This window comes from Falco peregrinus, chromosome 6, assembly GCF_023634155.1.
Source record: "Falco peregrinus isolate bFalPer1 chromosome 6, bFalPer1.pri, whole genome shotgun sequence".
NCBI classification, from domain to species: domain Eukaryota; kingdom Metazoa; phylum Chordata; class Aves; order Falconiformes; family Falconidae; genus Falco; species Falco peregrinus.
This window is the reverse complement of record NC_073726.1, coordinates 89,441,595-89,512,410: the sequence shown is the minus strand read 5'-3', so window position 1 is coordinate 89,512,410 and position 70,816 is coordinate 89,441,595. Positions and strand designations below refer to the sequence as shown.

The following is a 70,816-nucleotide window of genomic DNA, read 5'->3' as shown; positions in this document are numbered from 1 at the left end:
TATTCCCCTCAGCTCCCTTCTCTCACTGGGAAGGTGAATGAAGGAGCTCAGTGGTGACAGGCGCCTGCGGCAGACCCACCTCTCATTCCACCAGCCCTCCCGCTGCAGCGCGGTCAGCCATGACAAGTGCTGTCCTTCAAGTGCCCTCCTTCATGCTGTACCCACATCAGGACACCCCTTCGTGGGATTTCTTTCCTATGGCAACCCACACGGTGCTTAGAGGAAGGTTCATTTTGGTTTTTAGCTGTGTGACTACCTGCTCCACTTGCCTTCGGAGCCACCTCCTGCAACCGAAGGACAAATTGGCAAGGGCTGGGATGGGGACATGGGAACACTGGGTGCCCCAGGATAGCAATGAAATGAAGTGGCTGTTGGCAGCTTGGCAATATAATTTCTTAGTCGCTGTTTCTCTCATTTACAGCCTTTTATATGTGAGGCTATATCCTGTTCTGAATATAAGGAAAAAGTTATTCCCCTTTGATGGCATGCAGTCCTATATTTAAGTGACTCTCCCTTCAACATCCTTCTTTCAGATGCACTTTCCTTAAGTGAAAGATGCAGATATAAAAGTTAACAGCAACTTAAAGTAATGCCGATGATCTTTTTGCAGTCAAACATGGGCACGTGACTATGCTCTCGATTTTTTTCAAGCCGTGCTGTCTCACTCGTCACAACTGGCCCATATGCCTGAAACTGCCACTAGCCAAATACCTCCCTCAAAGTTCGCAGTCGATCCATGGATGAGAGGAAGAAACTGCAGAAAACTTGCCAGATAACATAAGATAGTAAAGAACCTGAGGAAATGGCAATCTGCTCTAGGATACTCCAAAAATGGAAAAAGAAGCGAGATTTGCTGAATAAACAGTTCATTGCAAAATTATTCGCTGAGCTCTAGGATCCAAACAAAAGGAGGGAGAAGGATCCAGAATATGTTACAGTAATAGAAGGTATGGTGGTATTGGCACAGAGGGAATGTACTTCCTAGGAGCAATGACAAAGGGGATCTGTCTCCTTATTGGCATTTTTCAGAGGCAGAACAAGAGGTAAGTCTCTAGAAGAAAAATAGAAGCAGTTTTTATCCACAACCCATAGATCCTGGGGCCCCAGAGCTGAGCTGTCACTTCTTATTTTTATATCCTACTCCCAGTGTGTGAGTGTTTTACCAAGATGTTTTCTTTTCTCCCATTTCATATTTTCAGCAATCGCTATTGTTCTGCAGCCTACAAACGGGCTCTGGGAACCCAAGGACAGCCTGAAAAGCTGAAGTATGGGAAGCGTTGTGCCAGGAAAGGGCAGAGCCAGAGGACTGATAGGGGTGACAGAGACTCCAAGGGCTTCTGGAAATGCGGCGCCTGACTATCCCTGATGCAAGAGCTGGGCTCGGATGCAGTGGCCCTTCCAAGCTTAGGCAGCAAGTTAAAAATTTTTTTGTAACCCTCAGGTATTGAGTGACTGTGGTTTCACATGCCTGTAATAAATAGTAGGTAGACTACAGTGAACAGAAAAAAAGCATTCTTTTGTTATTTTTTCTTTTGTTTGGAGGTTGCTAAGCACATACTAAATGTTGAGGGTCTCCACTGCTATTCAGTTCTGCGCTGGCTATAAAGGATGAGTAAAGACAGCAAACACATGAGAAACTGCGGTACTTATGGCAAAGGTTAACCTGGAAAGAATTGATCCAGCTCAAACTCATTTGTGGGTAGCCTAGATAGTTTAAAAGGAAGACAACTGTGAGTTGGCACGCACTGAGGTATCTTAGAAAAGCGTTTGTAAAATTTCCACATGACTGATGTGTGATAATGTCTGTTCAAGATGGTGAGATTTAAAAATACCAAATAGCAAAAAAGGATGATTGGAGCAATCTATTTAAATTATGCTTCATATTTGTAGTTACTTCCAAAGTCCCAGAAAAATTACCAGAAAACAAAACAGAACTAAACTAAAAAGGTTGCTTCCTGTTAGCTGGTAATTAAACATCCTGACTTGAAACTAAATATAGCCCTTCCACTAAATTTGGTAATTTTTTGCTAGCCTGGGCTCTCTGCACATGTAAATAGAACAATCTAATTGCTCACATTTATTCAAATCCATAATTTGCATTTAGTTATGTTAGAAAATAGTGAATGGCTTTGCTTATTTACATGATAATTATTTTTTTACTTTGATTTGTGTCAAGCTATTTTTGGACGAGAATTGGAATTCAATTAAGATGCAGAAAGCCACTATTTTAATTTTGCTTTTTATTAGATAATGAAGCTACACAGTAGCTGTGCAGGATATAGAAGACAGGTTGATCAAAACTGATTAAGCAAGGAAAGGACATATTATCTGTAGGTAGCGAACTGAATTTTTTCTTTTTGGTCAGTATGTCTTACAAGGTTTTAGAGCTAATATATCTCAGCCTTTCCAGCCTCATTTATGGTGAGACCAAAAAACGAAGATCCAGACCTCCTTTGTTTTCCAGCTTGCTATGAGCTATGTAGTGCTGATCAGAATTAGTTACTGAATCACAACAATAATAATAATGAATAAATTTAAGAAAACCACCTAGAACTTTCAGATAAGGCTGCAAATTGTAGGGAAAGGAACTCCTGGACTTCAGCAAACTTCTCCCAGACTGTGCACTGGCGGCTTACCTCACTTTGCTTGGTGTGAGATTAGGACTTTATTACACTGTGTAAAAATTTCACATTCATTTTTCAAACAGCTTCACTTTCTAAAAGGAAGGTGCATTTCATTTAAAGGCTAAAAATGCCATTAAAAAACCCTCACAATGATTCCTCCCCCAGTACTCCTTCCATTGCTCCTACTCCATTTCATGTCTAAACAAAAGTTTCAAGAGGCTCCTCCCAGAACAGAGTCCACCATGCAACCACCAAACACAGGTTTTTGCCTCAGGTTCCACAGAAAATTAGCACCATTTCAGCAGCCATTTCCTTGCCATCTCTGAGCTTCTTATTAATCCACCTTCTTCTTCTGATCCTCCCCGCTGGTAAGTTTTTCTTTCTCCTGTTCAGCTGGAATTCAGGACTCCCTCCACCTGGCCATGCTGCCACATCAGGTCACAAGAGGAGCCCAAGTGTAACATCTCCGTGGCCATTCAAGGAGCTTCCCAGTGGCTTTCTCATAGGTAAGGGGCTGCAGCGCTGTCTCGTAGAGAGTCGGAGGGGGGAAGTGGCTGCAGGCCAATCCCTCTCACATCTCCTAAGCAACCACTAAAATAGATGAACGGCCTTTTCATAATGGCATCATGACAAAGTGATTTGACGAAATGAGAATATAATATCCTGTTGACTGTTAAAGCTCCACAAATGATCTGTGGTCACTGAGCACAGTGGCTCTGTGTTCTGCAATAAACAGCAAGAATGGAATAACCCCATTTATTATTGCAACATGAACCAAGAGGATCCCAGATTTCTCAGCTGCCCTTTGCGCACCGAATCAGAAGCTGCTATAGAGACAGGCTTTGGTTTTTTAGCCTGCCAACAAAAAATTTCCAAGGTTTTATGATTTGCATCTTTAAAATTTCCCTGTACACTAGTAAAAGCTGTAACTTTTCTGGTACTGGTTTCTACTGAAAGCTGAGAGTCTTGCAAGAAATTCCCTGAATCCAGGAGCTGGGACTTACTAGTTACTAGTTGGCGAGTTGCTAGGTATGACAATATTACAACCCAGAAAACCCAATGCATATGAAACTGCCTTAATTCCTATGACAAGGGCCATCTCCAATTGACTCCTTCAGTTTTATTAGTGACCTTTGAGTTATTCAAGATGCCTTCTGTGATATGTTGAGGTGTAACAGTGCAGAGTCCTGTTTACTGTACCCTATAGACCCTGTCTGCTAGGGGTCAGTCTGAAATGCAGCCTTTCCTTGTGGCATTAATTTCTCCCTTTTACCTGATTTACCTGCTGTAACACTCGAATTACTCACTGTACCCTCCACTCATCCATGCAGTTTCTACCTAAGACTGCTGTCCTACAATGCCTGTGAATCGGTGCCGTGTGCCCACGGTGTCAAAATATTATTATGTACTTATTTCTTCCCCAGCTGCATTTTTCCTGCCAGCATGCATTCTCCTAAACTGTTCTTAAAAGTTGGTTCCATTTTCAAGTTGCAAATACTTGGTGTTGTTACAAAAAAGATGCTACGTCACTATAACTCAAACTGTTGGAGTCATCCCAGCATCTCTTAAATTTGCCAGAGAACAGGGTGTACGTGGTGGTTGGTGTAATGAAAGTGTGATACTCTGGCACTGGGGGCACACGCACTCCCCCTGTTCCCCACAGGAGATTCACACCCCTCTTCTCAGGCAGGACCAGCAGATGCCTGTGGGTTTGGGCAGATACCTTTTTAAGTGGTCTTTCTCTTGGCCTAAATTTTGCTATGGTTCTGGTACTCAGCACCTTTCTTCCCCTGCTGGAAATGTTTGCATCTATTATTTTTTTATTATTATTATTATTTTTTTTGCAAGCTCTGACCTCTCTAATGCTTCTAGGCCTAAAGGAAAACCCAAAACAGATCCAGCTGAAGGATGTTCCTGGAATCTCCCTCCGGGATACACATGTCCTTTTCTAACTGGAGAGTGTTTGGCTCAGGAGGCCAAAAGAAGCAACAAAGTTGGAACCAAAGGTAATGGAACAAAATTTGCTTTGGATGCAAATCTGCGATTTCCAGGCTCTCACCATTCAGACTGCTGTGGATCAGGCAGACGCCTCACCTTAAAGAAACCTCTGTTTGTTCTCTCTTCTCCCTGTCTGGCTTTTTGTTGTTGTTGTTGGTTTGGGTTTTTTGGGGTTTTTGTTTGTTTGTTTGTTTGTTTGTTTGTTTGTTTGTTTTCCCCCCTTGTCCTTTGGGTTTTTCTTTGGCTCCATGTTTTAAAAGAAGCAAAAGTAATCTTAATGTGCCTGTTGCTCTTCATGCCAGTAGGGCTGGGGCTGCATTTCTTTCCCCCTACAGTGCTGATGTTGTAGAAAATGGTGGCCAAGCACCACAAGAGCACAGAAAAGAAACACGGGGTGAGTGAGAAGGGCATGTGACCGCACGTGTAACCCTATATGTACATGAGCAGCCACCTCTACAATCAGAGAAGATAGCAAAGGCTTTCCTGGAACAACCTGCTGCTGAACCATACTCTGGAAGGAATACAGGAGTAGGGGTGAGGGAGAAGAAAGCGCAGATCTTACATTGCTCCTTGCCATACGGATCTGTTGCTGCTTGGCATTCCCCGCCATGTCTTCTGACATCTCCTCAAGGACAGTCCTTGGGGCAAGGCCACACCACAGAGCTCTTAGCACAGGGAAAAAGCCCGTGCTAGAGGTTGAAGCAAGCGGGACAATTGCTTTCCATTTCCCAGTACAGTATGTTAAAAAGGGCCGTTGCAAAGCTTGGCCGCCTGACAGTTTTCATGTGCAAGAGCTCTGGCCCATTTCCAAGCAATTCTTTCAGGTCTCATTGTTTGGTAGGAAACAAACAAGGGGAACAGCGCTGGGTGGGCACACCAGAAGAGGGTCTAAATATAGCAGGGCAGCATCAGGGAGCCAGGCTTCTCAGCCAAAGCATACTCTAAAGGTAACAACCCCCTTCTGCTAGTCTACAGAAGAGACACCGGTTCAACTACAGGCACCCCAGTGACACAGGAGAGGGCTCCCTAGATGGCCCAATCATACTGGCCAGCTACAGCAATGCTACACTAGCCATAAAAGTTGAAAGCAGCCTGTTAAGCTGTGTAAGTAATTGCAAAGCACAGAGAGAATATTATTGGTTACAGCCTGAAGTCTTCCGAGTACTTTCTGCTATAATTCACACCCAGTATAACTTCAGCATGAGTCAGGAAATAATCTGAACTAGAGATTTAGACAATGAGGTGTCAGAGTGAAAGCAAGCCAAGCCCTTTTGGCCTGTGATGGAAAGAAGATAACTTTGTGCCACCTTTGCCTGGAGGTGTTGAGGCTCAGTAGGATTCAAGCTAAATCATGTTGCTGACAGCACTGCAGGGCTGGTGACATTTCTGAAAACAGAGGAAAAGAGAAAGTGAGTGTGCCAAAGAAGTTTAAAAACATCCTCCACAACCTGGCGTATCCCTACAGAAAACAATTCCTGCTAGAACAGCCAGGGCACAGGTAAGGATATGTTAATGCTAAGGAAATGTGGCTTTCCCTGAGGGAGCATGCGGAGACCTTTAATATTATATGTCCTGAGAAAGGGGGCACTTGAATCTGAGGCAGAAGGAATCTCCCCATGTAGGTGATTTCTCAGCTCGGTACCCTCAGCATCTGAGAGCACAGTAGAAAAGCAAGTACGTTTTTCCGCTTAGCCTAGGCACCCATCTGACTGTGAAGAGGGATGTGGTGCAAGGCAGGAAGAGAAAGCCTAGAAGGGAGAGGGGATATGGTCAGCCTGGCCGAGAAGACAATAGGAGATCATTTGTGCAGACCCACCCGTGCTTTCCCTACAGGGACTTAGCTCAGCGAGTAGAAATAAGAAACAACACATGTGCTGGAGCCTGCCACTTGCAAGAACACCTGGCCTTGCCTGCCACAGCTGCTAGCACTCTACCCATCACAGCTGACGGCCCTTTTGTAGAGGTGTTTGCAAAGGGGACATGTGGCTTTTGCAAACTCGTATTTCCTCTCTTCCCCCTTCCTGCCACCAAATCATACTTTGCCTTGCTAGAGACAGAGAAAAGGGGTGAAGTAGCGGTCTGTCCTAGCTGAAGACCATCATCCTAGCTGGTGATTCTTCATAGGAGCTCTTCCTTGTGGTACTGGACATTCAGACACAATAAAAGGAGTTTTAGTTGAAAGCTTGTGCTAAAACAAGGCATAACTCTCTCATAGGGAAGATGATTCTCACAAGTGATCGAGAGAAAACTCCAGAATAAAAGAAGTCAGGTTTTAAGTGACTTCTAAAAATAACATGTAACAGGCTAGCTTTTATCCCTAAAATAGTGAGCATCCCCCGAGCTATTTTTTATTATTTTTTGTTATTTTTTTTTTTAACAAATAAAGAGTATTACAAAATAGCCCTTATCTTCTACAGGAAGTGATCAAAATAGATTATTGCTTGAGTGAACCCCTAAACTCATTTCTTTCCTCCCTTCCAGCTTAGTTCTTATAATAGAGATTCATTCTCAGTCCTTAGCCTTGCATGACCATTAAAATAATCCAAGTGCAATGGATTGCTGTTTTTATGCAGTCAGGTTAACCCACAACTTCCTTCTGTCATGGCAATATGATTAGCAGGACGGATAATTAAGAGAGGGACAAATGAAGGTGGAAATACAGGCAGTGAAGTGAGTGTTGGTGCCAGGGTCCTGTGAGTGGTGGTGAGCTGGGCTAATCAGAAATTATACGTGTGGGATCCTTTATAACTTACTACCCATGCTGCTGTGGGCAGGAGTGAGAGGAGGAGACACCAAATAGTTTCTCTTCTTGCATTATAGGCCTCTGGCTCAACAGATTTCTTATTTCTGCTAGAACTTATAGGATAAAGGGTGGGCAAAATCCTGTGAAACCAGTGCGGTGCAAATGTGGAGGAACAGATACTGAAAGTTGCCTGCTCTCCCTTAGGCTGTGGTAGTATAGCAAGCAACAGGTGTCTGAAGTGACAGATGGAACTCCTCAGGATTTTCTTCCTCAATTAAGTTTTCTCAGCTCCTAGAGATCCTGGCTGTGCTTGAGAATCCTGGTTATCACTTGTATTCACAGGCTGGCAAGACATGAGAAGCAATGGGCTTATGGTTAAGGCATTTCCCACGTTCATAGGTGCTGTTGATCTGCCTTTTGCTTTGCTATTGCGTCACAGCATAGTTTAAAGCGTGTTGTTTAATTTCGGAAAGCTTCTTTGGTTACCTGATCAGGGGGGAGAAAGGAGGAGAAACATTTGCTGGTTTGGTGGGAATCCTCACTGTTGTTATTTGCAGTGAGGCAAAGTGTTGAAGAAAACATGTCTCTCTCTCTCTGACACACTATCTTGTACACAGCACAGGGCTGCCAGCTGCCTCTGCCATGTAATCCAAAAGGCTGCTGGCAGGATGCTCGTGAAAATGTCTGTGTGAGTTTGGAATGGCTCCACAGTGCGAGGTTTGTGGCCTTCCTGCCTCACCAAATGGGTCGTCTTGTTGAGAAGATGCTTGGAGAAGGTTCAGAACATGCCTCTGAGATGAAGGAAGGTTTTGCTAGCTGCATGGCTTGTCTGGTAGAGTTTTTCTCTGAATGTTTGTTTCGTAATACTATCATATATTATTATGCTATCAATAGAGTTTTACACTGGGAGGCATAAAGCCTTTCTATAATGGTCTTTATGTTGTTTAAATAAAGAACAATCAGAGTCCCCAGTCAAGAATTAGAGCTCCTCTGTGCTAGATGCTGTACAAACATACATTTTTTTAGGTTGCCTATAAATGGTTTTAGGTTGCAATTAGGTTGCCTAATTTTAGGATTAGGCAACCGTCACTCTTCAGACAAGTTTGCGCTCTGGGTAAGGGAAGGCAAATACTTTCCTCACCTGTTTTTCTGCACGCAAGACACCTCTGAAATGACTGTGAATGGTGGGAGAAGGCAGCCTGGCTGAAAACATAGCTGTGTGTTTTATAGTTGTGGTGTGTGCAGTCAGTAACAGAATATCATGCTGTATTAGGTCATTTATGTACCTCAGACTTCACTGCACCTGGGACGATACTCAAGGTACTCAAGGAGGTGGAATGGGCAGGTGTATATGCCTGCTCCTACAGTGACTACACCTGGTCCTCTGGCTGTAGATCCTTGCTCTGTGCCCTAACCAAGTGGTTTATGCCACTAACAAAGTGGGAGAAAAGTACCTTCCTGGCAGAAGGGGCGTTCTTTTTGTTCTCTTCTTGTTGCCTTCTATGACATTACTGTGATAACATCACATCATCACGCAGCCTCATAACCAGAGCCTCCTGGGCATAGGTCTGTTGTACGTCCTGGTTACACCGCTGTGTTGTGGGTAGGCAGCCAGCAGTAAGTAGACTCGGTAGCATGCGAGAATGAAGTGCACTCCTTCACTTGTAGCCAAAGTGCCGGGATCTGCAAAATAGCTAACAGAACGTTTGCATGGGGCTGGCAGACGCACAGAAGATGTGTCGTGATGTGGGGAGAGAGGGTCCTCTGGAAGGAGGGAGGGGAGGTGAGAGCTGGGGGAACAAGGGTTGTGGCTGGGAATGAGGGAAATTAGGAACGGAGAGCGATGGATGCCCTTGTGACAAGGGAAGCTGAAGGGTAGCCCCATAGTTTGGGGTCCAGCGTGTACTCAGAGAAACAGAAGCCTCCACGCCAGGCTTTAGGCTGCACAGTATGCTCCAGCTTTGGCCATGGAGATGGGAGTAGGCAGGAAACTGGGCTGGAGAGGGGCAGGAGAGGAAAGAGAGTATGTCAAGGGGTGGGGAGGGAGGGTGAACTGGCGTGTCAGGGTCTAACAATGAACTGTCTGTGTCAGGAAAACAATTGCATTTGGCAGGGCTATTTTTAGGGGTTCAGATCCCACCCACCCCCGCCTCCCTGGGTCTTCCCCTCCCCAGCCCCCTCCGCTCTTTTGTGCTGAGTGGCGCCTGGCAGCTTGGTGGAGATTTTAAAGCCACGGATAGGAAAGAGCTCAAACATAATGAAGGAAACGCAGCAGGGAGGGGAGAGATGGGTGCCCAGAAATAGCCTGCGTGATGTCTCTGCTGCAGGCCCCCGCTCTTAGAAAGGGAAGGAGTACTTAGGCCTGATGGCCAAAGCTGTTCCCCAGGCTCTCTGATTCTGGGGTCACTGATACTTTGGCTGTGAGAGTGGAGAGAACTGTAACGTCATTCTCCATCCTACATTCATTCACAGGCAAAGGCTGGCTTGCCATGTCCGTTCTCAAGGTGGAGGGCGAGGCGTTGCAGATAGGCAGCGGAGCGGGATGGGAAGGTCCCCACCTTCCTGCATCAGCCCACATCCCTCTCTGACAGGGAGGCTTTTGTGACTAACTTCAGATCCTGACCTATTTTTACAGGTTCAAAGGGAAGGAATTAAAGTAAGTGTTGTGGACCATGACTTCCTGACTTGGGCTGTGGCACCACGGGGCAGCTGGCCATCACACCGTTTGTGTGGTGGTGGGGACTAGGAAGTAATCTCTACAGAGAGATTCCTTCTGTGAGAGCTCCACTTGGCTTGGTGCTGCTCTTACTCTACAGACTCACTTTTTTCCTTTCCTTTTTTTTTTCTCTTTGGAGGGAAGGAAATTCCCCCTTCTTTTCCAGCTAGTTTAGTTTTGAACTCCTTTTTTGCTTTCCATATTTCTGGCCCAAGCTTTTTTCCTCTCTGGCTTTGCCTGTTCTGGTCTGTGAAAGCTTTTCCAGGAGGGACACTGGCTTTACTCCTTAGCCCTGTTTCTCACTCTGTTGCAGAGACCTGCCCTGCCTCCTGGGCTGCACAAATCCAGACTTATTTTTTCCTCTGTGGAGGAGAACATCGCCCCTTTCCCTCAGAAAAATCCCCTGGCTCAGCACTAATTTCAGGCTCCAATATGAAGCGCTTTGTTTGTAAAGCCTCCCTTGTTTGGTTCCCACTCACCTTGCCTGACCTCCTCCTCCTCCCAGGCTCTCCGGGCAATCCCACAGCGACCTCCCCTCTGTCCTCTCACTGAACCTCATCCTGGCATGGGGTAAGCCACCCTCATGCCTGGCAAAAGCTCTCCTGGAGCTCCTCGTACCTTCTTCTGCTCACCACAGCACATGCCTCTTTCACCACACCATTTCCTTTCTCTGTCTCCCTCTTCCCTTCGTGGGGCACCTGGCATGGGGTGGCCAGGCAACAAACTGCAACACCTGAAAAAGTCTCTATGAATTACTGATAATCCTCCCTGTTTTGTTTCTAGCTCATCTTCCCTGCACTTGTACTTCAAATATTGTTTTTCCTTGGCACGGAGGTGTCGGTCCCCCACCATGGCACCCCGGTGACAATGGCTGATGGTGGTTCTGGACAGGTGTCACCCACCTGTAGCCTGGCTGGGGCCAGGGCACCACAAAACAGCCCCTAAACAACCAAAATCTGATGGCAGCGCTCAATTTTTGTGGCATTCATCAGCCAGTGGGACCCCCTGCCATGGCTTCCAAAGATGGTGCCTTCATCTGCAGGGAGCTGCCACAGAGCCTACTCCAAGAAATGGTGCTTTCAGCTGAAAATGCCTACAGGCCAGTGAGAAATGCCAAGAGGTGAGGGTGGTGGGTTGACCTGGCAGCCCTTCTGAGTCCCCATGCTCTGGGCCCATGGGCCACCAAGACCCCTGGGAGGGGGCCCATGCCATATGGTGGCCATGCCAGGGTGCTGCCTGCTGTGCCTGGGGTCCCTCACTGGTGACATAAGGAAGGTCTATACATGCAGGGGTTGATTTTATTTATTGAATTTGTTTTAATTTAAATGAAGCCATCCTCTTCTGAAGACATCCTGTTTGGATAGACTTGCAAGGGAGGAGTGGGGAAACCATATCTTAAGATGAAGGAGAGCATGGAGGTGAGGACAGGAGTGGGGTATGGTAGGTCACCAGGCAGAGGGGACACAGACCCTGTTAGTGAGGCCATATGACATAGCATGAAGGAAGAGACCAGCACGGTGAGTTTAAAACGTCCTGTTTGGTTCATGGAGGGAAGGAGGTATCTGCAGCGGGGAGTTCAGAACTTTGAAGAAGGTGGTGGGGTTACTCACTGTGGTGAAACTGTTCCCCACTGCTGGTTTGCTGCTGGGGCTCAGCACTGTGGGAGAGGGCTGGTGTGGACAGGAGGACATGCGTCCTCACCGAGGGGGCAAGGAGAGGGCTTTCTCTTCTTACAGTAGGCAGCCAGCTGCCCAGGCGGTGGGAGGTCAGCCTGGCGAGACACCCAAGTCTAAGCGTCCTGTTGTCTGTCTGACCCGTTTGAAGTCTGCCCGTGGGCAGGCAGGCAGGATGCGCTGCAGCACGCGATGGGTTTGGCCGTGCGCCGGTGCAGGGAAGGATCCCGTGCACTGACTTGACATCAAGATGCTGTGAGAAGCCCAGAATAAATTCAAGGAAGTTTTAAGTGTTTCATGAACATTGAGGGTCCCTGAGAAGAACTCTGGTTTGGTGGCAAGAGCTCAGTTTTCTCCTTAGCCTGGGAGCAGGAGGTTGGGAGCAGACAGGCTAGGCATCTCTTTGGCAACTTTTTGCAAATCATTTTCCTCTCAACCCATCAGCCAGAAAGCTGTAAAATGGGGATAATGATGATAATTACAGTGATAAACTGCACAATAGGAGTTATAATTGCTCAAGGTCCTTCACTACGGCTCTTGGTGTTTTTTCCTGTATGTGAAGTGGTAACATCCAACACTTTTGAGGAAAAAAAGAAGTCACCATACCAACAGACAGAACCTGAATTGCTTTTGGCAGCGGTGGGATCACAGTTGGAGGCTTGATTTCTCTGAAAAACAACTCTGTCAAAAAAAAGGGGGAGAAGTGGTGAGCTTACAGAGGTCTGTGGGAAGAGATGGAGCGTTTCTCTGCCATATGAGGGTGAGGACCCCAGGGCTGAGGAGGGAGGTGGGTTAAGGGAGTCTTTTGCCCTGTTTCTTAGCCACTTTTCCTCCAAACCAAAACTACTCTCCTTGTCTATGGTCTAATTTTTTGGCGAAAAGCTGCAATTTCCTGTTTTTCATTTGTTTGTTTATTTTTTCACCCAGACCTGTTCAGTTCTATTTGGCACAGAGAAGAGGGGGCAGTGAAGCCTGAGCAGAGTTAAGTTTGCCTCCCTAGGTGAAGTGTGTGGCCCACCAGCATACCCAGCCCTGTAAAGATTTTCTGGGAATCTTTCTGGGATTGTAAATGAATTTCTGGGATTAAAAACATAGAGTAAGTGCAAGCGACCGCTCTTAGGAGCAAAGATATGCGTGTCCTGAAAAATGGACTGGAAAAGTGTTGTGGAGGGGAGCAAGACTCAGGGCTTGAGGGCAGACCCATCCCATTTCCCTTCTTGCTGCTACGAGAGTGATTTTCTGTTATCTCTACACACCTTCATTGGTCAAGAGGAGCCTTTTTTTGGGAGCTGACTCAAAGATACATGAACTTAGATGCCTGGACGGCATCTGTTTCTGCTTGCCAGGGAGGAGAGAGCTGAAGGTTTCCCTCCTCCTCCCTCTCTCTAGTTCCCCAGCTTTCTACCCCCTTCTTGCACTGCGGTGGCTCCAGCCTGCGCCTCTGCAAAGGAAGGCAAACGCTGAAGTGACGGAGCCGTGTTGGAGGGCAGGAAGGCGCCTTGCGACGAATGACTTGATGAACAGCGGCAGAGATTTTACTGGGGCGGCTCCTGGTCTCTCTCCTCCTCGCCGGCCCCTTGTTGGGCCTTTTCAGAGCTGAGCATTGGCAGCGCGGGAAGGTCTGAGTGCGCTGCGGGCTGCGGCTCGGCTGGCAGTGATTTCCTCTCAGGCAGTCCGTTATCTGCCGACTGTCAGGACAGGCTTTCCCTCTTCCTCCCCCTCGTACCCCAACTCCTCTCCCCGCCCTCCCGCAGCCTCTCTGTACGCGTGCACACACACACACACACATGCAGGCACGTTACTGCCAAAAACTGTCCTCCGCCCCCCTTCTCAACTAACTTCCCTTCAGCATTTTTTTGAGCTGGATAATCCTAGGATTTGTAAAACGGGGGAATGGAGCGAGCGAGCGAGCGGGAGTCAGGACAGGAAGCTGGTTTCTCATTCCTCTAACTGTCCGAAGGCAGGAGGAGGGGAAGGGGGGGAGCCAACGAGGAGCCTTGTGCAGAGTCTTCCCCAGTCCCTTTTCATTAGTCCGTTTGAACTTCCAGTCTCCTCCAAAAGCTGAGAGAAGGACGACCAGGCTGGGACGCTTGCTGCTGGAAGTGGTGACAGTGTGGCTGACGAAACCCAGAAGGTGGCTGTGGAGGGTCCCGGGACCACGCTGAGGGAAAGACGTGTGTGTGTCCCCCCCCCCCACTGCCTGCCCCCAACTTGCCAGCTCCGATGCGGGCACCCGTTCACCACCCACTTCCCTCTGATGAGAACCCTTCCGGGCTCGGGCTATGATCGCTGCTGCTGCTGGCTGGGGAGCCTCCTCTCGCCCTGACCTTCCTCTGCCACAGGAGCAGCCCAGCATCTGGTGGGGATTAATGTTTACTTCTCCGGCTGGACGGTGTACGGGACCCCTGATGTTGCTCCCTGGGAACGGGACACGGGCAGTGGTCTGAGGAGAAGAGCAAGATTTTTGTTGCCCAGCGTGAGGCCGGGGGGAGGGGGGCAAGCAGGAGGGGGGTGAACCTCTTTTGGGACTAACCTCATGAAGAACAAGGGAGCCAAACAGAAACTCAAGAGGAAGGGAGCCGCGAGCGCATTCGGCTGCGACCTGACGGAGTATCTGGAGAGCTCTGGGCAGGATGGTAAATGCCTCTTTATTCTCATTCGGGTTGCGGAGAAGCAGAGCGTGCCCCCCCGGTTTTAAGCCATAGGACTGCCATTGAGACCTTTCACAAGGCTGAGGGAGCTGGGTTACCCCTGGGAAGCGGAGTCACTGCCCGCTTACTCAAGATGAATGAACGATCGGAAGATTGCTTTGGTGATGCATCTGCATGTCCCTTGCATGAGTAGCACTGTGTGTGCACAAAGGGCTGGGCTGTGGCTCTCGGGCTGCCTAAGGTGTGGGCAGAGGCAGTGAGCCGTATGGTGGGATGCCTTCTCCCATCTGCCTGGCCATGGAAGGGAGCAGCAGGCTTTCAGAGAGCTAGGCTGGGAAATCGGAATGGCGCTTAGCGTTGCCTGCTCCCGGACTTCAAAATTGTCCCAAGACTAGAGTGTTGCAGGGCTGTAGGGAGGAACTGGGAACGTTCTGTCTGCCCCTCCTGGACTCCAGTACAGTTCCCGTAATGTCCTTTCCCTGCTGGACACAGACAGGATTGAGACCAGGGGGTGAGGTGGAGTAGGGATGGGTGTGAGGTGTAGGGGGCAACTGAGCTTATGTTTTCACTCCCCTGCCTGTTACCTTTCTCTCGTTTCCTCCTCCTCCTGACCTCCATGCCCCCAGGTATCAGATGAGAACGTGGTAGCTCAGACAAGAGGTAACTCCAATAAATCAGAGGTGAAATGGTCAGTCCTTGATGAGGGAAGGAGCAGAATGGTTTTTCTTACAGAGGGTTGGCTGATGAGAGAAGCAGTTGTGAGTTTGGCATAAAGACCTGCTGTTTAGCAAGAGGAAAAATAAATATATGCCTGTTACCATCCCTGACGTTAGCATTATCTTTCAGGTTTAGCATTATGTTCCAGTTTGAATTAACTGACTTTTAGCAAGGTCAGGCTACCCTGTGCAAAAAAAAAAAAAAAAAAAAAGCTTCTAGCAGCAATGTCAGCTTTGTACGGGGAGGGCTGTACAATCAGGTCTTTCATTTGCCGATGAGCATGGCTGATGAAGTGCAGGGTGGAACTGCACTGGCAGAGGGATGGACTACATCACAGCACTCCTTTCCGTTGCACAGCGAAGACGGCAGTACATGTATCACCAAGATAAATTGTTATATACGTGCATTTACTTAGGTACGGGGGAAAGCCAGTCATTCAATTTCACTGTGAGTCATCCATAACAATTACTGTATCTTTTAACTTATATAGCCCTTAATGGCAGTTGAGTTGAAATAGCAAAAATAACAGACTTAATGAACTGATAGCACTTTGCCAGCGTGAGGTACAGATAGATAAATTCCATCCAGTGCTAACATGAGCTGCTGTGGTGGAGGAACAATTTACAGCTGTTTACAGGAACACTGAAAAACAACGCAGGGAAGGCAGGCACAGGCAGTATATTCAGCTGAAGCAGCAAGGGGGATTTTAAAGGGAGAAACACAGTTACTGCAGTTGAAATTATGCCAGAAGAGCAAAATTTATTACCTAAAATCTCATCGTTTTTTAAAATAGTTTTTGGGCACAAGAAAGAAGGACATTGCCTCAAGACTCATTTGTGGGATGGTTCACAGTTCCAACCTACTTGTCTCTCCGTGCTGAGGAGCAGTGGGGGAGAATATGAAGTTCCTTTCCCTTTATGCAGTATTGTTGAATAGCACATCCCGTTGCCCAGTGCCGTGGGATCCAGAAATGAAAGACTCAATTGTTATAGGTTTATTGAGAAGGGTGTAAGTCAGATTGGTACAATTCCATTCGTCAGGACAGGGGGAGAAGAAGGGAGAGTGTTACAGATATTCACTTGGTTGCTAGTAGGGCTCTCAGGATTAATAGGAATGTGACCAAGTATGCCAAAGTGACATCTTGGGAAGAAATGAAGGTTCAGATGTCACCAGGACTTCATAAATTTGCTACCTGTAACTATAAAACAAAATTAGAAGAACATTTAGGGTATGAGAGGTGGTTGATTTGGGGATAATTGAATTGTCCTGCTAAGAATTATTTCCAGTGACAAGCCAGTGCTCCTGCAAGGGAGGGCTTTGGTAGAGAATTAAAGTAGTAACTTTGTCTCTGCTTTAGATAGATGCGTTTCACTGGCAGGATGCAGGCTGTGGTTGTTCCCTACTTGGAAGCAATGAAGACTTAAGACTGTGCGCCGTGTGTGGGAGTGATGAGGACCGGGAGAGCACTTTGGCTGCTGTCCAGAAAATGTTTTGTTATGGACCTTTGTGAAAGCAGGTTTTGAAATGCACCCAGAAGGGTTAACTGGGAAAGAAGAAGAGGCTGTGGGACAGGCAGGACACAAGTCAGGTTGGTTGGTCTTTCATGCTGGGGTCTGCTTTATGCCATCCTGCAGTGTTGCTTTGTGTGACTGGTCCTGCACATCTCGCACAGGCGAAGAGAAGCGGAGACCAGCTTTGCTGGGGATGGGGATGGCAAAGGGAGCACGGGGAGGGGGTGGGTGTGGATGGCCGAGGCTAGTGTAGACAATTCAGTTTAGCTTTTTTCCCTCCGGATTAGTACATGGCCGTTACAGTTAGGGGGTGCTGCACCACTTGTGTGATGCTTTGTGGAGGAGATGCACAATTTGAGTCCCTACATACTTGCGGTTATTGAAGAGCAGCTTGTGATTTCTGCAAGGACCTTAGTCCCCGTGTAGTTGCCAAATTCCAGTGGAGAGAATTTTATTCTGCTTAAGGTATCAGCATTTCCTCCCTGTCATTTAACTGTTTAGTAGCTTGCTATAGCCTGCTTCAGAGATGGCTGCATTTCAGCGAAGGGTGAAAAGATCCCACTGTCTCCCTAATCAGACAGATGTATCTAAGGCTCTGTTACCAAGAGCTTTATGATAATACAATAAAAGCTGCAGCAGAACTACAAAGTATTTAAAAGCAGTGTAGACAGAAAGACTTTGGCAGGTATAGTGAGGCAGCTTGGGAAACTAAAAATGTGATACAAAGCCTTTAGCCTTAAGCTGATTTTTTGGATCTGACCCAGGTCAGTGGCGATGGACAGATGCTGCTGTCTGGTAGCTGGTTGGAAGCTCAGATGTGTTAAATTTACTGTATTTCAAGTCAGTTCCTGTCACTAACGCATTTGACCCTACTTGGCCTTTTCCTGCTGACAGTCTCTACACAGAGGCTGGTCATGCTCCTTATGCGGGCAGACTGCTATCAGTGCTCCCAAGCATTTAAAGTCATGACTCAGGCCACAAAGAACATGAGATAAAATAAAAATCAGTGCTGGGTTTTTTTCTGCTTTCTGTTTTCTGAAACTTCATTGTGCATCTGAGTTACGTTTTCCAGTCCTTCCCCTGGCAAGAAGGTTAGAAACTTGGGAAAAAATTAAGTTTTTCTTCCTTCCCACTAACATTCTCAAACAATGACTCTAATAGCAGTGGATTTGAGGGAAAGCTCACATAAGACATAAAAGAATGGTGGCTGGCGATACCAATGAGTAAAAGTTGTCTGATTTCACACGGTCCCTCTTCTGTTGCTGCCAGCACTGAATCCACACACGGAGGCAAGAGATCTTTGGGAGTGTCAGGGTTTCACTGGAAAGCAGTGCCAGGCTTTTGGGGATGGATAGACAGACATGCAGGAGGCAGTTAGTGCTAATGCTCTCTACTAAACCGTTTTCCTGTGCCAGATTTTACCAAAGTGGTGTGCAGGTGCAATGGAGCTATTAGCTCTGAAGGATTAACATTAGAGCCATGTTTTGGCCTCTTGCTAACCAGCCTGGTTTCCAGAACAAAAAAGCACATGGTGCCTCTGCTGAGGTCAGTGGGGGCTGCACGTCAGCCCCCCAGTTCCTCTAATAACAACAGTATAATTCTCTAGTGACGGATGGGCCAGCAGAGAAGACAAGATGCAGGGCTGGGCACAGACCTTAGCTGGGGCAGGACAGCCTGAACTGCTTAAGAAAAGTCACAAAGAGTGATCTTGCTTCTGGTTATATCACAGAACTGTTGTAAGAGGGGGCTGGAAAACTGAAAGCTGTTAAAGTGAGGGGGGCTAAGTCAAAATGGAGTTTGATACTCCTGGTACTTCTAACCAAGGGAGATTCAGACTGGAATTTCAGGTACACAGCCAGGTACAACTGCCACTTTTTACAATGAAAATACACACAGCATGTACAAAAATTGGGTCGTGCTGGTAAAAGATAATCCAATTTTTTGCATAGGAGCTGCTACTAGTTCAGATCTACCTTTGCTTACTTGCTTAGAGCCAGGAAGGACTTGGAGAAAGGCTGAATCATTTCCTTTATTTTTAGTATGATGGTCTCTAGATGTGATAGGAGGTGCTACCAGGACTGCAAAAAGCCAAATCTCAGATTAGACGCCTTGTTCTCAGGGTGCAGGTCAGCTCTATGTGTCTGAGCTGCTCCTATCTTCTGGAGAGTTAATTCTGCTGTTGCTGTACCCCTCTGTGGTTTCTTGCACATCTGTTTCCTGCCTTATGTGTCTGGTTGGGATGCAATGAGCTCAGCTTTTCCCCTTAACCCCCTCCCACACTCCCCACAGCTCCCTCAATGGCTCTCATCCTGAGCATGTAGCACCCAAAGCCCTTTCTGTCTCTTTGTCTAATGCTGCTTATTGGCGGTGTTATTCGCTGTAGAAATAGGGCTGCTTCATCTGAGGAGCTCTGAAGCCACCAAATCCCTCGTGCCCTGCACTTGAGGCTCCTTCTTGCCATGGCAGAGCGCAGGGCTGGCCATCAGCACTCTGGAACAGCAGCCAGGCAGGGAAAGGGAGCTGTTGCCTGCAAATGTAAGGGTGAGGAAAACCTTACAAGCCCCTGGATTGTAATATGGGGAAGGAGACAACAAGATGGGTAGGCCATATGATATTCTTCTGAGCCGTGTGGCTGTGCAATGATTGCTTCTGCCTTGTCACAACTGCGTTTGGATGAAAGAGTGAGGAAAAGTCCTCATGTAGTGTTAGTGGTCTCATAAAAACATGGTAGCTCTGGCTTGCACTGGTTCTCCAAGCAGGATCTTAACCGCTTCTGGGAGCTGCAGTGGGTCAAGACTTTGCTGTAGAATAGGCAAGTATTTCTGAGGGAAAATAGTAACAGTAATTTGGCGATCATATGCTTTGTAGAGAGGACAGGTGGCCTTGGATACCCTGGCTGTTTTGGTACAGCCCCTTGGCATGCCATCTTCTGCCTGACTTTGACGCAGTGGGTTTCATTGAGAAGCTGCCTTGTCCACCCCCAGATGGATGAGGAGACCTGTCACTCAGGAAGAAAGCAGTTCGCTTCGAGAACAGGCTCCCTTCGGAGCCAACTGCTAAACCTGCTACCCAGATGTGAAGCAGCTTTTCTGGGTCGTGTGGCTTTCCTTCCTCACACTCGCATGTGCAGCTGCATACGTTTTGGGATAAGAGCATGCAGGGATGTGCGTGAGGGTGTATGTGAGCCCGTAGCACATGTAAGTGTGTACTACACCAAGATGCATTTGTGTCCACTTAGTATATTTATTTTAAGATGCTTTTCCTGTGTTGGTGTTTTGAAGTGAATGCATGCCCAGACTGTTGGGTAGGTGCTTTTGGTTAGCAATGCATGCAGAAAAGCCTAGGAAAATTGCTGAAGGATTGTTAATGGCAATGTGGAGGAAAAGATGAGGCCCTTTTTTTTTTTTTTTGAAGTCCCCTTGGAAAAATGAAAATGGCAAACACTCATTTAATCTGCTGCAGAAGAATGAAGAGCTGCATTCATCCCACTCTCAAAATTAGAAACTGTGGCACTGGGGATTTCTGTCTTAAGAACTGATGGAGCTGAAAAGAAACCTTTTTCTCTTTCTGTAGCCAAACTGATTTCAATCCAGATCTCTTCCCTGACCTACCTCACTCAGGCTAGGCAAACACTTGTCTCCCTGCAAGGAAGGAAGCAGCAGGGTCTGGGAGGAGAACGGGACAAGAACAGCCTCTTGAGCTGGCTTGAAATGCATTGATCCTCTTTTTTTTTTTTTTTTTTTTTTTTTGTCTGGCATGTTGCTGCAGCCTGCTCTGCATTTTCACACTGCTGATATCCTAAGAAGCTCCCTGACCTGCGCTTTGTGGGGTCTACCCCTGGCTGTAGCTGTGCAGCCTGCGTGGATACCTAAGGCTGCATCCTCTCATCTTTGTGATGGGAGCAAAAGGGTCAGCTGAGCTCTGAAGTCTGGGGACAAGAGAAGGGGAACTGTATTATTGTACAGTGGAGGAGAGTGGTGGCAGAGGGGCCCTGAGGGCTGAGTACATGAATTGGCAGGTGGAGGAGCTGGGCTGGGGCTGGGGGGGGAAACCAGCTCCTTGGCCTTTCAGAGTCTGCCAAGGCATGTCCAGCAGACAGGGGAGTGAGAAACATTGCTGCCAAAATGGAGAATGTGGGGGAAATTATTAATAACATAAAGGTTGCTTTTTCTCCACCCACTCTCACAAGTGGAGCATCACATTATGAGTCCCAGATATCAGCCTCTATGGCAACAAAGTGAGAGCAAGAAGACACTGGGAACAACGGGAGCAGGAGCCATCTGTCTGCTTCTGTTGCTCCACTGTTCCTCCTTGTTTTGGATGATGTTCGTGTTACTTCCTCAATCTGTTTCTGGTTCTTGGGAGCTGGATTTTTGTGCCTCTGTGGCACAGTGTTACTGCAGTTAAACACGCATGTTGCGAGCTCAGCTCCTTGTTCTGTGTTAACTTTCCATTGCTGGCGCTGTGTGATTAGCAGAGAGCTCTTCCATGCTGCCTCCTGCTTTACATTTCCCTTACCAAGCGCTGCAGGAGGCACACGTGTCGTTTGCATGCACTAAGCCCCACTTTGATCCTGCATTCTCCCCCACTCCCTGCGAACAGCGTGAATCACATGTCTTGCCTGCAGATTCTAGATTAGAAAACATATTTTGATTTAGCAAATGTTTTCCCTTTGTTGGTAACAGCTGATTTCATCTGAACTTGGGAAACCAAGGAGTAGGGGCTTCTCTGCATGGTGGTATCACAGCTCAAGAAGGCTCAAGGGAATCACTGCCATGGATGAAATGCTGGCGCTGCGCAGGGTGGTTGTGCAACATAGGTTGATGTAGGCACGGTGAACCACCAGTCCGGCGTGTTTGGATCCAAAGTTTTGGTGTAGGCCTGGTTCTAAGTTTGGAGAGCTTATGACCCAAACAAAATACTAGAAAGCTTGCGTCTGTAACTCAGGCTTTGCGTATATGATGCAGTTCTACAGCAGCAACATTTGCTGGCAGTCAGGGCTGTGCCAAAGATTTATGTTCCAGTGTTTCATTTCTCCTCTAACAGTAACAGGGGAAATGAAAACAGCCCGTCAGTAACAGGATACCTGGTCCTTCTCTGAAAGACCTGGGGTGGGGTGGCTTCGACTGGATCTCCGATCTGCATTGGATGCCGTTTTCCTAAGCGTGAAATATAAATGGAGGATGATTAAAGGATGGAGAGCTACTGGCGTCTGCCTCCAGTCCTGAACCACTGACAGGGTGCCAGATGCACTTAGAGCTTTGACATGGAAACCTACAGATACCTTATTACAATACAAAAGCTGCTAATTGGCTCGCACCGCTGGTTGCTTTAAAGGCAACTGGTCTTGCTAGTTGCCTACTAGTGTCTACTTTCCATACGTCCCCAGAGCCTCAAGCCCCAGATGTCCTTTGTTCCTATGCCAAAGCTTTCAGCTTCTCTGCTGATAACTTCAGTGAATGTGTTTTGCATTGTCAACAAAAATAAATAAATAAATCTGCAGCATGTTTACAATGGACACAGACAGAGAACAGTGTAACAGAAATTGAATTTAGTGTCGAATTAAATAATGTGGGGCAACTGCGCTGACTGTATTATTAACTTTCATACTTAATTCAATAATGTAACGCTCTGTTTTCTATATTAAACTGAAACTACAAGCAGACTTTCTGGTCTTCTGCACCAGTGTGATTGCAGATATGAAAGTACTTGCCATGGGCTTAAGACCTAGCTTGTTGTCAAATGTTTATGCCCTTGCAGACAGTGAAATTATAGACACCAATACTAAACTTCACCCTCACTCAAGTGCCAGATCAATGCTACCGTTGTGTGTGAAAGCAACAAGTTCAGTCCCTAATGCTACAAGTCTTTTGCGCACACCACGTAAGTGGACAGGGAGGTCCTAGTCCTCTTCTGTCTCACCCTCCTGCCTTGAACACGACCCTGCAGCTGGATCAGGCTCCCATTTTCAGCCCAGTGGAGACATTTTTGGTCTTAACAGCGCACCGAAAGGGCTAGAGCAAAACCCATGCTTTTTGCACTTGCCTTTGGTTCCTCTGCCTCGGTTGCTATCCTCAAACCAGCCTGTCTCCATCCTCATGCCAGCAGCTGGTGCTGTGTGACAGCCCCAGTTCCAGCCATGCTGGGTTGGCTGGATGGCTTCTTCAGCTTTGGTGATTTAATGTCCATATAGGAAGAGTCACCTTAACAGCAGTAGAAAATGTTACAGAATCACAAAATTACTGAGATGAGCAGGGACTTCTTGAGTTTATCTAGACCAAAACCCTCTGCTCAAGCGAGGTCAGCTTGAACCAGTTGTCCGGGGCCGTTTCCAACTGACTTTGGAATACCTCCATGGATGGAGACCCCACAACCTCTGTGAGTAACCTGACCCAGCCTTTGACTACCATCACAATAAAAAAGTATTGTGTTCAGATGGAATCTCATGGGTTTCAATTTGTGCCTCTTGTCCTGTCAGCTGGCACCACTGGGAAGACCCTGCCTGACTCCCTGTTCTTCCCGTCCCCCCCCCCCCCCCCCCGTCAGATATTTGTTCACAACAATAAGATCCCTCCTGATCCTTCTCTTATCTAGGCTTAACAATCCCAGCCTCTCCTCATATGAGAGATGTCCCAGTCCCTTAATCATCTGTGTGGCCCTGAGCTGGGCTTGCTCCAGTAAGTCTTTCTTGTGCCAGCCTAGGCTGGCAATTTCAGTCAATAACTAACATGCGGTTGGGACAGTGAAAAGGATTCTTTCTGCCCTGGTTAATGGTGCAAATGAATTGTTTTTTCATAAAGGGCCCCTGTTCTTTAATGGTTTCTGCAGTCTTGCTGCTGGCTGGCTTGAATTAATGTATGCTTTATATAATATGCTGATACGCTGCATTTTATGAAAGCTGTGTGGAGCCTTGGTTTAAGAGAAAGCCTACAAATAACGCTGTGAAGCAGCACACCTTTCTCAGGTGGTGGTTGTACACCTCCCCAGAGGCACTGTGCACCAAACTGGGGACTTGTGGCCAGATTTGCTTCTTTTGTGGTGGCTATTACATGCCCTTCTCCAGCACGGGGACCAGGCAAGGGGAGGCGAAACGTGCATCCTTGCATCCTTGTGCAGGATTCTCAGCTGTGGCTGCTGCCCTCAGAAATATGCCCTCAGCAGCTGAGCTGGGTTCACAGCCATTTATCTCCAGCTCCTCTCTCTGCCGTCTTCTACACTCAAGGCTCAGCTAACTAAATGCCTTTGGAAATGCTATTATCTCCCGTGCTCTCTGGGACCAGGAGCAGCTTGAAGATTTATCATCTGGAACAGGAGGCTTTGTTTAGTTCTGTAAAGCACAGAACAGTTAAAGAAAGAACAAAAACTAAACCCCAAACCAAATGCAAAGCTCTCTTTACATCTCATGTCCTTTCTTTGCTCTCTCCCATCTGGAAACGTGTGCATTTGGTTTTGTAACGTCATTAGATACCGTCACGTGGTGAAATGGTTACAGGAGCTATACCTGCAGCTCTGAAATAGGGATTGAACATCCAAAGGGCCAGGAGACGTTCCTGCTGTACCTAAGTTGTGTAACTTGTTTCCTAAAGAGTATTAGACAGGAGACCAGGTCAGATTCTCCAGTACAAACTTCATTTAAAGGATACCAGGCTGGTTTTCACCAGACATGGCAGCATTAGTCCTGCCCTTTTTTCTGAAGGGTGCTGACGTGCTCACAAACTTTCTCTACATGTGAGATGCAGGGCTGAGAATCCAGGCTAGATCTGTGCCTGATCTCACCCTCTATATTCACTGCCTCATCAAAAAATGCTGATTTAGCAAACCCAGAACACTGGGAGAAAAGGGCTGGGGATAGGGTGGTGTTTACCTGGATTTGAATATTTCAGCTGGGATATTTTTGATACTGTTAGCGTTCTGTATTTGCCATCTCAGCAGTGAACGTGGCTGTCAGTCCTGTTGCAGACAGGAGGTTTGACAGCGAAACAGGACCAACCAGCATGGGGAAACCCCTTTGCTCCATGTGCAGCTAGTGCTTGTTTTCCTGTTCATCTCACATTATGGTGCTGCTGGTAGGGATGGCAGTCACACCTCGGGAGGTTCAGAGGTGTGATCGGGCAGGGTGACCCTCCTTCTGGATCTCTTGCATCTGTGCTGCAATTGTGTGAAATAAATAAGCTGTCAGCAGGACTGAATTGCTTGCTTGCCTTATGCAAAATCCGAGAGGGGAACAGCTTCCCCATTTTGCTCTTTCATCTTCCTAGGGTGCTCCACTTGGTATTGCATTTTCCTTACCCTTGCTCTGGTCAGGTAGTTTCAGATACATGAGAGGCTAAATGAGAACAAACTCTCTTGTGAGATTTATTGCATCTTCTGCTTCTAATCAAGCCAGAAAAATAGAGCAACAGACTTCCTTCTATAATCCTGTTCTTTCCACTCCAGTCCCGGTTGGAAACCCAAAGTACAACAAGGTAGAGGAATGCAGCAAAAAGAAGTTAAAACAAATGCCCTGGAATCTCTAAAAGGAGCTTGGTTTTTTGCCTGAGGCGACAGCTCATAGTTACAGAAGTGTTGTGGGGGATTCTCCTTTTTCTCAAAAGTTTTCAGTTCCTCTTAGGGTGGGTTTTTTTTTTCCTTTTTTTTTTTTTTTTGTTTGTTTGTTTTATTTTGTCGTCGTCCCCCCCCCTCCATTTCAATAACTTTATTGCCAGGATGGCAGTACGCACATGTTGCCAAAGGCAATACATCAAGCGCCTGTGCCTAAGGCGGGCTTAGGAGCGGTAAATGGGAAGAGCTGGTTTTGATCTATTGAGCCCATTATTCTACCTTCCTGGCTCGACAGCGAGCACCAGTCACACGCTGCTGCCCAAGGTTTGCTGTGTAAAGCCACAAACGGGGTCTGAGTCAGGAAATTCAGTTCCAAATCCCAATAGCTCCAGTTTGGGGTGCTGGGGGTGGCAGGCAGAGCATGGCGGTGGAGGCAGCCCCCCGGCATTGCTCGCAAACGTGCTTCAGAGGCGCAGATGGAACCAATGTAGTAAATACAAAGAAGGGCTAGGAGTCCTAATTAGTCCTCATTTCTAGCCTGCTAAAACACCCGTCACTCTGCTGCAATAATGAGATTTGAGAAGATTAACTGGATACTGCTTAGGCTCCTCAACATGGCAGCTCAGTAAATGTGCTGCTGTTCAGCCTTAAGCCGCGGTTGCAGCAATTACACCCTAAGCAGGTTTATGTCTGGTTAGCGCTTGCATGGGAGTTGCCCAAAAAAATCTGTGGCAGGAATGGGTAATCTGGATGATTCAGAAGATGGCAAGCGTAGGATCACTTCAGTCAAGTTGCTGCCATGGCATCATTTAGGGAAACATTGCCATTTGGGCACAGGGAAAAGCAAGGGCCCCAACCCTTTAAAAAAGCTCTGGTTTATTTTTTGTTTCTAAGGGATAGGGACTTTTGTACACATGTCCATACTTTTCCTTTCCAGGAGCAATTTCAGCTGGAACCATGATTTGTGTTTTTTTACCCGATGTCCTAAAGTGTCACGTAGCCTTGCTCTGCTCAGCTCAACAGCTGCCACCTCCCAGCCTAGAGGTGGTTGGAGTGAGTCTTGTTTTTGCAGTTTGTGAAATATTTCAGGATGTAAGGCACTCATTAAATTATTGATGTTAGCTCTTGGGCATTACAGACAGACATGAACTGCAGCTCTGGATCCTAAGGGCTTTGGAGGCTTATGCCTGCCCTAATAATGGTTCCCTACTTGGGATTTTTCATGCATCTCTTACTACAGATTTGAACTCACTGTGAGATGGTGGGAGGATTTAGCAGGTGGACGAAGGGTGACAGCAAGGCTTTTCTTTGCAACATTATATACCTATAAAGCCAATTTAAGTGAGGATTGGTAGAAAAATGGGGGAGAGACATGTGTTTTCTTTGGGAGAATGGGGAAAATCAGAATAATGTGTTCCTGCCTCTTGACAGAGACTGTTTGCAGGATATAAAAAGATTTTGTATAGTTGTGATTCAGGGGACAGCGCGGGTGCACCCAACATCAGTTCTTGTGCTTAAGGGAAGATATTTTAGCCTGTAAAGTGCCTTAATTTCCATCCCTTTCCCCACTTCTGCCTCCTTGAAAAGAGGCTGATAGCAATAGCACCACTTGCTTTACCTCTTGGCAATGTCGGTGTAGAGTTTGGGACGTTCAGTGCAGCCTTGTCTCTGCAGTGCTTTCAGCCCTTCGGCTGGGCTGTGGTGGTGAGGAGCAGGACCTCAGTCAATGGGGGACAAGGGACAGAAGGCAGCAAGAGCGGCACTGAGTGCTGCTGAGATCTCTGGGTGGCTTTGGGGGCTGCTCACAAGTTCACAGGGAGCCGAATGCAAGTGAAAACCGGGATATGGCAGGAAAATCCTCTCCCGTGTCTGATGAGGGGTCTTGTATTTGGGTTTGAATGGGAAGTGTTCAAGAAGCTTCTCCCTTTGCCTCCCCTTCCCCATCCTTCTACCTTCAGGACGTTGTGGTTGTGCACAAACCTCCTGCTTACTATGGGGGTGAGGAAGGGGTGAGGGCCACCTCTGACCCTCTCCTTCCCTTGGCAGTTTTCATGTTAATTAGCTCGTCCCTAGGAGACAAGCCCACAGCCCGACAGTGCGGTGATTCAGTGGCCAAACAATGTCCAATTATCCCGGCCCAGGGAGCAAGAGGCCAGCCCCTGGCACGTGGGCTCCATGCCCCTGGCTTGGTAGCTCCTCGAATGCACTTGGCCAGGCCAGTAACGCTGCTTGGGGCGATTTGACACGTGTCAGCAGTTTTGGTTGAGTGCTTTTCCGAGCTACCAGCAGCACAGTTGTCTGAAATGTTGGGAAGAGCTCCATGCATGCCCTGGGCAGTGCCATCCACTCCGTGCCCTGTGCCAAGGCAGTACCGGTGGCTCGAACAGAGCGTGGATGTTCACATGTGAAATGAGATTTTGTACCTTCAGCATGGTTTCCTTTATCCTGCATCTGGTTTGGTGACCTGGCGGACATGGAAGCAGTTTAAAAGCACACCTTTTGCTTTTCCCTTTACATTCTGGTGTTTGGAAGTGACTCAAGGCTGAGCTTCTCAGACTGGAGTTGGAACTACACAGAGCAAAGGTGGTAGGAGCTACACTGGTGGCATGCTGCAGGCTACGGCAAGCTCTGCTCCTTCCATTGCTTGACTCAGAGATCTTAGGCTACTCCTTCTTCTTCCACATTCTACTTCCCTCAGTGGTTAGATGATGCTGGTATTGTCTTCTTTTCCATACAAAGTTCTCAGTATTATTATTGTTTTTATTATTATTATTAAATGTGGAGGGTCTCAGCTGTTTTCGTCACCCAGTACTGAAAAGTGGGCTCCTGCAGCTGTGGGGAATGCCGCACTGGATGACAGTGGGGGCAGGGAAGGGTGGCACTTGCCCAGCTTGCCTGTCTCAGGCAGCCCCCATACCAAGAGCCTCAGAGGGAGGTGTGAGGAACACCAGGGTGGCATCACAGACCCGGAGAGGAAGGTTGCTAGTGCCTCCTCCTGAGTCAGTGAGGCCTCTGCCCCGATACATGATGATTTAGCTTTGAAGAGAACGTGACAGCCATTTACCCCCTAACCTCTGGGTCTAGGAAGTGGAAAAACAATGCAGCATCTATCTGAAATAGCAGAAGAGATTACCCTAAAGTGGAATTTGGCCAGGATGCTGTCCTTAGTTCTGCTAATCTTTACAAAAAACCACACACGCACACACACACACAAAAAAAAAGACAAAGAAAAAGAAAGAGAAAAAAACACCCCTGCTACAAAGACTTTCTGCAAGAGTGCAAACTTCACTTTATAGTCTCTGATTTGGAAGGGAGAATATGCAATAACACAGCTTTCTCTTTGCACACCATGGGATGTGGTGCGTTACTGGATCGGGGAAAGGACTGTCCCTTACAAGTCACTGGCAGCAATTTCAATTTATTCTGATTTTGGCACCAGACTCAGTCTTAGGTTCATGACAGAAGCTAGTGATAATATCCAAATAAACAGCTGGGAGGGAAGAAGTGTGGCAGAGAAAAGGAAAAGGAGACTACAGGGGCTGAATGGGGAAAGGGAATAAGGGCAAAGGTGGAGTGGAGAAAGCATGTGAGGAAATTCCAGTATGTTTGAAATGGAGGAGAGGAAGGTTGGAAAAACTAGCTTGAGAGCAAAACTGACCTTATTGGAACAACTGGAGCCTGCCAATGGATGGTGGGAGAGAGAGGGCTATAAGTGGGAGCAAGGTTCAAAATCCTGGCATCTTTGGTAGTAAGGATAGGATGAAGAGTTGCTTTTCTGGGTGCAGCCAGCCAGAGGATAGATGGGAACAGCCTTCATCAGAAACAGCAGAGAGTAAAGGAAAGGTGCTCACAGTGCCAACAACTCTTGTTATCCAAAACTCTTCCAGATTCTTACCCAAAACTGAGCCAGTGTGAGAGGTGAGGGAATTATTTCTGGCTCCTTTCAGCCCTTAAACAAGCTTGGTTTTGGAAAGTGCAAGGACATGCCATTGAGTTACTGCATTGAGAGTGATGCAGTTTTTCATCAGCTAACTACATTTTTTCATTCCCCCTTTGCTGCCTAACTCATGTTAAAATGAACTTCAGTCTCTGATCAGCTCCAGAGTATATGGGTATGAGCAAGAGCAGCTTTGTCTCGCTTGGATAAGCTTTCAAGACTTAACATTTAACTGTGCTCAGTCAGCTTCATTGCCTGCTGAGGGCATGCAGTGCCTCAGCTTCCTTTGCTTTGGAAGCCTGTGCTATGAATCAAAACTTCTCTGGTTTTGTAGTCTCCAGTATGTTTCTGCTTTTAGATCATGCTGTTTGTCGCCCTTTGAGAGATGAGAAGGGGATGAACTCAGCTGGGTGGTTTTTTTCCTCTGAAACCCATCAGCCATGTGCTAACATCAGGATACAGGTCCTGGCCTGAAGTGTGTGGCTCAGCTGTGCTGGCTGCGGAGACCTGCAAAGGCAAAGAGATGATTGACTTATACAGCAGTACTGTAGCTATCAAAATGTAAGGAAGTTTGATTAAGCATGATCTCAACGCCCTTTTCCTGCAACACCCCTTCTTGTGTTTGCAACGTGTTTGTTAGTGTCTGAAAGCCCTTAGTACAGCAAGATCCAGGAGTCAGAAAGACAAAAGAAACACAACCCAGAAACCCAACTTCTTGGCATTTGCCTTTGAAGAAATGTACTGCATTAAAAGACTTTTTGTTGTTGTTGTTGCTTCCTCTCTCCTTGCTTCCTCCAATCTTCGTTATTCCCCGCAATGACTGTATTTACTTATTTGCCTCTTCCCAAACCACTGGACAGGCAGGGTCTTCATCAGGGAGCAGTTTACAGGGCTGCTGGAGTGGGCAAAACAATGGGGCTTTAATCAGGGCGCCTCCAGCAGCCGCGGCTGGCCAGAGGCTTCTCTGAATTCCCAACACGGAACAGTTGCCTCTTTCATGAAGTGCCTGTGGGATGAGCACAGGATTGCTACACCCAAAGTATTTTCATGCAGCAGCAGCTCTCTGAAAGGAAACGCTGCCGAGGACACCGCCTGCAACGCCCCAAGCTACTGGGGTGTCCAGTATGAGAGCCTCTTTCTTCCAGGCCTGTGCTGTGTTTGCCTTCCACATGCAATTTGTGAATAGCTCAAGTCTGGAAAGTGTTTAGGAAAGCATCTAACTTTTCTCTTAAAGGAGAAAAAAAAAAAAAAAAGGAGAGGGAAAAAACCCCCATCAGGGGTAATGAAATAGTTTCCAATGACTTGATGCAGTGTGGCCAAACCATTTGTAATAATTTCCTTTAAATTCCTTTTATATAGAAAGAATTAAATATGAAATCATGAATCAGGAAGCAGTCATCCTGCCAGCCAGTGACATGTACAGAGAGATCAGAGCAAAGTGAGAAAGACATAGAACAGCAGGAGACTTGCAAAAACCTTTTTTAGCCCTCTCTTTTTCTTCCTCTTTTTGTTTAGTGTACACATCCATGTAGTGCTAACATTTCTTACCCAAAAGAAGCTGCGGGAATCTCCTGCTGTTCCTCGTCTCTCCGATGGCAGCCCTGAACCTTCCTGTCTTGATGTGTCTCATCTGTCTGTGTTTCCTGATGGATTTTGCAGTCCCCAGATGTTTGGATACCTGATTCATCTCAAAGGAGACTGTGAAACATTAAGTATTTTTAAATACCCAGCTTTATAATTGCTTTGTTTAACTTTGCAACATTCTGAACTCATATAAGGCAATAATAAAAATCACTGCTGTTTTCTTTCAAAGGATTTTGCTGTTGCTGCTTCTAAATTTGTGTGCGAGCAACAGATTTTGCCTCTGTGCTAGCAAGGTTGTAACATTCCTGTTTTCCAAATTCATATTTTTCCAATACTTTTTTTCCAAACCCTCTATAAAGATCCCTGTCAGGAGTGCCCAGGCTGTTGTGTAAAAGAGGACTAAGGTTACCCAAATGCTACCAATTCAAAGTTAGGAAATTCCCCAACAAAACCTGGAATCAGAAGAAAAAAAGACCTTCTCTCTGTTGTCTACAGAGATCTACAGGTCTACGAAGCTGTGAGTTACACTGGAGTTTTGCGTATCTCAAAAGCCTGCCTGGATTACACTCCAGAGTTCTGGCACTGGCCTCTGCTGCCTCCTGCCCAAAGTGGGAGATGAAGATGCCTGTCTGGACCCTAGCTCATTTTGAACTGGTTCTTCTCAGATTGCTCTGATCAGGGCTGAATTTGAAGTACAGACGCCTGAGTTCCAGTTCCCTGAAATCCAGGGTGTTTAGCTGCAGGGGTTTTATCTGAGTCTGTCTCTAGCTTGGCTCCAAAGGAAGGGAGAGTAAATACTACAGGCCAGGAGACTACAGATGCAAAAAATTATAGGCTTTAAAATGTCACTAGCTGAGCACATAATGGATATTCTTCAGATTTTATGATTAGCTGTTGTGTTCTGTTGGCCAATGCTGTCTTACTGATGAGATTTATAAAGGAGTCTCAGGTCGCAGCCGGGCAAGCTAGGTTCAAACGTGGATTCCCAGGGAACATTACTATCTTTTTTGTGATGCTTCCTTTGTTTCTTCTGAGTGGGACAAACTTGCTGATGTACACCTGCCTGTGACTCCCCCCTGCTTTACCGTCTCCTCTTCCAAGTCCAACAAGACATCGTTCACCCAAATGTCTGCTTGCACACTACACAGCCGAGGGGGTTATGAACCAGGCTATGCTGCTAAATCGTGTCATTATGCCCAACATTTCAGGATCTAGGGTAGTGGATTCATCCAACTGACTCCCATCTCTAGCCAGAGCCATCCTAAAACCTGGGATGGCCTGCATGCTGCATGTGAAGCCAGGCTCTAACTCTACATGGGACCAGCTGTGCCCAGGGGACCAGGGCACTGGTCTGTACTCCATAACAGCTGTGTCTGCGCTTCGTGCATTCGTTTTGATGTGTCTCCCTGCAGCGGCTTTGCTACTCTGCTCAGGTGGCACAGCTGGCCTGACTCAATGTCCCCTGCCCGGCTACCCTCTGGTGCATGAAGCTATGGAGTAGAAAGGAATGTCAGGGCTGTGTGGCAGAGTTGGATGGAGCAGGGCTCTGCAAGCCAAGGGATCCAGTTAGGAACACATTCCTTGGCTGCACATTGCACAGCAGGTCTTCCCTAGCATGTGGCTCTCAACACCTTGTGTCCCTTCAAGTGCTCCAACACACAGGGTCTCTCACAGTGGGACACAAGAAATGTAAGGGATTCACGTGCTGGTAGAGAAAGGGTGTCTTCATTTTGTTACTGGGGCTCTGAAAAGTTTTCCAGCACCTTGCAGCACTCTGACACCTTGCCACCATTTCAGCATACTGCTTTTTGCCATCGAGCTCCTCCAGAAGCACAGGCTGTGGTGGCGTCGGACCAGCTTCTGACCTCAGGGACACCAGTATAAAGCTGGGATGCTGCAGCCAACTGGTGTGGAAGTACTTCAGATCTGCATATACGGCAAGTGTTCCCAGATGTAAAGGGGCTTATGATTTAGGCTGGTGAAACAGCAGAACAAAAGCAACGTCTGCATGACGTGGGTACTTGCAAATCTCCCCTGTGACTAAGTGCTTCCACAACATCCATGCTTTCCCTGTTAACACCAGAGTGAGCTACAAATAGGCTCCAGGGAACTCCAAGGAATGCACCGGAACACAACTGGTGTCAAGAGTGTAAAAAAGAACCAATTTTTAGGTGGATTTGTCAACAGCAGCTAGCGCTACTGTAATATACTGCAGCTGGCATTGAAGATGGTGGTAGCACCAACTCCTATAGAAGTAGATTGTGTTGGCCTAAATCTCTTGAAGGACAGACTAATGAGAAAGTATTGGTGAGACTGGATGGGTATCAGAGGAGCACCCAAGTTGAAAGCTTTGATGACAGTGCCTGGATGGGAGGTTCTGGAGACCTGGAGACAAGGCATTGTCTGTTTTAAGAGTGCTTGACCGCAGTATGACCTTCCTTAAATGAAGCCAAGCTGCAGACAAATATGATCTTTTTTGAGACATGCTGCAAAATTCCTCCTTGGCCAGGGCCCTTTTCTGCTGTAATTGGAGAAAATGAATTAATAATAAACAGAGAGAGAAAAGCATCGTGGTAGGAAAAGATCAACTGAACCTGAGACGTGCAGAGCAGAGAGCAGGAAGACTCTCTGCTCATTCCGAAATACGATCACATCCTTAAGGTGATGGCTAGCAGGGAAGCGCAGCAGAGCAGTGCTACTTGGGCTCGTCAGGCTGAAGCCAAACACCTTACTAATTTCAGATGCAGATGAGAGGCAACGGCTGCTATTTTGCAGCATGTTGGCGGGCAAAGTGGAGAGGGCAGGACAAATGTCCTAGAAGCCCTGAGATCCCCCTTGTACAAACCCTTCGGGTGGGCAGAGGGATGATGCTAAGGCAACCCCTCCTGGGTGGTGCAGGCTGAAAGTGGTTCCTGTGATGGGGCAGAGAAATACGGCCGGTGACTGGCAGTTTCTCCCATCCCTCCTTGAACTGCCCTGTGATGCTGTGACAGGAGGGAGACACATTTTGTGGGTGTTTGCCACAGGTGACAGGAGATGCCTAGGGTAGGACATGCCTGTCCCCCCCCTCCCTGGACTTCAGAAAAACCATTTCCACTTGAAGTGGAACAGCTGTGAGGGCTGTGAGCTCCGACAGCCCTGCAGTCTGTTGGCTCAGGAGGCAGCAGCAGCACATATATTTTGAGCCTTCCTCCAGACAAAGTGGGGAATGTCAGAAGGGGTGGATATCCATCCCAATATCCGAGGAGAGCCCTGAGTTCCCAGCATGGTTTCCTGTCCTCCTGGCAGCATCGGCAGCTGCTGGTTTGGAACAAACAGTCTGCGTGTCCCTGTGTGAGCCAGGGCAGCTGGAGGTGGATTTGTTTTCTGTTGATTTCATGGCAGTGTTGCTGCTTCAGGCCACTGCCTTGGTGTGAGGAACAGCAACATCCTAGAGGAGACACCCAGTGAATTGCTGACTGCTCCACGGCTACCCAATCTGCATGCCCAGCGTGGGAAGCGGTCAGACCACCCTGACGGCATCAACAAAGCCATGTTTGCTGACATTTCAAGGGAACAGAGACGGGAACAAAAAGCTGGGAACAAAACCTAGGAACAAAAGTCTTTGAACCAGTTGAGATCTGCAGTTGGAAGATATGGGCTTGAATCATAAATGCCAGATCCAAGCACCTTTTGGCTGGGGAGGGATTTTAAACCTCAGGCCAGCTCCCAAAGGTGGGGCTTGACTTTAGTCTCCATGGCAAGAAAGTGATGCTGAAAACGGAGTGCCCTGTGAAATGAAAACAAAAGGTAAAGTAAGGAAACCAGTGGAGAGTTGAGGAGATGGAAGAAGTCAGAAGGCAGGGAATGCAAGAATTATAACTGATGTGCACAGACAGGACATCTTACCCAGTGAATTCAGGCCTCCCCTCCCACCCCCCACCAACCTCACTTCCCTGAAACTATCAGAAATAATGCAGTTTCTCCCCAGATGGCCTCTGGGTAGCTTCTTGCCATTATTGTGGTATTTAGTTATGAGAGAATCATTCAAGAGAGAAAAAAAGAGAAGAATGAGAAGTGAGACCAAGCCACAAAGTGTGGATCCAATTCCAGACATTCCCAGGCACAGGGATACTGAAGTCTGGTCTTTTGGTACAAGACTAACTTTTAGGACAGCCAGCCCAAAAGGTTGCTCCAAGAATCTGATCGGCAATATCTGACTCAGATCTCTGACTTTCTGCCGTTTTAGTCCACGTGTCCAGATTTTGGCTAGAAGTTTGGGTAGGGAGGGTCTTTCTGGTTTGGTAGAAGCTTGGGAAGAACTGAGCCTCTCCCGGAAAAACACATCTGTGTGAGACTTTCAACTCGACTTTCTGGGTCAGGAATACTGATAAATCAGTTGCAATTTCTGCGTGCCTTACCAACTTTGGAGCTTTTGAAGGTAAGTTTCTCTTCACCAGGTGTTCAGCTACAAGAAAACTGGCTGTGTGTTTTAGCTGCAGAGCAGGAATCAAAGCTGTGGGCTCTAACCCTAGCTGATCCACTAGCTCATTGCAAGACCTCAGGCTGCCAACTCATTTCTGTTTCTCATTTTTTGCACCTATGGGATGAGAACGATATTTCTCCTCTGTTAGTTCATGAGTCCTTGCCAAGGGGTTAGAATTTTGCTGATGGAAGCAAAGCACGTTCTGTGAGACTGTGCTGAGGTTTTATCCTCGCAATGAGGGACATCAGATACAAGCAAGATTCCAAATGAGGTTTTTTTGTATCCTGAGGGTTGAAAAGCAAACCCTAGGATGCTCACTTCCTTATTCTCTCGCTCACTGACAAGAAACACACACAATATTCTGGGCTTCAGCTTGCAAGGAACGGTGCTGCCATCCTCAGAAGTGTACAGAGAGGAGCAAACACTAACCAGTCACTGATGATATCACTCGATATCCATTAGAGCCAGGTCCTGCTTTGCACTGTGCTCCGGCTGCCTCTGCCACAAGGATTCCTTTCAAACCGCAATCAGAATAAAAACCCCAGAAACTTCCCCAAAATAAAAAATCTCTAAAAGGTTCTGTTGCATTGAAAATAATAATATGGAAGTGAACATCACCTTCTAGAAACAATATATTGGAGTATTTCTTTGGTTGAAAAATCGAACTGAATCCGATGAAACAGTTTGGTTCTGTGAAATGCACTCTTTCCCACTGGAAAATCGTTCTGCTGGAAGATTTTCAAGCAGCCTTTCTTCCCGCATGCTTTAGTATCCAATTTAAACTCCAGCTGCTGGTTGCGGCTGTCCCTTGTAGTAGCGAGTGCTGGCACTATATGCTTTCCTTTATAATTAACACAGCAAGGTCTTCTAGGCGATCTCACCGTGGCTTAAAAGGCATCACCTGATAATGGCATGGGAAGGCCTGGAAGATTGTTTTGTCATTGTCACAGCGTCCAGTGCAGGACCGTTCCCTTCAGGGTAATCTCCTGCCACATTTTAAATTTCCAGGCAGCACAGTTCCCACCCCCTCCCTTGAGAAGGCAATTCTACATGATGCTATGTCTCACTCTTAGGAGGTTTTTCCTACCATTCAACCTAAATTTCCATTCAGCCACTCCTAGTTACAACCCCTTGATCATCCAGAACGAGCCGTTTCCCTCGGTGGTATTTATACCCCGTGCATACCACTGTTGTGCGCGTTCGTTTCTCTCCTGGTAATTCGGGCCAGCTGTGCCTCTTCACCACCACCACTTTGTTCTTCCTCGCCAGTCAGTCCCTGTAGATCGTTAGTTTCTGCTCCTTTTCTTTTCCTCCTCCCCACGTGCAGCAGGGTATCCTGTTTTCCTTGTAACTGTAGCCACGCTACAGGGCTAAGAGATTGAAGGATTTTTCTGTTAATAATCCCCACACCCTTTTCCTGGTCAGTACATTGCTTAAGAGGGATTGAGGTAATTCATTCATGAATAGCGAGCCGTACGAAGAGACAGGGGGAGTGTGATGGGAAAATGTGAGCACGGTGGAGCCTGTTTCTCTGGAGTGTTCCTTCGTCAAAGTGCGGGTTTGCTCCCAGAGCAGCTTTGGGAATGGGGTCCCATCCTGCAAAGCACTCACGGGTTTTAGCTGGCACCGCCGGCTGCTAGGCACCTTCCAGAAAAGCCACCGACACTGTGTAGGCTGGAGCTCCCTAAAATAATCCGGGAGACCTCCTCTCCCTGTCCCCCATCCCGCTCTTGCGTGCGAGCAGCGGCACAGCTCCAGCGCGGTCCAGCCGTGCGGGGCGCATCTTCTGCGGCCACAAGGGCTCGCCTAAATGTCAGCCCTGCGAATTTCAGCAGCCCTGGCCAACTTCTGCTGTGAGAACGTAGGTGGGCTTTTTTCCTTCGCATCTTACACCCACACCGGCTGTCAAGATTTTGCAATTGCACCTCGAGTAAGAATTTCTTCTTGTGTGGAAAACTAAGCCCCAGTTCACTCTCTTGCAAGTCTGCTGGCTCTGCCAGACTTGGGGCCACATCTGCTGCTGGCTACAGTTGCATAAAGCTGGAGTGATTTTGTCAGCCTCTGTGGCAATTTATGGCCAGAAATTGGAAGTGTAACCCTTTGCTTAGCTCCTACAGTGATACAGGAGGGTGAAAGGATAGGAAAAGAAGGAGAAAATCACGTTATAATATATTTTATTGAAATCCCAGAGGAGCATTAAAAGCAGTAGTTGAGAGTCTAAGGGGCAGGTCCTGTTCTGGCTCTTGCTAAGGACCCCTTAGTAAACCCCCTCCCCTCCCCACCCCACCTATTTGGCCATAGTTTTAGATGTGGTATAGAAAATGCTGGGGAAACCTCTGGTTGCAGGGGAAGGTGTCCCAACACGGGCCAGCTTCTCGCCTGGTGCAGGAGGCTAAGGGAGCCGCGTGGCTGAAATGCTGCGGAGCGCAGGGAACGCCGCTGCCACGGCTGGCTGTGCTCCTCGTGCCTCGTGCCCTGCCCCTCCATGTACCCACCACGACGGAGCCTGTAATCACAGGGTCCTGGGCTGTGTCTTATACTGTGAAGCAAACTGATAACCTCCCGGTGGGAGCTGGGACAAGCCCATCAGCTCCCCTACCAGGACAAATGCAAACCTTGAATGCCATGGACCAGGGGAGGTCCGGAATGATGTCTGGTTAGCTTTTCCCTTCTCTGCTGTGGCAGTGGCTCGTGCAAGGGCAGTCTGCGGAGCTGAAGGGCTTCAGCTTGGCATAAGCCGTGTTCTGCAATCGTCATCCACCACTGTTGATGAAACAGTGCTGGCAGCGGTAAAGATTCCTCCATTTGAAAGAATAAAACCGAAGGCAATGGTCTGGTGTAAAGGTCTTGGCATCTCCCACAGCTTATGACAGCGCCGCTGGAGCACGGAGGCCATGGCTGTAGCTTTTCTTTTGTGAGCTTACATTCCTTAGCAGTGGGAAATCAGCAGCTGTAATTAGTCTCTGATGTTCTCTGCTAATAAGTGATTTCTCTGGTACTTGCAAATACCGGCATCCCCGAGACACAGCTCTATTGTTTTGACCTTTTATCTCTTCTCTCTCCTCCTCATTGAGAGGGACCCCAGATGTTCTTCAACACTGCTAGGAAAAAAAATACCAACATCCACCCCTGCTCCTCCCCATTATATCCCTGTCTCCACTACCATAGCGTTTTTTTTTTTTTTTTCCTCGGGCGCTGTGTAGGAAAATGGCTCCTGCTAGTCCTCATGGAAAAGGACACAGATGCCATCAGGAAGCCCATTTGCTTTGGGAGGAAGAGGGACCTGACATCAACAGGAAGAGCTGTGCGGCAGGGCTGCTCCTGCCTGCGAGCGAGGGGGGCCCTGAAAACAATGTCAGCTGGCGGCTGAGGACTGGCGGGCAGGAAACGCGTGCACGCTGGTGTGTGCTGTGCAGAGGAAATGATAAGCGCTACCTGGCCTGAGTTGGAGCAGAGATAGCATGGTAAAAAAAAAAAAAAAAAAAAAAAAAAAAAGAAGGGGGGGAAGGTTGTTTTTCTTCACACGGGTTCGGAGCCTGTCCTTTGCCAAATGGAAAAGAAAATAAAAGCAAAATATGGAATATATCAGGGATCCGTTGGGGGGCTTGGAAACTGAGGAGTGCAGTTGTGAAGTGACTAGATTTACTACTTCAGTAACAGCTGGATATTGCCTTTTTTCCCATTGTTAGCACTGAGAATGACCCTCAGCTTGATAACCCCTGGCATGCGTATTTGTTGAGAGATGGAGGGAGGGAGAGGCTTATATCCTATGTGGAACTGGGGGGATTTTCTGTGGGGGAGGAGAGTCATGGGGACAGCTGCTCCTGCTGGGGGCAGAAGGGCCTTGGGAATACAAAGAAGAGTAGTGTATAGATAGATATCTCTCCTGACTTGTCCCTGCCAGGTGAGGGGACAGAAGACTGGGGAATAAAAAGATACCGTCATACTGGAATATTTTATTTGGCTTTGTTACTTGCCTGTAAAAGCCCTATTGTGCCTCATTTCATCACTGGCTTTGTGTAACGGAACTAGTTTTTTTTTTCTGATACCCTCGCCCCTCTGGCAGGCGGTTGCAGAGGTACAACCCGGGCAGGTTAGCTCTGAGAAACCACGGCGTGTGCTCTGGGTGCATCCCGGTAGTTACATACCGACATCCTGGGGTGGAGGTAGACACAAACAGCAGGGCAGGAAATATTTTCTTCTAAACAATCCCAGTCCAGCATCAGCCTCTAGAAGGCTGGGAGGCTGCGCGACACCATCTGCAAATGCTGTTCTGCCTCCTCTGCTGTCCTTGATGACTCTCAGAGGCTTGGAGAACAAGCAAGCTGCCCTCTTGCAACATATGCGAAGTGCTGATGTGCCACAAGGTTGATGGATGGAGCAGAGCTCTCTTCCCTGCTGTTTCTGAAAGAAGCCCTGAAGGTGCAGTGCCACATCCAGATGTTGGAGCCAGGCTGCTCAGCAGCTTGTTTTAGAGCTTTTTACCCTCCCTGGTATATGTTAAGCAAAATACGATCCTGGTGATCAAGGCTGTAAGGTATGCTTTAGAGGACTGCAGCCTCTGGAGAGGGAAAGGTGTAGCCAAAATGACCCGTATCGCATGGGCTACCTTTCTTCATTAAGCTCCCGAGTGAAACCGATCCCTTGAGACTGGTTTTGGACTTGCTGATGTAGAAATCCATGCGCGCCTGAGGAATCCACCCCCAAACCAACAGCTTTCCTTGGCTGAGGGTAAGGACTTCACCCAGAAAGACCTTCAGCACAGCAGCAGCGTGCAGGGCCATGCGCTAGCTACGTGCATTTGGCTGGGACAGGGGAGCAGGGCAAATGGCTGTGGCCATGGCTTGTTCTCTGGCTGGCTAAGCAAGCTTCAACAAGCAAGAGCATCAGCATATGGCGATGTGTCCCCTGTACCTACGACACCAGCCTAGCAAGGCTTTTGCAGCTTTTGGCTCTGTAAATGTCACCTTCAGGTATTACGTTTTGATTGACGCCTTATTTGACAAAATTAAAAAAACCCTATTTCTTTAAGAGGAATTTCCTGGTAATGCACATAAACCCCCTCTCTCACACACACATATATGCATCCATAAATGAATATGGTTGCATATGTAAAAATACATGCATATATCTATATATATACACACACATACATGCTGATATATACATAGATATACCTTTATTTATGTATAGAGGTATGATCTGACCAGGTGCTGCTTCTGGCTGAATTTTCTCCATGCTGCTGGGACACAGAAGCTGAGCCCACAGGCTGCGGCAATCATACGCCCTGGGCATTACTTAGGATGAGTAGAACAGCACCTTGTTTCACCAGACAAACATCAGCGATCCAAGTCACCCACAGCTTAATCCTCTCCAAATAAAGACTGACCTGTTTTCAGGCTCCTCTGAGCAGGGCTGGGAGGAGTGTTCCTAGGTGACCTTCCACTGCCAGCAGCAGCCTTAATTCTCCACTCTGTGTTCAACCTCACAACATCATTTTATGTGCCTGTAAAGCTGGTGAAAATGCTTCTGTCATTCCTACACCTCGTTTGCTAGTATTTGCATGCCACAGTAAGAAGTAAGAGTGGAACAAGCAGATTTTTTATTTTTTTTTTAAACATTGCTGAATTCAATGGGATTTTTTGTATGAGCGTGGTTCTTTGGGTCAGACCCAGACAGCCTTGCAGTGAAAACACTCAGTCTAAATATATGCTCAGCAACTGAGCAAAGATGGAATGGATTTTGTGCAGCTTGGCTTCAAATTATAATGACTGATTATTGCTAGTGCCTTCGCATGTTTGTTTTCAATCAGATTGACATCATAAAGCCTTATTTACTTTTTCTCTAAAGTCTGTTTTCATTTGCTTTTCACTTCTCATTTGCAGCTTTTACGGGTTTGTATTTAGGCTCCTCATCTGTCCATCTGTGATATATAATGATCCTCAGCAATTTTCCCTGCTCTTTGCCCTAAGTTGTTGACTGTCCATAAAACAGCCCATTTGGAATAACCTCTGGAAATTGCTGTACCACTCTTCACTAGGAGAGCCCTAGAGGCAAGATCAGTGAGAGGCCTGAGCGAAAGAACATTGCTGCATAAACTACTGTCAGCCTGCATCCATCCATCAATCTGACAGAGGGCAAAATAATAAGAGAAAAGATATAATATGTGCCATGAGATTCAGCCATGCAATTTTTCATCCATAGGAGGGCTTGGTCCAGGACCATCTTCTCAGTTACTTCGTACCTTGCTACCAAATATTAACCTGGGCTCTCAGAGGGATGATTGGCCCCTGCTCCCCCTTTCACACACCTGAGCTCGTTGGCACTGCCGTTCTGCATTAGCTGGCACAGCTGGATGTGTGCTTTAAAGCTGTCATACATACTTGTAAATGACTTGCTGTGCAGCAAGCATGGCAGGAGAAGGAGCGCTGATGGACCTCTAGCCTATCCTTGCACGTTCGAAGGGACAACAGAAAATCCCTGGGAAAGAGTAGCAGGGAATGCTGTAGAGCAGCCCACTGTGCTGCAGCACCAGTCTTCATGAGACAACTGCCCAGCTCCTCGCTCCACCCTGTCTCTTCACCAGCAGGGTACCAGCAGCATCATTTACCCTGAGGCCTCCCAAGAGCATTTATTTGGGAGTTAGTTGCTTTGTCCCAGCATGCCATCGCTGTGAAAGTGGACTAAGGATCTTTCTAACAGCAAGACAGCGTGACAGAACAGAACAGAAAGTACAGACAAATTCTGTATCTTACTGACATTGCTATAGATTTCAGTGGTGGTGTTTGTGAAAGGCATGGTAAACAGGACTTCAAAATTGTTTAACTAGTAGCTGATATTTTTCAAATGTCCATCAAGATCTAAGCACAATTTCTTTCTAACTTCAAAAGGCTTCCTTATAAAGAGAAACCTGGAATCCCTATTGCCTGGCATGCTAAAGTCTGAGGCAAAAAAGAATAAGGGACAAACTAGCACTGACAGCCAGGTAGGGAGTATGTCTTGATCCCCCTGAGTTGCCTTTCTCCAGATTCTGGCATCCTAAGAATCCCGTGTAAGAGTTCCCATGTGCCAAAGGAGCTGTTGGTTTCTATGCTCTTTTTATAATCAATAAATGGGTGTAATAGCTTACAATTCACCCTTAGAGTATTTTCAGGACTGTAAGAAACTGAGCAAGTCTCCGTCAGCTAGCAGGGTCAGGTAAAAGATGGAGACCGTGCACTGTTTGTTTTCTAACTAGCTCCCAAAGCCCTTGTAAATGAAAACATGTAGGTCAAAATCTGTTGAGAGGAGGAGAAAACTTACGAAATCCACATATTTTCCTTGCTTTTTTGCCAGCAGTTAAGTAGGTTAGCATGGCTTACATTGGTGTTCATGCTTAAGGAGAGCAGAGAAAGGAAGGAAAACATGATAGTGTGACACCTGCAGCCCGTAAGCTTGTTTATTGATCTGGATGAAAGACAGTGGGCACTCCAGAGACTTCAGATGGAGCCCCCATCACGGGCTGTCCATCCCGGTGCTCAGCACTTACCTGGACTCTCCCCTTGCAGGCTGCTTCTCCCAGCTCCCTTGAGCTGCAGCATTGCCCTGCTCACTCCTATGCTCCATCAGCGCTGACACAGCCTTTGGATTTGGTAACATTTTTAGTGTGTGTCATCAGTAATGAGGTTAATGGCAGAATTCCTGTCTCACAGTCTGCTTATCCTCATAGGAGCTAGGCGTTTACTGAGGCGAAGGTCAACTCATTATATGCAGCTTCAAAATGACGCTGATCTTTGCTATACTTAGACGCAAGTCCCTTCTCTGAGACAGCATATATTGTCCCCTTACTCCCACCTCTGGAATTAACTGCCCCAATTGCTTGTGCTGTGGTGAACAAAACACCAGACAATATCCACCCTGATCTGCTGTGGATCAGAGTTAGGATTCAAATGGCAGGCTGAGGACGGGCACAGCTCATTGACCTGCCCTGCAGAACCTAAGCCACTGCTTTCCAAGGTGGCTGTACCACAGTCACAAAAGTTAGGAGTGGAGATATCCTGTTCAGTTATCTGGTCTTTTTTTTTTTTTTTTTTTTTTTTTTTCTTTTTTTTTTTCAGGAAGCCCACAGCAGGATGTTTTCCTAACAAAACTATTCTAGTATTTAGTGCAACCTCTTTTCAAAAGTGCTTGCATGACAGAATTTGCCAGCTAAGTCAAGGTATTTAGTCATGTTTTGGAGGGGCATGGTGACTGCTGGGGCTGAGAGTCAGAATTCAGTGTCTGCTTGTGCAGTGCTTTCTCTTAGTTTTGCTTTTGGGTTGTTTTTTTTTGGTTTGTTTTTTTTTTTTTTTTGATGTGTGGTGTTGATGAGCCAGCCAGGTCTGCTGCCTGCTCTTTAATTTCTGCCTGGAACATCACAGTTGTCAGATCTGCTCTGGAAAATCGGGTGTTCCTACATATCTTCTTTAGATATGCCAGGTGTAAGCTGGGTATAATATCAATGGGAAAAAACGCTCTTGGTAGCGGTGCCATCGACTTTATTCAGACTCACCCTGGGCCTGCAGGCTGTGTTGAAATGCATTTGCTCGGAATCAGCGTGCTGCATCACCAACAGCTCGGCATCTCCACTTCCCGCCAGGCCACGGAGGGTGATGCCTCGCAGCAACTGACAGATCTGAGATCCCTTTTTCCTACGCCTTTGCTCACCAGAATCACAACAGTGTTCAGGGTGGTGCTTTCATCGCAGGGAACGGCACTGTTGTCCTAACCTTTGTGACACTGCAGAGACATTTCCCACAGAAATAGGGGAGAAAAAAAAAAAACTTAAGTGTGTGACTTCCGTGGTGATTCAGTTGTGCTGTCCATGCAGAGAGGATCACCTCAGCGCCAGCTATCTGCCTTTTTTAAACTGTCTTTATGGCAGCTAAGGGGGAAGAGGCGAGGAGGAGGAGAAGCTGATTTGTTTTTTAGCCTGTTTGGTGGTGTTTGGCTGCCTCACACTATTCAAACACAGGTGTGTGTGCGCGGGGGGGTTGTGGTAGCTCAGTGCTAGCAGCCAACTAAGCGCTGAAATTTGATGGTGAGACAGTTTATTTTTTCTTCTTCTGTAAAATGAATTTAGTGCTGGTGAAAAGTATGCATAGACATCCTGGAGCCTGAAGCCCTCTGTTTGTCCTTGTAGCAATTACGTCCAGGCAGGGCAAACCCTCCCCTTCCCCAGCTCTGCCAACTTCATCTCTGAGCAGGACTGATCCTCTGCAGTGATTTCGGATGCTGTGGTCCCTTCCAGCTCTGGCCACCACTGAAAAGGAGACAGTAGAAGGCAAAGGAGATGATATGTGGGGGCACGGCAGGATTTATCCTTAGCTGCCACGGATTAGGGCTATGCATTGGGAGGCAAACTGGAATCGTGACTTCTGTGCTGGACCAGGGCTCTGGCGAGCTGCAGGGAGGAGAGCACAGCTTGCTCTCCTCTGGAATCTGTTTCCCAGCCAACCTTATGCCTAGTAAAAATCAGACAAGATCAGCAAAAAAAAAAAAAAAAAAAAAGAAAGAAATCTAGTGAATCAGCATTAAAGCTCGTGATTTACAGTAGGAAGCATCAGGAAATGCAGAAAAATGTCACATCAGAGATACTGACTCTCAAGTACGTTCCCATTTATACAATATTGTTCCTTTCCTGTGATTGGGAGGCCAAGTTAATATATTAGTATGTTCTAAAATGCGTACTGGTTTGTTATTTTTGTTTGTGCAAAATAACAACTTGATTGGGAAGCCAAGTTAATAGTATATTCTAAAATGTGTACTGTTTTGTTATTTTTGTTTTGTACAAAATAACAACTCTTGCTTAGTACAGACTGGAACGCTTATTTTTTAGGAGGAAATATTTCTTAATTTAGCCATGTAAATTGAAACAAGAGACTCTTTTGACCTTTATTGTCACGCTATTGACATGTTATGATAGGAAGCATGCACTGCTATTGAGGGGAATGGGCAACAATGCAAAAAAATACTAATATGTAACAAAACCGAAATGGTGGAATAAAAATGCCCACAACTTTTTTTATGGCTCAGAATTCATTTTTAGGAGAAATAAAAAAAACCCTAAAGCTTTTTCCTGCAAGACAAACATCAAAAATTTGGTGTTTCAGGTGAAATGAAAGGTCTGCATTTACCCTCCCATTACTTGAACTAAAGTTAAAATAAAATTAGAGAGGATGTGAAACCTCCTCCACGTGGCATAAACCAACCACCAAGGAGGACCTGAGTAGCTCTGTCACTAATTTTTATCCTTGCAAGGAGCCCTCTGAGAGAACAGCAGAAGGTAAAAGACAAAAATGAAGCCTGCTGCTGTCCTGCCCAGCTCAGTGCAGTGCAATCTGAACTCATGGCCCAGTCCAGGTTAATTAACCTTTCACAGTCTTGCTGGACAGTATTCACAGGGACTGGTTAGGGTAGCTGGGTCAGCAGCCTCCTCCCTAGGGTCCTTCTGTAGCCCAGGGAGACTAAGGGTTTCTCCTAGAAGTGGTGGCCACAGGGCATTGATGGCATCTCCTGCTGGACCAGGGCCTTTCTCACTCTTTGCTGGTTTTGGTGGGAGGCCAGGAGGCCATCCTTCCACTGGTCATTAGATGTGGTGACTTCCTCTCTTCCTAGTGCCCCCTCCTACTTGGGCTGTTTGGTGATTTAGGTACGTGCTTAAAGGTCTCCCCGGCTTTGATCCAAAATGCTCAACTTTGTGCCAGGTGGAGCCTTTATCAGGCAGGCAAAGAGTGAGCCCCTTGGAGGGGAGGTTTGGTGGGTGGTGGCGTCATGGCTGGGAAGGGACAGAATAAGGAGAGCTCCCCCCATGCCAGCAATGCTGGGAGGTGAGAGGCTCAGTGCCCGTTGCTGGCACTGGAAGCCAGAAGGGTCGGAACGGGAGGGAGGTGCAAGGCTTGACCTAGCAGGAGCAGCACACGGTGGTGGGGTCACGGAGGTGGCACGAGCTGCGGTCATGGAAAAGACCCTGGTGAAGGTGAATGTCTGTGTATGCTGAGCTCAGGGGTGATATCCAGTGAGAGTGGAACGAGTTACTGCGACTGCCCTTCTGGTTTATTTTTGTCTAGGGGAAGAGAAGTATTGTCTTTTGTGTGCAGTATGTTTATAACTCAATTTCCCTTCTGACTGATGCCTTGCTCCACGCTCTCTTCTCCTCCTCCATCTGGTTTCTATTGTAGTTTTAAATGAGGATAGTTTGGCTGTCTGGCAGAACAAGCGGGGTCTGTGTGACACCAGCTGCCTCTTCCAATTTCTCAGCCTCCAGCACAGTTTTAATTATAGAAGTGTCAAGATTGGGGACACCCCCCCCCCCCTCCCCTTTCCATGCCTGCATGTACATGCACAGCCCCAGCTACAAAACCCATCCACGTCTGATCTTCCTTCGGGAGAGACCCAGCCCTGTGATTTATGTGTGCCCTACAATGCCAAATTCCCTGTTGCAAAGCACGTGCTAGAGGCTGTACCTCACCGCATTCAGGGTTGATCAGGAGCCACATCTGATATAATCAAACCACCTCAAAACCATGCGAGGGAGATGCTCGCTGGTGCTCTAACCTCACCTCCCCCAAGTGCCCGAAAGACTCAGCTTTGTAGGAGCTCAGAGCTGCTCAGGAATTTCAGAGCTGCAGGTTCTGCTCAAAGAAAGCATTTGTTGTGCTCCAGTTTCATACAAGCGCTGCATTTAGGGGCTTGCTTCGCAGAAAGCTGATGCAGTCCCTTTACCTCCAGGGATCTGAGGTCAAAGTCCGTAATTTTCGGTTGCAAGTGAAATGTGTCCTGTGTTGTTGGCACACATTTTGGTGTAACTGGCAGTTTCTCTTCATAAGAACCAAAGAACCTCGTATGGCAGGAAATCATGTACATGGTGAGTGAAAGGCACTGGCAGAGACAGGTGAGGAGCCCAGGGCTGGAAAAGCAGGGAAGACTGCAGGTCTGCAGTACGAGACACCCGCAGAGCTCAGTGCATATTGTCTATCTGCAGTCTGCAGGTTGTCTGCACCGTGGAGTCTTCACCTGCTTTTAAAAATAAGTTGAATTTTATACGTATGCTATAGATCGCTCCCCTCAGGCCCCTTTTTTTGCTTACTGGTTCTCGGCAGATGGATCTAGCCTTCTCTGGTTTGTGTATAAGAGGTTTGCTTACCTGCCTGAGGCCTCTTGACCTAGTTTATCCCAAGGAAACTTAAAACTCAGCATAAAAAGAGTATGATTTAATAGGTCTTACTTTCAAGAGGTCAAATTAGTCACAACAAACATCAGTATATGCATTTTTAGTTGGTGTGTTTATTCTTAACACTGAAGTTTTAAGAAGTATCTAACAGGGCACCATGGGCATGGACCCCATTTTTGTGGCAGCTAGGTACCATCATATGAAGTTTGTCTGTACGAAACACCCTTTAATTTTTAAACAAACTTCGTCACATGGCTGTTCTGATCAAATAGGTTTTCTGTTCAATCAGTTCTCCTTTTTCCAGGTAGCATGGAATGGTTCACCCATTCTCCACCCAAATAGAACTGAAGTGAACATGGTTCTGCGTAGCTTTAATTTTTGCTGTTTACATTAGATGCATTCCCGTAGACCCCTACCAAAAAGGAAATGTTAATATGCCATGTATGCATAGCTCCTGCCACAAAGGTGGCACAGCCTGACCACCCAGGAATGAAGAAGAGGCTTGAAGTAATTTCCCTTGCCTTTTTTTTTTTTTTTTCTAATTCTGGCATGCTCATCGTCATATGATCCGAATTCCCTATTGCAGCCACACATAATCAGGTCTTACTCAGAGATAGGAAGTTCCTCTTTACTGATGCGTCACTTGGGCTTTTCTTGGTAGGATTTTAAGGAAATTTCATGCTTCCCTTTTGCTCCATCTCCTTCCACATCATCTAGTCATCTTAAGAAGTAGGTGCTGTACTCAGTGAAAGGAATGCTTCCCATATACCTTCTGGAAGGCACTGATGTGTCTTCTCAAAAAATCCTTGGAAGAGTATCCTATAGCTCTGCAACTGCTGTGGACAAAGCTTTGACTCTGTAGACTTCACCCGTCCACTTGGTGATTTCATGGTTTCACATGAACGTTGTTGTAGTAGGCTAGAGCCCAGGCCAGAAGCCCGGCCATCAGTCTTAGCCCAACAACCTGAGGGTCCTAAACATCAGCCCAAGGGCTTTGAGTGTAACACAACATGACTAATGTGCCTGCATGATGAGTCCCTGCTCAAAACCCCCTAAAGTCAACTGTTCCCTGTTGTTTTGGAGACGCTCCTTTAACTGAGGAGAATTAGTCTGTTTGGATCTTTCAGGCTTCCAAGTAATCCCTGGTACTTTGTGTACTCCTGCAGTTGGGCTGGCCAGCTGAGAAAGGACACACAAGAAGGACCTCTGCCTCCCTTGGTAAGAGCTGGGAGGCAGAAGGGTAGCACTTTCCAGACCGACTGTGCTCAGGAATAGCGTGCCACTGAGGTAGGGACTAGCTTGGGAGCCCTTCTCACCAAAGCCTGTGCCCTGGGCTGCTTCGTAGGGGCAAGTTCACCCATGAGCTGGCTCTGGTCTCAGTGGCACCCATGAGAAATACAATACCGTACCAGCTGGTTTTTGTTCAGGCTGGCCTTGGAGTGCTGTCCTTAGATGCCAGCTGCTGAAGCCCACTTTCATATGTCATTATGGTCCTGAACTTCGAGCAGAAGACCTCAGGGAAGGTCCAGCCAGAGGCAATATCTCTGTGGTGTTGCAAAGACGCAGTAATTGCTAAGCCTGGATTTCCAGCCAAACTTGTGGCTTAGTCTGTTTTCTTCCACACAGCTTCCCGAATGCGCAGTGCAGCAGAGTCAGCACTACAGCGAGGAACTTCAACTTCTGCATTTACTGACTTTTGCGCTTATGGCTGTGTGAAGCATTGCATTAAATATACACTAGTTTCTAGTACCTAATAAGGAAGGGCTCCCTTACTGTTATTGTTATAGTTAGGGTTGTTATAGTACTGGGGACAGGGAGGCTTGGTTTGACCAAGAGGATGAAGGTTTCCTATACCTATATAATGGGGGCAAGAATAAACATACACTTTGGGTCCAGGTCTGGATATAAATGTTGTGCCTCAGGCTCCTCTCAGCTTTAAGGCTGGTTAAGTCTTTGGCTCATTATGTCGATGGAGTTCTTTTGCAGCCAATGTCAAATTTTGTCAGTGTGCAGATCTAGTCAATATTTGAACTTTATACCCCCTCTGTGGGAGTTTATGAGCGCTAAACTGTGGGTATATAGGCTTATATGGAAGTGTGAATGCTTCTCTGATTTTTATCCAAGCCAGTCAGACCTTTTGGCACAATGCAGCGAGGCTGGAGCTCTGTCTTGGGGAGGGGGGACGTTCCCAGGACCTCAAGCTTTACTTCATGCTTTCAATTAGAATGAAAATGCTTCTTTTTTCTGGAAAGAAAAGAAAAAGAGAGATAAAGAAAGCTTACCTTTCTTCCCACAATGTTTCTGTGACTTTAGGGATAGTCACTGTCATGTTAATGAGTGTGGCATGGCACAACCATAACATGTCCTCACTTTGCAAACTGGCTACGGCCACTTTGTGGGCTTTATTCTTGGTTTGCCCTGTATTTCTCCCATTGCTGTACCCTTCCCTTCATCTGCAGAGAGCTTCTGCTGTTGTTTCATGAAACTGTCTCCACTGTGGTGACTTGTGGAAGTTCTCGGTGTGTATTCATTGGGCACCTTGCCTTGCTTTCCTCTCCTAGTCCCCTACGTACTGAAGAGCTGTGCGGAGTTCATCGAAACTCATGGCATTGTGGATGGCATCTACCGCCTCTCAGGAGTGACATCCAACATCCAAAAGCTGAGGTAAGGGCAACCTCTCAGTGCCAGAGGGATGTGGTGGCACTGATCAGCACCTTTTCGCTGTTAGTCCCTCAGGTGTAGACCGGGGCTGGCAGAGCTCACGATCATGCAGAAAATAAACTGTCTCTGAAGCTGGTAACAGGGAAATACAACATTTCAGGGATTAGTCCATGAACAACAAAAAAAACCCGACCAAAACCCCCCCAACCACAAAACAATCTCCCTGTGCAGCTGTTAATGGGAAAGGCACGGAGGGTCTCTGCAGAAATGCTAAGTTTTTCTCTCTCCAAGACAAAGCGATCTCTTTATATCAGGTTGAGGTTCACTCATAGGGCTCTCGGGGAAAACAGAGATTAGTTGAAACCTCGGGGCTCGACCCCTGGAGACAACCTGGGCCAGGCTGCAGAGACATCTCTGCTTGCCCGTTTGTTTTTTTCTTCTAGCTGTAAGAGCACTCAGGGTGGAGTACTGGGATGCTAAAGCTTTTATTGGCCTACGCTGTTGTGTTTCCATGTTGTTTCAGACAAGAGTTTGTTTCTGACCAATGCCCGGATCTGACAAGGGAAGTTTACCTCCAGGACATCCACTGCGTGGGGTCACTCTGCAAACTGTACTTCAGGGAGCTGCCCAACCCTCTCCTCACTTATGAGCTCTACAAAAAATTCACGGTGAGAGCCTCTGCTGTTCTCGTTCCTCTCCAGCGGTGCGGATGCATGTTCCTCCATGATAGCTGTTTGGGATTCACTCCAGTGCCCTGGCTTCTGGTGCATCTATCTGTGTAAACACTTCTCAGTGCTCTTCCCTTCTCATCTTGTGCTGGCTTTCTTTCTCTGTCCTTGTTTTTTTTCCACCATTTCATGTTTATTTCTCAGTTTCTCTGCTGTTTCCTCCCCTTCATCTTGCTCATTTTTTCACCACATTGCTTCCCTGCTGTTACTTTTCTCCCCACTGTGCACCTCCTCCGAGAACTAATTCTCTTTCTTTTCCTCATGACTGTCCATCACTGAGTGTCTTCTGGGTCACCTGTGGCTTGTGATCACAATCACAAAGTTTCCTCCTGCCTGTCCCTCCAACAGTCACTGACACCTGCACAAACTGATGGCTCAGCCCATGTGTAAAGCACCATCTTTTCTGCTTCTGTAGCATTTTTCACACAGTTTGTCTGAGTGCAAATGATGACACAGGTTACTCCAGCTATGGCATATCAGGTCCATCGTGATCATGTCATAAATACAAATGGCAGAGGAAAGTGGCAGCTGGCCAAGCAGAAATCTCTAACCATGTTTAAAAAGATTGTAATTCAAAGAGTAGTTATGAGACTCTGCAAAACAACCATAGATTATACATGGATATAGCTGGAGCCTAGGAGCAGACTGCGGGGGAGCAGAAAAATAAGACCACAAAGCCTGAATTTTTAAGAGAGTTAGCTAATTTTGATGACAGATAATATTTTATTAAAAGGTGGCACAGCAAGCTATGCTTGTTATAGTTACCTGCTTCTTACCGCTCTAAATCCACTTTCGGTTGTTTATGACAACAACAAATTTAAATCCAGCTATCCAGGCAGAAACCTTACGTGCCAGAGGTGTGACTTTTCAGCTGAAAGAATTCACCAACTTCTTAAAACAACTGGGGGTGGGGGGTGGCAAAGATTGTTTTCTCAGTGTTAGAAACATCCGTCCTTTGTTAAGAATTTCTGTCATCCCACTCTTTCCCATTTGCTGGGACAGACATCGCCAAAAATGTCAGCAGTTGCAGAGATTTTTTGCAAAATCCTGTCCAAATGAAACGGGAAGAGGCAAGTAACCTTCGCTTCAGGTGTCGCCCTCTGCATCGCCTCTGTCCTGAATCAAGCGCTTCCAAGTGGCACTGCTATGGCACAGACGGCGCGGAGAGAGATCCATGGGGTCCACAAAGACTCTCCCCAAAGACACCCTGTTGTCTGCTGTGGGAAAAGGCAGGCACATCTCTGCGAGGGGGCTTGCTGTGGGGCGAAGCCAGGTGGGAGTAGCCAAGCAGCAACCTGCTATAAGGTGGCAGGTAGCTGTTGGGGATGACAGCGGGGCTGGGAACACGGCGTGGGAGCTGGCTCGCTGTGCTGCCCGGCAGATACACAACAGAGTTAGGGGTCTTGCTGTTTTGATGCTGAAATTTAAGCAAGGTTGGTTGGTGTTTCAAGGTGGTGTGTAGTCAAAATTTTGAGCAGATTTGAAAAGTTGACCTATACCCTCAGGATAGAGAGATCCCGAGGATATAGGATAGGATCCCTAAGCTAGAGACAGCCAGGATGAATAGGATCTCAAAAATACAGGGTATCACTCAACCATTCACAGTAACTGATGAGTCTCATTCTTGTTGAAGCTATTTGGCTGGTGTCTTTCTGGCTATCACTACTGATTTATGAAAGAAAAATGCTCTAAAGGAAACATGAAGATTTAGATGGAAACTTTTTTAGGAAAGAATGTTTGCTGAAAAGTGCAGTTTTGGGATGATGACTTGCAGATTTTCGGTAGATACATTTGGTAAATAGTTTTATTCAAAAACAAAAGGGAAAACATTTCTGTAACTGTCTAAATGTTTCTTTTACAAATACTTTCTAAAGGAAATGTTTGAACATTAAATCAACACATCTAACTCTTAAATAAAATGCCTTTCAGAAAAGGGTTAAACAGCCCCAAATTTAAATGATAACTTCTTTCAGTTATGGTTGAGTGTGATGCTTTAGTCAACCTTGAACAAATGTTTTTTAAAATCCCAGCTCCCCAAATTGTTATCACTTTGGATTCACCTACAATGGATTTTATTTTTTTTTTTTAATCTCTGGCTTTTTCGTTTGTCTGCTCAGCCACAAAATCTGTTATTCACGTAAGTGTACTCAGTGAGGATGTATAATGGGTAACCCAGCTGACAGGAAGCACAGTCAGATACCAGGAGGAAAGAAAGAAAAAAAAGACCAGTTCCCCAAGGAGCAGAAAAACTGCGAGGAGCATGTGTATGCGTGGGGTGTCTGAACAGGGGACGGTGGCAGCTGCGCCGCAGCAGAAGAGCGCTGGTAGGAGTAAAGGATGTATGCTAATCCCAGCCTGAGTCAGTCGGAGCTGTCTCTGAGATGGGATAGGCTCTGCTTTGAGTCACCAGAGTGATTCAGACATTTGTGGCTAAAGAAAGTCAAATTCTTAATGAATAGAGAGGGGTTGGGATTTTGGTCATCACTATGTCAAGTTCACAGATGTAACATCCCAGTCACGACCTCACTGGCTATCAGCTTTTGCAAAATGATCTCCCCTCATGCTCTCCGTCTTGCCATCTTGTATTCTAGTGGTGGATGCTGGTTTCACAGGATAGATAAGTTGACCCTGCTTGGCTTGTTCTAGCCTGGGCATAGAGGGACCGATACTCCCTCAGAGCAAACCAGCTGCAGGAGACCAAGCCTAGCTCATCTCTCCAGACTCTGTTCCACTTGTTAACCCGGGCTTATGAATTGTGGACTGCCAGAATCACCAGTGGAGGAAAAAAAAATCCTAAATTACATAAATTCATACCATGATTAACAGACATGTAATAAATGTAGTTATTGGTTTTTCCTTAAAATCTGTATTCCGCTGCTGTAATCCTGAGTTTTGGAGGGGGCCTCAGATTTCAAAGGCACAAGACATAGAGGTCAGAAATGTGGCTTGGAGGTTTGAACGGGTCATGACCTCAGAGAACCTGGTATTTACTGTCTAAGCATTGGGTCTTTGAGACATGGAAGTTGAATATGGGAATGAAAAGCACTGGGAGAGAAAATACCGTGTACAATCTAGTTGTATCTAATGTTTTAGATGCTCCAGTTAAAGTTTATATTTCTCTCCATCTCTGTCTTTGGACAACACCATTCAACTGGAAACCTTGTATGAAGACCACAGGATTTCTTAGAATTTCTGGGCTAATGGTAATAGGCTTTTTTTTTGTAAAAAAAAAAAAAAAAGAAAAGAAAGAAAAAAGAAGGAAAAAAAAGGTGGGGCGAGCTGTAGTTATGCATAAAAAGCATAAAAAGTAATAGAAAGAATTCACCTACCTTTAATTTGGGCAAAACAAGTGCATCTGTATCTCAGGTACACCCAGCCTGTAAGCTCACTTGTTTTTCTTTGCCATCACACTGGTGAGAGGTTTGGACTAGAGGGCATAGACCTCATATCCCAGTGTTAAGGAATAAAATGTGATTCATATTCACCTCTGACCTTGAAGCTGGCAATGTTTGGTTTGCTGGTGGTTGTACATGAGCAGTGGTCTGCTGGGAAAAGCACAGTGACCAGAACAGAGATGGCTGCAGCATCAGTGTGGATGTTGTAATGACTGCTACAAGAAGATGTTTCTCTAGTTGTGGCTGCTAATATCAGGTTCATAATGTTTAGGCGGCGGGTGGTTTGGGATGGGTTGTTTCCTTCCTTTCCTTTCCTAGCAGAGCTGACGTCTGTCTGTAGGCAAAGCTTCTGCTGGCAGCGTGGGTCCCGGCATCTTTCTTTGAACTCGCTCCAAACTCCAGTGGCAGTAGGGTAGGCAGGAGGTTCCCAGACAGTCATGCATTGTTTGAACTCACTGGTGGTTTGTCCTCCCCCAGCACAAATATTGAGAGAGAAAAGCTGAACAGATGAATACCAATGCAGTAAACTCCTAGGAATGCAGACGCAAGCTTATCGTGGCTCTCTAAGCTCTTGGTCTGTAAAGACTTGCTCAAGACCAAAACGTATAACCTTGATTTTGTCTAACCTAGTCTAACCTTGAGTACAAGTATTTATTAATCTACCTGGGCAGTGAGTTGGCTAAGGCTCCTCCCGTCATAAAAGATGCAAAGTCACGCAAACAATCCCTATAGGTATCTTCATAAAACAGCCAGAATGTTGCTTATTTTGAAGAATATGGAACATGTGTATCCAAGCTGTTTTCATAACACAGAACGTGGAAGACCTGCTTTATTTTTAACACAGTTTCAGGGAGGGGTTGGGCCACAATTTTTTATTTTTTCCATTATTTTCACTTCTCTCTTTCTATTCCACTCATCCCTGTCCAAGTTAAAAGAGAAAAAGAACAAAAAAAAAAAAAAAAAAAGAAAAAGGAAACATAACTCCTGATTGAAGGTCTCAGTCCTTAAAGCCCCTCTCCCCAAAACACTGACCACCATGTCCCAGAGTGTGGGAAGGATGCACTGAGACATGAAATAACAGCACAGCAAAACTCTGATGTGCCGGGGACACAAAGCAACTTCTACCATCAGCTCTGTAATGTAACAAGAGAGCATTCCCTCTGGGACAGGCTGTCTCTTGTGACCCTCCTTATCCCTCTTCCTTTTCCCCTGAGTCAATTGCCAGGGCAGAATGTTTCCCTGTATCTCCGCAGGAAGCAGTATCACGCTTCCCCGAGGACGAGCAGTTGGCAAGAATCCAAAATGTCATCCAGGAGCTCCCACCATCGCATTACAGGTGAGAACGTGTCCACCGAGGTACTGAGGAACAGTGTGGTGACCCTCACCATCAGGGAACGTTGCCTGAAACAGTGCTGGGGTTAATTTCCAGAAGTCATTTCCTAAAAGCTGACTCACAATTTCCAAATCTGACAACAATTTAGCTGGCACTTAAATATCATTGAACAAACTGTTAGAGATTGAATAAGCTCTCGCTGCTGTGGTTTATCATCCTCCTTTCCTCGGCATGACCCCTGTGGCACCCTTGGCCAGTGTCCTGGGTGGGGTGAGGAGAAGATGATCTGCTGGAGGTGCTTGCAAGAGCTAAGCTCTCAGCCTTCGCAGCATCCTGCTCCCTCTCCCATCCACCTGGCATCTTCTTCTCACCATCAGGCTAAGGGTTGTTTGATTCATGCCCTATCTCTGGCCACCCCAGAGCACAGCTGTTCAGGTGTTCCCTGCCATCCCATGTAAATGCTGGTGCTGTCAATCCTCTGTCCTATGTTGTGCCATTACAAACACTGCCTTCCTCGAGGAGGGGATGACTCTGAGGCCAGGTCTGGGTCTGAGCCTTGCTGTCCCAGTGGGCAGGCACCGGTCACTTGACACATTTTTCTTTCTTCATGTGACACCACTGCAGAACACTGGAATACCTGATCAAGCACCTCACTCACCTGGCCTCCTTCAGCAACATGACCAACATGCACACCAGAAACCTGGCCTTGGTGTGGGCTCCCAACCTCCTCAGGTACAGTAGAGAGTCCTCTCACCCACAGCACCATGCTGAGCTCCAAGGGGACCACCAGCCCCCGAGCCTGGAGACCCAACCCCTGAGGGGAACGCGAAGACAGGGAAAAGCAGAATGACTAAAGGAAACAGTAGAGCACAGCAAACAGCTTTTAAAAGGAGAAAAAAAGTCTTCCAGGTTGAATAATCTGAGGTTTTACTGCCAGCTTCCAAGGAAGCCTGTGGGTTTGTGTATTTCTTATTAAAAGAAAAAAAAAAAAAAAGCTGTTATTTGCAAGCTGAGCACATCAATTTAAAAATGAGGGGTTAGCTCATCACCACAGAAAGGAAATGGCATTTCTGACAGTGCCAGGGCTTCTGCAGTGCAAGGCTTGGAGGGGAGAGAAACAGGGCAATAACACTACAGACCTCTGCCCACATCTGCTTGAGCAAAAGTGAGATGAGCTTGGTGGGCTTCAGATGGCCACTGGTGTCACATCTGAAGACCACCAGGTAGTCCGTCGTGTTTGTTATGCCTGGCACTCCGCTGGGAAGCAGCACGGGTAAGATTCAGAGGTTTGGCTGATATGTTGTACAGCTAAGCAGAACAAAAAAAATAGTAGCTGCAGGAAAAAAAAATTGAAATATTTTGTATATTTTTGCAATTCCCTTCCCTGCCTGCCCCATACCCATGTACTGAGAGGCATGAAGTATGCAGGGAGAGTCCAGGGCTGCAGCTGGGTGGGAGAGGGGCAATGGCAGAGCTGGTGGGGGGACCCCTGGGCTGACAGAGGACAGGGGCAAAGGACATTGCCTAGAGAGGTAGGGACCTGAAAAGCAGTTTCTAAAAAAGTTGTCTCACCCTTCTAAATGACAAAACAGGCAGAGCAGGTTCTGAAAATGAACCAAATGTTGACACCATTGAATATCAGAAAGCCAGCTTTTACTGCTGAGATGCTTTCAGTCTAGCATCTGTCCTCATCAAAAAACCTGAAGTCTGTTTCCTTTTGCAATCTTTTGTGAGTGCAAGTCTGAGGGAGGAAAAGAAAGGAGCAAGCAATGCAACTGCAGTCTCCTTACGGGGTTATCCTCTTGGCAGTGCCCCAGGTTATTATCTAACACACCAGTCATTAACTTTACAAAGGATCCATTGCCCAGAGATAATTTCTTCAGCAACACTTAGGCATGTCAAGATAAGGAATGTTTCTTTGCTGAGAGCGAGAGTGAGGATATGGGAGTGCAGAGGGCAGAGAGGAGGCTACTGGGGCACATGGCAAAGCACTGAAGAAATTGGCATGGGGAAGACCTGAGCAGGGTTCTAAGGGATTTCACTGAGAGCTGATTGAAGCGTTGAGCAGGGATCTGGAAACGGGAGTTTGAAGGCTCCTGTGCTGTCTTTCAGGCCCAACTCTGAAATAGCTAGCTAAAAAAGGAGCAAAGAAGGAGAAGAAGGGAGTTTGAGAGTCACAGTTTTATCTGCTGCTGAAGAACTTAAAGCTAAGTAGGGAAAATAACACAGGCAGGAAAGAAAATAACAGACATGGCAGAAAAAAACAGGGAAAATAATTTCTAAAAGAGTGAGAAGGCAGAGAGACAATGAGGGCCTGTGAGCAAAGGAGAGCGAGAAGTGCAGTAAGAGTGGGGAAAACATCCCTGTGAAAGCTGGTCTTCCCTTCCCAGGGGCTGTGTGTGGCAATGCTGGCTACTAGTACACCTCTTTCCTCCGGCAGGTCAAAGGAGATTGAGGCAGTTGGCTGCAATGGGGATGCAGCTTTCCTGGAGGTGCGAGTGCAGCAGCTGGTGATCGAGTTCATCCTGAATCATGTGGATCAGATCTTCAGCCACAACAGAAAAGCCAGCTCTGCAGAGAACATTGGTAACAATATCCTCAACCTGGTCCATGTGTCACTTGCCATGAACTTCAGCTCTAACGGTATCCCCTGCAACTAATATTTCAAGCACATCCACCCTTACCATCCTCACAGACTCCCCCAAATTCACCTTGGCCTCAATCCTTCATTACTCTTGCCCTCTTCATCCCTACCTCTAACATTTCCCTTTTGAACACTAGCCTCCTTCAGTGTGCTCCCAGATCGCCCTATAGCTCATCTTTTGGATGATCTCACCTGGCTTAACCCTTTCCACAAAAGGAAGACCACCTCACTGCTTCTCAGTTCTGGTCCAGGCTTTCTTTCTAAGCCCATAAGCCACAGTCTCAGTTCTTCTCTCAGGCTCCCCCGGTTATAATTCCTCATACCGATGATACCTGCCCTGCAGCCACCATATCCACCCAAGTCAGAGGCCACACTCCTGGGACAAAACTTAAGCTGGTGTTCTAATAACTTTTGTCTTGTACCTGGCACATTTTACGAAAGAGATTTGCTTTTTTTCCTGGGACACCAACAGTTTTCAAAGATGATGATTTTGTTATTTAGCGATGGATTTGTTGTCAAAATGCTTGTAAGTCTGGGAAGTGAGAGGGCTTGGATCTACTGTGACCACACATCATTTCAGAAATACGCATCTATCTGTTTTACACACTGGGAAGACGCACAATACCTTCAGAAGTGAGGGAGTAACCACCCTCCTACTTTCCAGCCCTGTGTCAGCTCATCCCATCACATTTCCCTTAACATGTGGCATTCTCTGCTAGTCTGTCCCTGGAGCCCATGTTCCCAGAGCGGTGCCCTGCTCCACCTGTAGCACCCCTGCTCTGCCATCCCTATGCATTTATTTGTGCCCTGGCAGAAGGCACGGAGGGAGGAATTGCTTTCATACTGACTTAAGCATTGTAGCAAATCACTGGCTAGTAAATTAAATTTCAAGGCTTCTGGTTGTACTGCAGGTCACTGGGCCAAAACTGGCCCAAGTTTGCTAAGTGCTGAACATCGGCGGCCTTTGACAGCCCTGTGGAGTCAAAAGAAGGACATGCTGATGGTCCCAGTTGATTTCTAAGAGGGAAAGCATCCCTTCACCCAGTCCCTCTGCGCAGGCAGTAGCTTGCACCCTACTTCAGCAGTAGGGCTAAGTACTGAGTGGACTTCAGAACCTGCACTTCATTCATTGCACCTTGAGCTGGTCTGTTTGGGACAGGGCTGTTACTGGGGTAGCACATGGGAGGTTGGCTTTGCCACTGTCCATGTCAACAGAGATCTTCAGTACCCAGGGCTGTTGGTCACGTCGCTTGCCATAGCCCTGAAATGCGTTAGGAAGGTAACGTGAAGCTGTTTCTTAGCATAATCCCCCTTCCTGGAACAAGGCAAGGAGAAAGATGTGGAAGTGAGAGAAAGGATTAGCCACTAGGTTTGGATCGGTGGCTGAACTGCTCCAAAATCTGGGGATGGAAGGAAGGAGAGAGGAGAAAGGGGAATGGGTGAATCCTGGTGGCTTTGAGAGATGCCTCTTTCACACTGAATTATCTACAGCAGAGGCAGCAAGTCTGCACAATGCAGCCTTTGGCTGGCAATTGTGGCCCTGCTGGGAATGCACTCAGATGGATAAGGTTGCTGGGGAGCTGGAAGACTTATCTGACAAAAAGCCTCTCTCCCTGCACGTGCCACTCCTTTCCCCCCTCCACAGGAGATGTTCCAGGCAAATAAAGACATGAAGCCCTTGCGCTCGTCTCTCCTCACCCCAGGCTGGAATGCACTTTCTTGTTTTTCAGAGAGTGTATCGGTTGTGAAAAGCCTGACCCTCCCCTCGGCCTCCCTGCCGATGAAGCTGGTGAGCCTGGAAGAAGCGCAGGCACGGAGCCTGTCTGCCTCCCACCCTGCTCGGAAGGAAAGGAGAGAGAACAGCTTGCCTGAAATTGTCCCCGTGACTGGGTCCCTCTTCCACACAGTTGTTGACCTCCCCGACAGCAAGTGAGTGCCAAGAGGAGGGTAAAGTGCAAATGAAAGGGTGCAGGTTCTCCAGCATGATTGGGAAATGAGACTTTTGTTGGCGTGACACCCCCGACACCTACAGCCACCATCGAGAGAAAAGTCTGTGCCCTTCTCAAAGGAGGCACAGCTGCTCTCGAGAAGCATTGCAGTTGCTGGGTTCAATGCCCTGCTAGTCTTTGTCCCTCCAACGGGGCAGAACCTTGCAGACCTCCTGCAGGAGGAATTGTCTTTGCACCCTTGTGGCAGCCTAGGATTTGGCTAAACACGGGCTGAACGTGGAGCAGGTCTAGACATAGCTCTCCTATGAGTTCCACCTGCTGGTGGCTGGTCCATGGCACTCCTGGTGGCATTGACCTGCTCAGCTTCATCCTTCTCCAGGTTCCTCTGCACTCGTAGCCAAGCACAAAGGCGAATTTTCACTCCTAGAGTGGAGAAATATGTACACAGTGGCACCTATGCCACCTATGCCTATGCAGGGAGAATAGTCCCATTCCAGCTGAGGTTGTTCCAGCTGTTGGCACTGCTGCCCAGCGTAAGTATTTATCTATTGGTCTATCTATCTGCTAATATATGGTCACTCTACTGCCTGGTTCTGAGAGATTATAGCCTCTGCAGCAGGAAGCGCATTAATCTACTGAGCCATAAAGCACTGAAGCAAAGATATTTATTTGCACTTGATATATTAAAGCAAAAAGAAGCCATCTAACAGAACACTGGCAAAAGGATAACCAGCTTGAGACAAAAGGCTGTATTGCCCCTCTAGAGTGCCTTTTCCTTTCTCATTTGAAAAGAACAGTCCTATCCCCAAGATATTAATCCTCTTTGTAGGACTGATTTGTGCACTTCAGAGCACTGATCTGAAAGAAAGGCAGAACTATGGGGGTAAAAGCCCATTATGAAGAACAAGACAGGGAGATATGTTCTGGCTCTGGAAGAGGGGAGATTGAAGGAGGAGTCAGAATGGGAATGTGAAGGAACTGAAACAGCTTCATGCATTAATATGCATAAAAGAAACCTGGCTGCAGGAGCAGCATCTTCTTTCTGTTTAAAGTGATTTCCAAAGAGGCACAGGGAACTGGTGTCGAACTTCCTCTGAGAGTTACGAGAAATTAATTTAATCCCCTTATGACTCCTCTTTTTTGCTTAGTACATTATATTTGCATATGATCATATAACACCTATGATTAGATTAATGTTGGCCTGAGAAGCATTAATAGCTAGTTTGTATTAAGAGATCCTTTTATTTTCGCAAATTCATAAAAACTGTAAGACGTGGGCTTTAAAAGATAGCTTTGTGCACTGAGTGATAGTACCAGTTCCATCAGTTCTCTGGAATTTATCTTGCATTCTGTCATTAAAACCTGTTAAAAAGGCAATTTTTCTTTACTGTATTGCAAGATAGCTGTAGCCTCGAAACCCCTCCTTTGTGGAGACAGGCATGGTTGATTGCTCAGTCAATCACAGTTGCTGTAGCGTGATGCCAGATTCAGCTCTCTGAAGAGTCAGCTTAGGTGTCTTTCCATCCATGACATGGTTAAATAGCAGTACAGATAATTGAGTTACAGAAAAGCAAGAGTTGGTTGTGTAGCTATGCCTTGCATGCCTTAGAATTAAAAGAGCTGTGAGAAGAAAAGAGAGACAGTGTTGAGGGGAGAGAGCTCAGAGGCTTTCGTGGGATATTAAGACAAAAGTCTCCAGGGTTTGGTAACCTCCTGAGCCCTTTTTCCTTCCAGGAGAAAATTATCTACCAAGTCCAAGAAATGGAAGTCGATATTTAACTTGGGCCGTTCTGGCTCAGAATCAAAGTCTAAACTGAGTCGAAATGGGAGCGTCTTCGTAAGGGCGCAGAAGCTCTCTGGTAAGAAAACACTTTTCAGTTAAGTATTTCTCTCTGCAGCTTCCTTCTGCAATACTGATAGCATGGGGCAACCTGTATCCCCAGGACACCAATACCATTAGACTTGACATAGTCAAACGGTGTCATGTTTGTTGCCTGGCTTCATGCACATCTCCTTGTCATGTGATGGAGAGAAACACTCTTGCAGGAGAATATGCCAGACAGCTACAGTAAATACACCATTTTGGTGAGTGAGAAACAGGCTCCCATTGCCCAGCTGTCAAGCTTGGGGACTAGGAAATGTTACGTAGGTTTGGATTAGTCCGCCTTTCCAGGCCAGCCAGTCTCTGGCTCCTGATGTTCCTCACATGGCACTGGGTGAATGGCTGTCCTTCCAGGCTATCCTTCTGCTAAAGGGCATTAAAGGACCAACAGTGTTCAGTGTCTGTGAAGAACAAGGTGCCAGGAGTTCCTGTGGCTCCTGGCTCTCAGCACTTTGAAGGAAGCTATTACTTTTGCAGAATTTACAAGAGAGAAGTTGTCTTTTCTCCTGGCTGTAATCCCAAATTCTAGTTCCTCCTGAGCTGCAATCTCTTAAACACTCAGCTTCCTAGAAAATCACATGGCAGTGCCAATTCCCAGTGTTCAGAAATGATGACTCAAGTTCCAAAAATCATGAAGCTGCCTGAAAAGTAATCATAATTCTTAAAAGAAAGCATACCCTTTGTTACCCGAGTTCATAAAGAAGTGTTTCAGGTTTATATCTCCTAAATTTTTGGAGTATCTCCAAGTCAAGAAATTTGCTTTTGAAAAGGAAGATGAAGGTGGAATTCTTTTTGGATAATCTCATGACTCCAGGAGCTGCTGTTTGGGGGAGCACTACCAAACACTGCAAGACTTAAAATAATACAGTCAATGTTGACCACATTACCTGTCATCACATAAAAGAGAGGCTGTGTTTGGATCAGAAGTGAGTGTTAAGCCAAATGCTAGATCCAGCTCTTTTTGGACCCCTGCCTTCCCCCGTGTTTTGCATGTACAAATGGCCTCGCATAGGGTGCCCCTGGCAGACCTCAAAATAGCTCTCCATCCTATTTTGATCATGGGATCACCTTCTCACTTTGATAAGGAATACTCTGTCCCAAAATAGCACTAGCCCAAGGATGCCCAGGAATGTCTGGAGCCCAGTGATCGCAGTGTTCCAAGCACGGTGCGGAGTGGCAGGAGGCTGTACATTTTCACCATCAGGACACACAAGAGCACAGGCGCGTGCAGAGATTTAGGCACTGGAGTAGTGCTTTTGAGAAGCCGTGCTTTAGCACTGCCCTGTTGTATTCTTGTGTCTTCTCTGCTTACAGCCTAGTGTGAGGAAACAGAAGAACTTGCTGTTGAAATTCAGCACATGCTTTAACACAGTTTGTGTCCATGAGCACAAGCCGGCGAGTTACATGAAATGTGAGCTACACAGCTTGAATTCTGTTCCTCCGGGAAAGCGGAGCCAGTGCTCAAGACATCATGCCATATGAACGTAGAAGGTAGCCAGGACTCCATATAAATGCAAAAAGTAGCTGGTGTTTCTCCTATGCTCATGTGAAAGTCAGTCCCAGAAGCCTTAATCATATAAACAAACGAAGTCCAAGCCTGCTCGCGTTCTACCTTACCTATTTTGTGCAACGTTGTAAACAGCAAACTTTTCTCCCAGACATTTTCCAGAGCTCCAAAGACCCTTTTTGGGCTGCCAGAGACTAACTTGTCTTCCTTGCCAGCTACATTCCCCCCACCTCCCCTTTTCAGGGCAGTAACAGCAACACGCTTCCAAAACCTCTCAGGAGCAGACCCGTAGAGAGCCTGGTGACAAATGGCAGCTTGTTTCTGGATGATCAAGTCCAGCGAGGATGACCAGGAAAATAGGTTGCTTACTGCCCTCATAAATTTCCCGGAGAGCTTGCTGGAGGCAGGTTATGAACATGCCAGCAAAAGAGCCTGGGAGTGCAACATAAAAATAACCTAACATTTGCTATCAGGAATGAGAGGCATCAGTTTTTTGTCATTTATGTCAGTTTAGTTAAAAAGTCCCCACAACCAATAGCCTGGCTTGATTGGGGAGGGCAGTGGCGCATAACAGCTTTGGGGATGTGTAACTGCTTCACAGTGGAGATGGTGATGACTGGCTGGGTTAAGTATAGCTCTCCACATGTCCGGCAGGTGCAAAGCTGTTGTTAGCGCTAGCAGATCCACAGCTGTGTGGACAAGTGTTGTGGGTAATAAGCCGCGTGGTGTGGGTACAGAGGGGGAATGTTTTGAAACGGAAAATAACTTTGATGTCTGCTTGGCATGCCCGTCTATATGTAGCCTTTGTTCTTTATGGGCTGAAACCTGCAAAGCTGCAGGATCTGAAGCCTGCTTCTAAAACTCGTTTTCCACAGAAAAAGCAACAATTCGGCCTGCGAAGAGCATGGACTCGCTGTGTTCCCTGCCGGTGGAAGGTGAGACGTCAATAACCTACAGCACAGGGGTGAAGGATTGCACCTCTGCATCCTCAGCTTCCCCCTGTGCTTGCACGGATGCAGCCGTCTGTTTCTCTGCCTATCTCACATGTCTGTACCTTTGTATGCTTATGCCATGGCTGCTGACATGTGCCCCCACCTTTGTGTGTGTGTGCATTTTTAACCCTTTTCTGTGTCTTTTATATTGGCACACACGCCTGAGAGTTGCCACCGTGCCTAGGTGCATCTTTCTTAGCAGTGGCATTGCTTTGATTTTGCTCTTGTTTATTCTGGGCACAAATTTCCCATCCATAAATGAAAAAGTTCTTGCAATAAGCTAACGATTGAGTTGGTTATGATTAAAAGAGTTATGATCTTTGCAGGCAATGGACACTAGCACTAGACTTGGCTGTGCCTGACTGAGAGGTACCTCTAATAAAAGTCCTAGGTGACTTCCACTGGAGGGCATCCTATCCAGCCCTGCCTGCCCAGCTGGGAGGAGGCTGGAGCCTCGAAGGTCTTTGGTACCTGCTATCCCCATCTTTCAGGGGAAATGCGGGTATTCACCACGGCAAGACTCATCCCTGGAGGGACTGAGGAGGGTTGTTTGCTAGTGCTTTGCTTCCCACTGACTTCCTTCTATCTTCCTTACTCTAGGGGAGGATGAAAAGAGCAGATTCAAACGGACAGTGACTACTGGAGGGTTTTTTGTTCCGGTGATGAAGATACGGACAGGAGGCACAGGCAGCTCATATGACCTCAGCAAGGAGAATGAGTGGGAGAGGGAAGGATCTGCCATGGGGGCCAAAGGAAGCTCAGAGCTGAGTGGGGAGAAAGGTTCCCCCCGGACACCACAGGCAAAGCCACCCCCTGAGCAGCTGAAGGTCTTCCGGGCAGCAGAGGATGCTGAAAACGAGCAGACTTCCCCCAAAGGCGGCCGAATGTTCTACACCTCAGAAACAGCAGCCAAGTCAGGCTTCCCAAGCAGCCTCTTTCCCTTGGAGGCCTCCCCTCGTCACCAGAGAAAAGCTCTGAACATCTCAGAGCCTTTCGCCGTCTCTGTCCCCCTGCGGGTATCTGCAGTCATCAGCACCAACAGCACACCCTGCCGTGTGCCCGCCAAGGAGAAACTTTCCCTCTCCAGCCTAGAGGAGCTGTCTTCTCTGGTGGCTGAGAGCCCAAGCCCCTCTGCCCTGGAAGCAGGGACCCACATGAGGACAGAGCAGGTGCCAGAGAGGAAGGAGAAACAGCTGGTGCCCACCCTGCCAGCGGCATCATCCAGAGGTAAAAGTGTGTTAAGGAGGGGGATGTGGAGCCTCCGTTGGGCTACTGGAGGTGCCCTGTCGCTTGGTGGTGTGGAGGTTGCTCCAGCCTGCTCTTGGAAAGAGACCAAGCCGCAGCAGGGTGGGTGTTGATCGTAGCAGGTCAGGTTGGTGCTTGTTGCAGTAATGAGACTGGGGAGGTGGGTGGCCTCCCAGCAACGTCCTGCTGCACCCGGAGGGAGCTCTTTAGCTTTGTTAGTTGGCATTAGGTTGAAACAGCACTGCTTTGTCTCGGGGCACATTTTTTCAGTCACAAGTAGTTACACTGTTCATTTGTGGGTTTGATCCAGGCTCTCACCCTGAGGAGCTGGTGGCAGCCAGGAAACCTGAGTCCTCAGACAGTCCACAGCCAGCAGCAGAAAACCAGGAGATGTTGTGTGGGCAAAGCAGCTGCACAAGCAGCACCAGCAGCCCCCAGCAGTCCTCAGAGCCGAGTCCCACCTTGGAACAAACACCGGCCTGTGAGGTTCATACAGGGCAGCTCCCTGCGGACAAGGCAGAGCAAGGACAGCTCAAGATGAAGGATGTCTCCTCAGAAGGCAGCTGTGGCCAGCAGGAGGTCGAGACAGCCAAGACAGAGGAAGAGTTGCGCTTAAGAGATGTGGTAAGGAAGAAAGCATGAGAAAAAAGATGGGGGACAACGTTATGGTGGCACCTGGGAGGTTGTTTAAAGTCTTGTTGTGTGTCCATAGTCACAAAACCTCAGTCTATGACCTAGGCTGAGCAGGGTCAAGAACTATGTACTGATTTCACTTCTGTCCACATTGCCATGTGGTGATTTACCTTCACACAACTACCTGCTGTCTCCTTTTGGTCTTCTTTCCTTGTATCTGTACAATTGCAGTCAGTACCATCTGTCTGCTCTGACACTCTCCAGATGTGAGACCATCTGAATGTCTGAGCATCTTGACCCATGGTCTCTGCATTCCTCTTCTATTTTTGCTGTCCCATTTGTCCTGGACAGCCTGAACAGTCCTTTTTTCTTCCATTCTCAACACACTATGTTTTTTTTATTATTATTTTTGCCTCCCCTGTATCTCTAGCAGAACTTTTTCTCCAAGTTTCTTACAGAGATACTCATCTCTGGACAGTTATTTAAAGATCTGTTGGCATAGCTCCTCGAATAGATTATTCATTCCAGTTTGTGTGCGATTTGGGAATGCAGATCCCTTGGCAAGGCCAAGCAAGCCCAAACGGGAGGAACTGAGAAATGGGCTGAGACATTCCAGCTACTCATTCACCTCCCTCTTTCAGTACGACCGTCCAGGCCTCATTTTGGCTGCACCTTGGATCTTCTCCTCCACAAACCCACTTGTTTATAGACACGTGTCCCTCCTTGAGCCAGCAGCAGTATGTGTGACTGTGTTTCTGTACCCACGAGTGTGCTCATCCAGGAGCCTGTCTATTCTAAGAGGGCTGTTTGAGGAAAATGGAGGGGTATTTACTGGTGAGTTGTGTGAGATGCCACGTTGAAGGCATTTCTTCTCTTTTTCAGACCGAGGAAGACCCTGCAAATGCCCTTCTAGAACCACTGTGGCCAGAGATACAGCAGGAACTGAAAATCATCGAGCCTGAAGAGGAGCTCTTGCTCTTGCCAGCAGCTGTCCCCAAGACCGGTCTAAATCCTGAATCCTCTTCTTCAGTACAAATGGATAGTTCTTCCTCTGGCCCAGGGCAGAGTCCAACACTGCCTGAGCAGAAATCTGCAAGCAGAACACCACAGAGAACAACTGGGGTGCCTTTATTGGGTGCCACCAGCACAGAACGACAAGACAGCCTCCACAAGTGCCAGCCTGATGTGGCTGCACAGCAGGGCTGTGCTTCAGCCCTGCCCAAACTGGGTAACCTTCTGACTGGTACAGGTGCTCCAAAGAACCACCACCCAGTAGTGGGCAGCGGGAGTGAATGTCTCACTCCTCCCCTGGACTGGAAGCTCCATAGTCAATCAGAATTTAGTGAGGTTGCCCCAAGTGATGAATTATCTTGTTCTAAAAGAGCATGCCCAGAGTCAGGGGGAGAAAAAGATAGCACTTGCCAGCTGCAGAGGGAAAAGGATGATCTTACCAGAGTTCAGACTCAGAAGGAGAAGCCTGAGACAATGACTGCTGATGAAAGGGATGCATTCTCCTCCAAGGTGCTGAGTGGAGCTGGAATCCAGGAGCTGAAGGAGGGCAATGCTGCTAGCAGAACCCATGATGCTGCTGACCAGGATGATGAGGATACCTGGACAGATAATGTGCAGAGCTTAGAACTTGTGGAGCCATGGGAGGATCACCAGTGGGTTACAAGCCCGCTCCATTCCCCCACCTTTAAGGACATTCAGGAGAAGACGATACAGGAGTTTCAGCCACAGAGCCAGAAAGCAGGGACAGGCTTTTCTCTTAGACCACGATTCAGTCGCAGCCTCTCCTTGGACAGTAAAGACACAGTGATGAGTCTGTGGACGATCCCATTCTCTTTCATAGATGCCACTGACCAGCAGCAACCATGCAGTGACATTCTGCCAGTGACTCGTGAGCTGCCCAAAACACAGCCCATCTCCCCCTCTAGTTTGGGCAAAGCTAAGCAAGATGAGAATAGCACAAGTCCTCCAGAAGAAACTTTGAAACCTGAGGAGCTGAGGTACCCCCTCAGCAGGGAGAAAGCACCAGCTGAAAAAGAAGGACCCTCCAGAATCTCTCTTTTAGAGGCAGAGGAAAAGAAAGCAGATATGAGCAAAGAAAACCCTTGGAGCTCAAAACTTGAGGTGTCTTTACCATACCAAAATAGCCCAGGCAGTTCTTCACAGGTGAACGCAAAGGAGGAGTTATCCATGTCTCAGGACTCTGCCCTGGGAGGAGAGACTGTTACCAAAGCACTGCACCCTGCCACTGAGTCGCAGCCGAGTAATAAAAGTGAAGAAACCCCTCGCAAAGTGAAGACAAGGCCATCATCCCTCAACTTGGATTCACTCCTTCCAGTCCCAGATTTCTTCACATTTGAGAGCCTGTCCATGCCCTCTGCCACTGGGAACCTCCTGTGTGGGCAGAAGGAAGTCAAAAGCAGTGATTCTGTCCCATCCCTGCCAACTGCTTGCCCTGCTGCCAGTAAAGGCATTCCCTGGGGGTCTCATTTCAATGCCCACATGGATCTAGACTTAGATTACCTGGCAGTGGCCCATGCCACCACTGGCCGTCGTAACTCTGCCCCTGTCAGCGTGTCAGCGGTTAGAACATCCTTCATGATTAAGATGTGCCAGGCTAGAGCGGTGCCCGTGATACCACCCAAGATTCAGTACACCCAGATCCCCCAGCCCCTGCAGGCTCAGAATGCTGCTCCACCGGCTGAGAAGAAGGAAGCAGAAGGCAGGCAGGCCATCAGACAGACTCAACGGGTGGCATGGAGCCACCTGGAAGCACCCAAGAGCCCGCTGACAGAAAAGAAAACCAAAGCAGAGAAAGAAAACAGTGACCCAGCTCAAAAGGACTCAGCCTGTCCTTGGCACAGCAGCTTTGGCTCTCCGCTGGAGCCACCTCAGACCAGCCATTACCCCGCTCTAGATGCCCCTGTTCTGCGCCGAAAGCGCACCTCTGAGGGGGAGACAGCTGGAGATAATCCACAGTCCTCAAAGATGGAGAGGCCATCAGGGTTATCCAAGCCTTCCTACAGATCTAGACCAGGGAGGCCCCAGAGTCTGATTCTCTTCAGTCCCCCTTTCCCCATTATGGACCACCCCTCCTCTTCAGCAGACTCCAGGGTGTTGTTATCGCCCATCAGGAGCCCCACTCAGACCACCTCTTCGAGCCCCATTTGTGGCGATCTGTCTGAGACTGCACGGACAACGCCTGAGGGGGTGACGCTGCGGAACAAAATGACCATCCCCAAGAATGGCCAGAGGCTGGAGACCTCTACCAGCTGCTTTTATCAGCCCCAGAGGCGCTCTGTGATTCTGGATGGACGAAGTGGGAGGCAAATCGAATAGCAACTGCTTCTCTAATCCCTTTGCCATGGTCGATGGGATGGGAGTGTCCAAGACCAACTCTGTTGCCATTTTGCTGTTGTTATAACAGTTCTCTGCAAGATGGACCTGAATCCTTGATGGTTTCCTGCAAAGCATTTTGCTACAGAGGGTCTTAATCTTTTCATCTTGCTTTTCCTTCCCTTTCTCACCCCTGCCTAGTCCCTCGCTGTCTAGTTTTTGTGTGTAAGCCAGTCCCAGGGAACTTGCATTTCCTCATACTTATTGTCTAACAAGCCCTGTGAATGTCTCATCCTCCCTTTGGAAAAAAAAAGAAAAAAGAAAAATAAATCTCGGTATAAGTAGAAAATAGGGCTGAGAGGAAACACTGTTCCAAAGCACTGCAGCACAGGGTGCAGGGGCACAATATCTACCAAGGAGGTAAGTCCAGATGTGCGGGACCCCCTTCCATGGTTTCCAAGCCACCAGTGAAGGACCGTGCCTACCCTTCTCTGTTGTCTGATTTAAACAGTGTAAATAAAGAGCGCAGGAGGCTGGGCATAGCTGAAGAGGAAGGTGGAGCTGGCACCAGCAAGTCACACAGGGTGTGACAGCCAGGGATGTTCCAGTGACAAACCTACAACCTGAAGGCACTGCCTCCAGCTGTGTCCTTACATCAAAGATGTGGTCTTTCCAGCATGTGCAGAGGCTGGAATGAAAGTAGCTGAACAGGAAACACCCAGTTGCTCTTTACATCTTCCCAGTCCTGTTTGTGAGTGCTGTGGTGCTCAGCCACACCTGCCCTGGGCAGAGAAGCTCCCCATGGCTGCAGAACACATGCAGCTGGCTGTCCAGTGGTAGAGGCTCCTCAGGCTGGTATTAATGAAATCAAAGACATGGTCGTAACGAAGGCCAGTATCAACTATTTCCATCATTCCTTAAAGCCAGGTGATGCCTCTGCAACTATCTGCAGCCCTGCTCCACACTGCCAACAGCAGAGAAAAGCAACAGGATCTTCTGATCTGCGTGTCCTTGGGCTATCGCCCCCCTGCCCCCTGACTGACATATCTTTGACCCTTGTCTTTCATTGCCACTGTGTGGCAAGTCCCCAGGTGCTTCTCCTTCCCTTAAACTTCCTCTCCTTGAGATTTGACGCTGTGTCTTTGAGAGCAC

The 70,816-nt window shown here is 47.3% G+C and overlaps 1 protein-coding gene across 1 annotated transcript; it reads left to right on the top strand.

The window, feature by feature from the left end:
• Window positions 1-13,101: 13,101 nt before the first annotated feature.
• On the top strand, window positions 13,102-69,994 carry ARHGAP31 (Rho GTPase activating protein 31). The gene is made up of 12 exons (XM_055807742.1): window positions 13,102-14,390; window positions 49,912-50,014; window positions 50,535-50,679; window positions 55,388-55,470; window positions 56,092-56,199; window positions 57,908-58,053; window positions 59,842-60,040; window positions 61,795-61,919; window positions 64,325-64,384; window positions 65,042-65,668; window positions 65,997-66,310; window positions 67,202-69,994. Exons 1-12 carry the CDS (start codon window positions 14,291-14,293, stop codon window positions 69,665-69,667), a joined length of 4,476 nt encoding a protein of 1,491 aa, XP_055663717.1. The 5' UTR covers window positions 13,102-14,290; the 3' UTR covers window positions 69,668-69,994.
• Window positions 69,995-70,816: the final 822 nt, after the last annotated feature.

Excerpts from the sequence above, each read along its gene's own strand:
- ARHGAP31 (XM_055807742.1), top strand. The coding sequence starts at position 14,291 with ATGAAGAACAAGGGAGCCAAACAGAAACTCAAGAGGAAGGGAGCCGCG. Across the intron at positions 56,200-57,907 it reads TGGGCTCCCAACCTCCTCAG|GTCAAAGGAGATTGAGGCAG; the intron begins GTACAGTAGAGA and ends TTCCTCCGGCAG. Across the intron at positions 65,669-65,996 it reads GCCAGCGGCATCATCCAGAG|GCTCTCACCCTGAGGAGCTG; the intron begins GTAAAAGTGTGT and ends GGTTTGATCCAG.